Genomic DNA, 72089 nt, shown 5'->3' with positions numbered 1-72089 from the left:
ATGAGTTTGAGCCCTATGTAAGGTTCTGTGCTGACGTCTGAGAGCCTGAACCCTGCTTCAGATTGTGTGTCCCTCCCTCTCTCTGTCCCTGCCTTGCTTGCACTCTGTCTCTCTCTGTCTCTCAAAAAAAAAAAAAATATATATATATATATATATATTTTAATTTCAGTTGAACATTTTTCACTTCAGTATTTTAAAAAATATTTTTTCTACCTTATTTGGGGTATCATTATTCTTAAACAGAAAAAATCTTTTATTTGTAACATTTCTCTACTTATAGAAACATTTTTTTTTGCTTTTTACCTTTAATGCTATTTATAGTTTGCTTTTAATATTTTACAGCTATTTATTTTTGTTTGAGTTATTTGTATGGGTGTATGTGTGTGTGTGTGTCTGCCTGTGTTTTGCTTTGGGTTTAGCAACTTGTACCTACAGGTTTCTGTGTTTAAGAAAATGCTGGCCATATGTTCAACAAATTTAGAAGTAAATGTTATCTCTTATTTTTCTGTAGTTCATTATATTAAGTAATTTCCTTCACTTTATGTTCAGTTTAAATATTTTTTCAGAAAAAATTAATTTCATAATTTGAAATTTCAAAGTTATAATTTCCATTTTTTAATGTTTCCATTTCTTTTTTGAGACATTTCACTTGTGCTAAGTTTTTACATGCATTGAAAACATGTTTTGTTTTATTTATTGAGATAAATGCCCAATTTTAATTCATTGTTTCAAAATTAGGTTCATTTTGAGTTTAACTTTTTTTCACATGTCATTGTGTGTAATTTGGGGGTACTTCATATGGTATGCAATTGTGCATTTTGTCCTGAACGATATTAATGCTAAGTTGCGGAGAATCTGAATTCTATTTCTTTTTTTCAATAAGTATTATTTCTATTTTTACCTGAAAATATCTTGACTGGTCTTGAACTACAACTTACATGTTATGTTGTAGTAGATTGAGTCTCCTTCAGATCTTACCTTGACTGGACTTCTTTAATTCTTTCTTTGCGTGTATGATTCAGGACTATTTCAGAGATTTGGGTACACAGTGTTTGGCTTCTTTGGCTCTCACTTTAAAAACTCCTTTACTTGGAGGGAGCTAAGATGGCAGCATAGTAGGAGGCCACTAGGCTCATCTCATCCCTTGAACACACTAGATAACTATCAAATCACTCTGAATACCCAAGAAATCAACCTGAGGATTGACAGAAAAAAACTTCATGATTAGAGGGAGAGAAGAGGTAGTGGTGGGGGAAGTAAGAAGTGCAGACACATGATTTGGAGGAAAAGCAGATCTCTGGTGCTATGGCGGGGTAGAAGCTATGGTTATAGAGAAAGACAAGAGGAACACACAGTGGAACACACAAGAACACCTCCCCAAAGCTATTGTCTGGGAAAATGAGAGGGGTTGATTTTTTCTAGTTTTTGCAACCAGTGAGGCTTGAAGACTGCAATTTTAAAAGTCTGCCAGCTTGGTTGTAAAGAGACCTGAGGACTCTGCCTTACTCCTAAAGAGAGGATAAGGAGACAACCCACAGACAGCATCATCTGAGGAACACCTAAGGTACACAGGGAAAGATTGTGCATTTTTCTTGGAGGACATCCATGAGATGTGACATTCTCAGATGTCTTTCTGAGGACAAAAGAGTCAGCAGGTATCATTTCCCTCCCCTGCCTCTCAGCATAGGTGTAGAGCTGGCTGCCAAGGGAAGATTGGTTCCAACACTGCTTAGCCTGCTTGCTCCAAGTCCCATGACCTTGCACTCTGGTACAACTGCCTTTCTAGGTCAAACCTGCATTGGTCCCACTGTGCAAGACCCTCTCCCAGAAGACCAGTGTAGGCTTCTGGCCACATGACCTCCCTAAAGCCTGGAGATATTTATTTATTTATTCATTCATTTATTTCTTTATTTAACATATAGTGTAATAATGGTTTCAGGAGTATAATTTAGTGATTCATCAATTACATACAACACTCAGGGTTCATCCCAACAAGTGCCCTCTTTCATGCCTCTCACCCCATTAGTCCTTCCCCCAACCCAACAGCCCACCAGCAACCCTCAGTTTGTTCTCTGTATTCAGGAGTCTCTTATAATTTGTCTCTCTATTTGTTTTTATCTTATTTTTTCTTCCCCTCCTCTATGTTTATCTGTTTTGTTTCTTAAAAGTCAGCAGGCTTGGCTGAGATAGAGCCTAAGGCGCTGAATTGCCCCTCAAGACAAAGCAGGCTAAAATCCCGGAGGCAGACAGTGTGAAAACAGTGATCTGAAAAATACCTGGGACACACAGTGCTTATCAGCTCTTCTGGAAGTGCTACTCTAAGAGCAGGAAGCTCTGCTCTGAGACCACACTCAGAGGACAAATGAGCTGATTTGTGTTATTTCCCTCCTCTAAGATTCATTATAAACACAAAACCACTGTCAGTAAACAGCATAGTTCTGTGACTGGCTGCCTAAACTGCTTAAATCATGTGCCACCCCTCTATGCTCTATGGGTACTGCCATTCTCAGGCAAGTGTGCCTTAGTTCCAGTGCAGCAGGCCTCTTCCACAGAAGACCAGGAGAAACCCTTACTCACAAGACATCCCCTAATCAGAGAGTTCTACAAGGCTTTAGTGCTAATAGAAGTACCGCTGATCCCAATTAACTAGTGGAGAAGAGCACACATACTTAAAATTCATAACATTCTGGACAAGGTACAAACACTGCCCACTGCAAGCAAGGAGAGCCTTTGCAGATGGCTGGCCCAAAGGACAATGCAGGCAAAACACAGCAGCCAAGTGCATGCAGCACACACCGGAGACACTCCTTGAAGAGCCAAGCCCTGGACACTTATATGACCTCTTCTTCATAAAGCCATTACTCTCAAGATCTGGAAACACCACAGGGTTTTCTAACACAGAGAAGGAAGCAGAAACATAGACAAAATGCCAAGATGGAGGAATTCATGCCAAATGAAAGAATAAGGTAAGGTCATGGCCAAAGATCTAATCAAAACAGATATAAGTAATTAAAATTATGGATAATTTAAAGTAAAAATCATGAAGTTACTCACTGGGCTTGGGGAAGAAAAAGACTTCAGGGAGACCTTTACCCCAGACATAAAAGGCAAACAAAACAAAACAAAACAAAAACAATGAATCAGGAACGAAAAATGCAATAACTGAGAATTGAAAGAGACTGAAATCAATGACCACAATGATGGAAGAAGTAGGGGAATAAATAAGTGATATAGAAATTAAAATTATGGGGAATAATGAAGCTGAAAAAAGAGAAAAAGAAGAATTATGGAACACAAGAATAGAGTTAAGGAAAAAAAGCGACTCCATCAAACATAATAACATTCATATTATAGGAGTCCCAGAAGAAGTGAGAGAAAATTTGAACAGACCAGTAATCAGCAAATAAATTGAATCAGTAATAAGAAAATTCCAAACAAACAAAAGTCCAGGGCCAGATGGCTTTCACAGGTGAATTCTACCAAATGTTTAAAGAAGAGTGAGTACATATACTTCTCAAACTTGAAGAAATTAAACTTCTAAACTTGTTCTATCAGACAAGCATTATCCTGATACCAAAACCAAGTAAAGATTCCACTAAGAAAAAAAGAAAAGAAAAAAGAAAAAGAAAAATAAGCAAACAACAAAAAAACTACAGGCCAATATCCATGATGAACATGGATGCAAAAATTCTCAATAAATTACCAGCAAATTGAATCCAACAGTACACTAAAAAAATCATTCACCATGATAAAATGGTATGTATTCTTGGGCTGCAAGAGTGGTTCAATGTTTACAAATCAAGCAACATGAGACACTACAATAATAAAAGGAAGGATAAGAACCATAAGATCCTTTCAAGAAATACAGAAAAAAGCATTTGACAGGGTACAGCATCCATTCATGATAAAAATACTCAACAAAGTAGGGTTAAATGTAACATATTTCAACATAATAAAGCCATATATAAAAACTCCACAGCTAATATCCTCAATGGTAAAAACTGAGGATTTTTCCTCTACAATCAGGAAAAAACAAGCATGTCCTTTGTTACTTAACATTGTACTGGAAGTTCTAGCTCACAGGATTCAGACAACAAAAAGAAATAAAATACATCACAATTAGCAAGGAATAAATCAAACTTTCCCTATCTCCAGATGACATGATACTCTATGTAGAAAATCCTAAGACTCTGCCAACTCTAGCAATTGCTAGAACTGCTACACAAAATCAGTAAAGTCACAGGCTATAAAATCAATGTACAGAAATCTGTTGCATTTCTATACACCAATAATGCAACAACAGAAAGATAAGTGAAGGAATCCATCCCATTTACAATTGCACCAAAAACATAAACTAATTAGGAATAAACTTAACCAAAGAAGCAAAAGATCTGTATGATGAAAACTATAGAACACTTATAAAAGAAATTGAGGAAGAAACAAAGAAATAGAAAATCATTCTGGGAGGAGCCAAGATGGCAGAACAGCATGGAGGATTTTTGTGTGTCTCGCACCCATGAAATACAGCCAGACCAACACTAAACCATCCTACACATCTAGAAAACTGATTGGAAGATTAACACAACAACCTGCACAACCTGAACCACAGAATTCAGCATGTACACAACACGAAGAGCTGAACTTGGGGAGCAAGAAGCCATGAAAGGTGGGGAACCCCTTTTGTGTGTGGAGAGAGGATGGATACTGAGGAGGTGGGGAGCATACAGAAAAAGCACCCCTTCCAAAAAGCAGCTGGAAAGAAAGTGGATAATTGAAAACAGCCACAGGGACTAAACTAAAAAGGGAGAAAGGAAAAAGGAGAAAGGAGAGGGTATAAATTCCATTAAGACTGTAAACAAGGGGAGGGCAAAGGCTGCAACTCTGCAGCTCAATACCTGGTGGTGCTCTGGTGGGAAAGGTGAATCACCAGGAACAGTGGGGTCCAGGAGAAAATCCTAAGAATTCCTTTAATTCTCAGGCCATGTGGGGAAAAGTGTTTCCACTGCTGGAAGGACACTAGGTAGAGACTGTTGAAGCCACCTGGTCCCAGCAGATCCCAGAGGCAGCCACATTCGCTGGTGCTGGGGAAAGGTCATTGAGGGTGAAGCTTGGTGCCAGATGTGTGTTGTGATTCTCCATAATCTGTGAAACGCTGATGCTACAGTGTCTCGCAATCTTTTTGGGGGGTGGGCTGGCACCTGGCCACAGTCTTGGGGCACCGGCAACAGCAGGGTCCATAGGGCATTCCTGGGTACAGCTGACATTCAGCCACTGCTCAGTGAGACACTCCCGCAGAGGGCCAGAAGGGGTCAAAGCTACAGTCCTTCAGAAATAAGGGGCCAGGGAAAACAGCCGCATCTGAGATAAAACTTGGGAGAGAGGTACTGCCTGGCACCTGGCATGGAGAGTCGAAATGCCTGTCATGGAGAGTTGAAAAGTGGGGAGGGGACAAGAGGTGAAGACAGGGAATTGGTGTGCAATTGCTGATGTGGGAGAACAGACTGGGTATCTGGGTGGCGCCATTTTCACTGCTCCTGTGCATGTGCCTGGGCACCTATGAGCACCACAACAATCCACCCCAGTAGGCTAGTAGCACCATCTAGTGGAGACCAGACTGTTACACTCAGTCCTGCCCAACTAGACCAACTTTGCTCTTCAAGAACACAAGTCTCACCTCTGGATTAGTTTATGGACTATAAAGAGCTACATAGACTGACCTCTAGGGGAAAAGGAAGCAACTTCAGTCCTACTTCAATCTGTTAGCAGGTTCATCTATTCAATTTTTTTCTTTTTTTTTCTTTTTTTTTCTCTTTTTCCTTTTTCACTTTTACAATTCTTTTCTTTTTCTTGACTACAGAAAGAGAAAAAACTCATTTTTATTTTCAATTTTTATTAAAAATATCTGTCTTTAATATTTATTACTATATTTTTTGCTTTTGTGTAATTTTTTTCAAATTCTACTTTACTTCCATCATTTTATTTTAGTCTACTTCAGTGTACTCACCTTTTCAAATTTTCAAACAATTTCCTTTTTTTCTTTCTTTTTCTTTTTGTCTCTTTTTAATTTCATTTCTTTTTCTTGAATGCAGAAGAGAAAAATTTCATTTTTTCTTTCAATTTCTTTTAAAAATATTTTTATTTAATTTTTATTACTATAATTTTTAAATTTATGTAAATTTTTTCAAATTCTATTTTACTCCCATCATTTTATTTCAGTCTACTGAAACAGTAGACTGTTACAGTGTAACAGTACACTGTTACACTGTTACACTGTAACAGTGTATTCACTTTTTCAAATTTTCAAATATCTTTTTCTCTTTTCTTTTCTTTTTTCTTTTTTATCTTTTTTCTCTTTTTCATTTTTTCTTTTTTGTTAAATATAGAAAATGAAAAAAATCATATTTCTTTTTAATTTTTATTAAAAATATTTTCCTTTAATTTTTTTCTACCATGTTCTCTACTATTGTGTATATTTTTTCAAATTTTATTTTATCCACATCATCTCATTTTAGTCTACTTTAGTGTATTCATTTTTTTCAAATTCTCAATTTCCTTTTTTTTTTTCGTTTCACTAATCTGTCAAACCACTTTCAACACCCAGACCAAAACATACCTAGGATCTAGCATCATCTATTTGATTTGTGTGTGTGTCTTTAATTTTTAATTTTAATACTTTTTAATTTTATTTTTTAATTTCAATTTTTCTACCTCATTAATTCTTTTTCTTCCTTCAAAATGACAAAATGAAGGAATTCACCCCAAAAGAAAGAGCATGAGGAAACGACAGCCAGGGAGTTAACCAACACAGATACAAGCAAGATGTCTGAACCAGAATTTCATGATTTAGAATCACAATAATAAGAATAGTAGGTGGAGTCAAAAATATATTAGAATCCCTTTCTGTAGATATAAAAGAGGTAAAAATAGGCAGAATGAAATTAAAAATGTTGTAACTGAGCTGCAATCACGGATGGATGCAGCAGCGGCAAGGATGGATGAGGCAGAACAGAGAATCAGTGATATAAAGGAAAAACATAGAGAATAATGAAGCAGAAAAAAAAAGGGAGATGAAGGCAAAAAAGCACGATTTAAGAGTTAGAGAAATCAGTGACTCATTCAGAAGGAACATCAGAATCATAGGGGTCCCAGAGAAGGGAGAGAGAGAAACAGGGGTAGAAGGATTATGTGAGCAAATTATAGCGGAAAACTTTCCTAACCTGGGGAAAGACACATACATGAATATTCAGGAAGCACAGAGGACTCCCATTAGATTCAACAAAAACCGACCATCAACAAGGCATATCATAGTCAAATTCACAAAATACTCAGGCAAGGAGAGAATCATGAAAGCAGCAAGGGAAAAAAGTCCCTAACCTACAGGATCAGGTTTGCAGCAGACCTATCCACAGAAACTTGGCAGGCCAGAAAGGAGTGGCAGGATATATTCAGTGTGCTGAATCAGAAAAATATGCAGCCAAGAATTCTATATCCAGCAAGGCTGTCATTCAAAATAGAAGGAGAGATAAAAAGTTTCCCAGACAAACAAAAATTAAAGGAATTTGTGACCACTAAACCAGCCCTGCAAGATATTTTAAGGGGGAGTTTCTGAGGGGAGAAAATATGAAGAAAAAAATATATATGTATATGTACATATATATGTATATATATAATATATGTATATATATTTGTGTGTGTATATATATATATATATTTGTGTATATATATATATATATATATATATATATATATATATACATACCAAAAGCAACAAAGATTAGAAAGGACAAAAGAACACCACCAGAAACTCCAACTCTACAAGCATCATAATGGCAATAAATTCATATCTTTCAGTACTCACTCTAAACATCAATGGACTCAATGCTTCAATCAAAAGACATAGGTAACAGAATGGATAAGAAAACAAGATCCATCTATATGCTGTTTACAAGAGACCCACTTTAGACCTAAAGAGACCTTCAGATTGAAATTAAGGGGATGGAGAACCATTTATCATGCTAATGGTCAACAAAAGATAGCCATACTTATATCAGACAATCTAGATTTTAAAATAAAGACTGTATCAAGAGATGCAGAAGGACATTTTATCATAATAAAGGGGTCTATAGACCAAGAAGGCCTACAGCTATAAACATTAATGTGCCAAATGTGGGAAAACCCAAATATATAAATCAATTAATCACAAACATAAAGAAACTCATTGATAGTAATACCATAATAGCAGGAGACTTCAACACCCCACTCACAGCTATGGACAGATCATCTAATCAAAAAACTAACAAGGAAACAATGGCTTTGAATGACACATTGGACCAGATGGACTTAACAGGTACATTCAGAACATTTCATCCTAAAGCAGCAGAATATACATTCTTCTCCAGTGCACATGGAACGTTCTCCAGGATAGACTATATACTGGGACACAAATCAACCCTAAGTAGGTACTAAAAGATTGAGATCATACCGTGCATATTTTCAGACCACAATGCTATGAAACTCGAAATCAACCACAAGAAAAAATTTGGAAAGGTAACAAATACTTGGAGACTGAAGAACATCCTACTAAAGAATGAATGGGCTAACTAAGCAGTTAAAGAAGAAATTAAAAAGCCAAAGAAATTATGGAAGTCAATGAAAATGATAGCACCACAACCCATAACCTCTGGGATGCAGCAAAGGTGGTCATAAGAGGATAGTATATAGCAATCCAAGCCTTCCTAAAGAAGGAAGAAATATCTCAGATACACAACCTAACCTTATGCCTTAATGAGCTGGAAAAAGAACAGCAAATAAAACCCAAAACCAGCAGAAGACAGGAAATAATAAAGATTAAAGCAGAAATTAATGCTATCCAAACCAAAAAAACACAGTAGAACAGATCAATGAAACCAGAAACTGGTTCTTTGAAATAATTAAACTTGATAAACAAATAGCTAATTTGGTCAAGAAGAAAAAGGAAAGGACCCAAATAAGTAAAATCAAGAATGAAAGAGGAGAGATCACAACCAACACATCAAAGATAAAAACAATAATAATAGAATTTTATGAGCAATTATATGTCAATAAAATGGGCAGTCTGGAAGAAATGGACAAATTCCTAGAAACATATACACTACCACAACTGAAACAGGAAGAAATAGAAAATTGGAACAGACCCATAACCAGTAAGGAAATCAAATCTGTAATCAAAAATCTCCCAAAAAACAAGAGTTCAGGAGCAGATGGCTTTCCAGGGGAATTCTACCAAACATTTAAGAAAGAGTTAACACCTATGCTCTTGAAACTCTTCCAAAAAATAGAAATGGAAGGAAAACATCCAAACTCCTTCTATGAAGCCAGCATTACCTTGATTCCAAAACCGGACAGAGACCCCACTAAAAAGGAGAGTTATAGACCAATTTCCTTGATGAACATGGATGCAAAAATCCTCAACAAGATATTAGCCAACCGGATCCAACAATACATTAAAAAATTATTCACCATGACCAAGTGGGATTTATACCTGGGATGCTGGGCTGGTTCAATATCCACAAAACAATTAACATGATTCATCACATCGATAAAAGAAAGGACAAGAACCATATGATCCTCTCAATAGGTGCAGAGAAAGCATTTGACAAAATACAGCAATCTTTCTTGACAAAAACCCTCAAGAAAGTAGGAATAGAAGGATAATACCTCGAGATCATAAAAGCCATATATGAACGACCCATTGCTAATATCATCCTCAATGGGGAAAAACTGAGAGCTTTCCCCCTAAAGTCAGGAAAAGACAGGGATGTCCACTCTCACTACTGTTATTTGACATAGTATTGGAAGTCTTAGCCTCTGCAAGCAGACAACACAAAGAAATAAAAGGCATCCAAATCATCCAGGAGGAGGTCAATCTTTCACTCTTCGCAAAGACATGATATTCTATATGGAAAACCTAAAAAATTCAACCAAAAAACTTCTAGAATTGATTAAATGAATTCAGCAATGTTGCAGGATGTAAATTGAATGCACAGAAATCAGTTCCATTCCTATACACCGACAACGAGGTGACAGAAAGAAAAATCAAGGTATCGATCCCATTTACAGTTGCACCATAAATCATAAAATTCCTAGGAATAAATCTCACCAAAGTGGTGAAAAATCTATATGCTGAAAACCATAGAAAGCTTATGAAAAAAATTGAAGAAGTCACACAAAAGTGGAAAAAGATTCTGTGCTTCTGGATAGGAAGAACAAATATTGTTAACATGTGATACTACCCAAAGCAATCTACATATTCAACGCAATCCCTATCAAGGTAACACCACCATGCTTCAAAAAGCTAGAACAAATAATCCTAAAATTTGTATGGAACCAGAAAAGACCCCAAATAGCCAAAGCAATCTTGAAAAAGAAAACCAAAGCAGGAGGCATCACAATCCAAGATTTCAAGCTATACTACAAAGCTGTAATCATCAAGACAGTATGTTACTGGCACAAGAACAGACAGTCAGACCAATGGAACAGAATAGAGAATCCAGAAATGGACCCACAAACTTATGGCCAACTAATCTTTGACAAAGCAGGAAAGAATATCCAATGGAATAAAGACAGTCTCTTCAGCAAGGGGTGCTGGGAAAACTGGGCAGTTACATGCAGAAGAATGAACCTGGACCACTTTCCTACACCATACACAAAAATAAACTCAAAATGGTTGAAAGACCTCAATGTAAGACAGGAAACCATCAAAATCCTCGAGGAGAAAGCAGGCAAAAACCTGTTTGACCTTGGCCGCAGCAATTTGTTAGTCAACACATCTCCAGAGGCAAGGGAAACAAAAGCAAAAATGAACTACTGGGACCTCATAAAAATAAAATCTTCTGCACAGCGAAGGAAACAATCAACAAAACTAAAAGGCATCAGACAGAATGGGAGAAGATATTTGCAAATGACCTATCAGATAAAGGGTTAGTATCCAAAATCTACAAAGAGCTCACCAAACTCCACACCCAAAAAACAAATAATGCAGTGAAGAAATGGGCAAAAGTCATGAATAGATACTTCTCCAAGGAAGACATCCAGATGGCCAACCGACACATGAAAAAATGCTCCACATCACTCATCATCAGGGAAATACAAATCAAAACCACAATGAGATACCACCTCACACCTGTCAGAATGGCTAACATTAATGACTCAGGCCACAACAGATGTTGGCGAGGATATGGAGGAAGAGGATCTCTTTTGCATGTTGGTAGGTATGTAAGTTGGTACAGCCACTCTGGAAAACAGTCTGGAGGTTCCTCCAAAAATTAAAAATAGAACTAACCTACAACCCAGCAATTGCACTACTAGGCATTTATCCACGGGATACAGGTGTGCTGTTTTGAAGGGACACATGCACCCCCATGTTTATAGCAGCACTATCAACAATAGCCAAATTATGGAAAGAGCCCAAAAGTCCATTGATGGATGAATGGCTAAAGAAAAAGTAGTATATATATACAATGGAGTATTACTTGGCAATCAAAAAGAATGAAATCTTGCTATTTGCAACTATGTGGATGGAACTGGAGGGTATGATGCTAACTGAAATTAGTCAGCCAGAGAAAGACAAAAATCATATGACTTCACTCATATGAGGACTTTAAGAGACAAAACAGATGAACATAAGGTCAGGGAAACAAAAATAATATAAAAACAGGGAGGGGGACAAAACAGAAGAGACTCATAAATATGGAGAACAAACTGAGGGTTGCTGGAGGGGTGTGAGAGTGGGGATGGGCTAAATGGGTAAGGGGCATTAAGGAATCTACTCCTGAAATCATTGCTTCACTATATGCTAACTAATTTGAATGCAAATTAAAAATAAATAAATAAGTAAATAAGGTTAAAAAATAAATAAAATATATAATCTGCCAAAACTCAAAAAAAAAGAAAAAGAAAAAGAAAAAGAAAAACCTTCCATGTTTATGGATTAGAAGAACAAATATTGGTAAAATATCTATATTACCCAAAGGAATCTGCACATTTAATGCAATCCCTGTTAAAATACCCCAAGCATTTTTCTCAGAATTATAAAAAATAATTCTAAAATTTGTATGGGACCACATCTAAACTCAAAGAGCAAAAGCAATCTTGAAAAAGAAAAGAGGGGTGCCTGGGTGGCTCAGTCAGTTAAGCATCCAACTTCGGCTCAGGTCATGATCTCATGGCTCGTGAGTTCAAACCCCACGTCAGGCTCTGTGCTGACAGCTCAGAGCCTGGAGCCTGTTTCAGATTCTGTGTCTCCCTCTCACTCTCTGACCCTCCCCCATTCATCCTCTGTCTCTCTCTGTCTCAAAAGTAAATAAACGTTAAAAAAAAAATTAAAAAATTAGGGGCGCCTGGGTGGCGCAGTCGGTTAAGCGTCCGACTTCAGCCAGGTCACGATCTCATGGTCCGTGAGTTCGAGCCCCGCGTCAGGCTCTGGGCTGATGGCTCAGAGCCTGGAGCCTGTTTCCGATTCTGTGTCTCCCTCTCTCTCTGCCCTTCCCCCGTTCATGCTCTGTCTCTCTCTGTCCCAAAAATAAATAAACGTTGAAAAAAAAATTTAAAAAAAAAATTAAAAAATGAAAAAGAAAAGAAAAGTTGGAGGCATCACAATTCCAGAATTCAGATGATATTACAAAGCTGTGGTGATCAAGACATTATGCTACTGGTACAAAAACAGAAACATAGATCAATGGAGCAGAAGAGAAAATTGAGAAATGGAACCATACCCATATAGTCAACTCCTCCCTAACAAAGTAGGAAGGAATATCCCGTGGAACAAAAGGATAGTCTCTTCAACAAACAGTGTTGGGAACACTGGGCATTTAGTAACAAAAATCTATAAAGAACTGATCAAACTCAACACCCCAAAATTAAATAATCCAGTTAAAAAGTGGACAAAATCAAATGAATAGGCATTTTTCCAAAAAATATATCCAGGTAGACAACACATACATGAAAAGATGCTCAATATCATCACCAGGGAAATAAAAATCAAAACTGCAGTGAGGTATCATTCACACTAGTCAGCATGATTAGTATTAAGAGCATAGGGAGCAACAGGTGCTGACACTGATGCAGATAAAGGGGATCTCTTAAACTGGTGTAATCATTGTGGAAATCAGTATGGGGTTTCCTCATTAAGTTAAAAATGGAACTACCCTATGATCCAACAATTGCATTCCTAGGTATTTACTCAAAGGATACAAAGATACTGACTTAAAGGGATACATGCTTCCTGATGTTTATAGCAGAATTATCAATAATGACCAAACCATGGAAAGAACATAAATGTCCATCAACTGATGAATGGATAAAGATGTGGTATGTGTACACAATGAAATATTACTCACTCATAAATAAGAATGAAATCTTGTCATTTGCAACGATGTAGATGAGGTAGAGAGTATTATGCTAACAAAAATAGTCAGATAAAGACAAATACCACATGATTTCACTCATATGTGGAATTTAAGTAACAGATGAAAATAGGGTACGGGAAAAAAAGAGAGAGAAGAAAACAAACCATTAGAGACTCTTAATGATAGAGAAAAAACAGGGTTGATGGAGGGGGGTGAGTGGGGGATGGGATAGATAGGTGATGGATACTAAGGAGGACCCTTGTTATGGTGAGCACTGGCTGATATATGTGACACATCATTAATTTCTGAAACCAATATTGCACTGTATTTTAACTAACTAGAATTTAAATAAAATTCGAGACCTAAAAAAAATCGATATTTCTATGATCCAGTGATTGCACTAATAAGTGTCCATAGAATACAAAATACTATTTTGAAAGGGTACATGCACCCCAATGTTTATAGTAGCCCCAACAGTAGCCAAATTTTTGAAAGAGCCCAAATATCCATTGACTGATGAATGGATTAAAAAGGTGTGAGATATATATATATATATATATATATATATATATATATATATCGTGGAATATTACTAAGTCATGAAAAAGAATGAATTTTTGCCATTTGCAACAATGTGGGTGGTGCTAGCTCTGGTATTTTGCTAAACAAAATAAGTCAGTCAGAGAAAAATTAAATATCATATTATTTCACTTTTATATGGAAATTAAGAAACAAAACAAATAAACTGTGTGTGTGTGTGTGTGTGTGTGTGTGTGTGTGTGAACGATAGGCAAAACAAGAAATAGACTTTTAACTGTAGAGAATGAAGCGATGGCTACCAGAGGGAATGTTGGGGGAGAGGCTAGAAATGGATGAAATTGGTGATGGGTATTAAGGAGGGCCCTTGTTTGGGTGAGTCCTGGGTAGTGTGTGTAAGTGTTGAATCTGTATATTCTAAACCTGAAGTTAATATTATAATGAATGTTGAGAAACTAAATTTAAATAAAAACTTGAGAAAAATAAAATATCTCTTCACTGAGTAATCATATTCGCCTACATTTTTTTTCTCATTCCTCATTCAAGGAAGATTATGGTTTTACCAGTGTGACATTCACCACTAGCGTGAGTGCTTTGCACATTGTATGTATACTAATGGTTAAAACTGTGATGAAGGAAGTTAATTTATTAAACTCCTGTAGTCTTCTCCCTCAAGTGAGCAAGATCCTCTTTCCAGAATCTGTCAACTACTAATCATCCTGCAGTAATTTTACATAGTTACTCTTTGTATTATCTTTAGGTTTTATATTCATTTTCTTCAGAGAAGGGAAATGGTCTGAAAGTGCTATTTACTAATACATTATATGAGAAGTTAGACATCATTTTTGGCAAGAATAAACATAAATTTACTATATGACCAATAAATTTTGTTTCTGAATACTTACCTATGTCCAATTAAATCCTGGATATAAATGTTATGGTAGTTATTTATACTCATCAAGATGATAGCAACTAAAGATTCCTTCAATATATGAATGAATAAAAAAAGTATAGGTCAACCATATAATATAATACTATTTTATTATACTATATATTTTACCCAGAATATAAAGGCATAAATTATTAATTCACACAACAACATGGATTAATCTTGAATGTATTTTGCTACATGGAGAAGCCAATTAAAGGTACTCTTTTTAATAAGTAAGATTATAGTCAGAAAACAGATCACTGTTTTCTGGGGTTTAAGAGTGAGTAGTTTTGGGGCATCTGGGTGGCTTAGTCAGTTGAGTGTCTGACTCTTGGTTTTGGTTCAGGTCATGATCTCGTGGTTCATGAGGTTGAGCCCTGCTTCTGTCTCTGCACTGAAGGCATGGAATCTGCTTGGGATTCTCTCTCTCCCTTTCTCTCTCTGCCCCTTCCCTGCTTATGCTCTCTTTCAAAATAAATAAACTAAAAAAAAAAGTATTAAATACTGAGTAGGGTTTATTAGGTACAGTACAATACATTCATTTTTAAATAAAATATTTAAGAATAGTTTTTCCAATTATTTCAATGTGGTAAAATATATAAAATTTACTATCATAACCATTTTACTGTAGAATTCATTGCTACTTAAGTACACTCATAATTGTGCCATTATCACTACCATCCATCTCCATAACTCTTGTCATTTTGCAAAACTTAAACTGTATCTATTAAGCAATTACCTCCCAAGATCTTATCCCTCAAGCCCCTGGAAACCACCATTTACTCTTATTATTATTATAATTCTTTACTTTTGCCTACATCCTCAACCCTGGCAACAACCACTGTACTCTCTGTTATTATGAGTTTGGCTTTCCCCACACCAGATTCCACATGTGTCAGTGATACAACTAAATCATGCAATATTTTCCCTTCTAGATATTGTTTATTTGACTTAGCATAATATCTATCCATCCTGTTGCAAATGCCAATATTTCCTTATTTAAAATATGGAATAATATTCAATTGTATGTATTTACATATGAATATATGTATGTACGTAAGTATGTAAATCAAATATTCTTTAGCTATTAACCCATTGACAGACATTTTGTTTATTTCATGTCTTGGCTTTTGTGAATAATGTGATGATAAACCTGAGAGTGAAGATATCTCTTTGACATAGAAATTGTATTTCCTTTCACTGTATACCCAGAAGTGGGATTGCTGGATCATATGGTAGTTACATTTTTATGTTTTTGAGGAAACTCCATATTGTTTTTCATAATGGGTCTGTAAGTTAACATTACCAATCAGAATGTACAGGTTTTCCTTTTCTCCACATCTTTCTCAAAACTTATATCCTTAATTTTTTATTATATCCATCATAATAGGTGTGCTGTGATATCTCACTGTCGGATATTCTTGCAGTTCCCTGATGATTGGAATGCTTATTACATTTTCATAATCTATTGACCATTTGAATGTCTTTGGAAACATTTTATCCCATTTCATAGGTTGCATTTTTATTGGGTTGATTGTTTAGTTTGCAATGCATAAACTTCTTAATTTATCAGTGTTATTTTTTTTTATTTTGTGTGTGTGTGTGCATTTTTTTTGTTTTCTTTTGTTTTTGGTGATTTTTTTTTAATTTTGTTGTCAGTTCTTTTGGTGTTGAATTAAAAACAAAAATCAATTGAGGAGGGCACTTGCTGGGATGAGCACTGGGTGTTGTATGGAAACCAATTTGACAATAAATTTCATATTTAAAAAAAATCATTTCCAAAACCAATGTCAAGAATATCTTCTTATATTTTCTTCTACCTGGTATATAGTTTCAGATCTTATGTTTAAGTCTTTAATATACTTTGAATTAATTTTTGTGTATGGTTTAAGAAAGGAGTACAGTTTTATAATTTTCATGTGGATACTCAGTTTTGTCAGGACCACTGATGAAAAGATTATTATTTTTCCCATTGGGTATTCATGTGGCCTTTTTTGAAATTAGTTGAACATATATGGTTGTGTTTATTTCTGGGTTCTCTCTACTGTTCTATAGGTCTATATGACTGTTTTCATGCCAGTAACATACTGTTTGTTTACTATAGCTTTGTAATGCAATTTGAAATGTGAACATGTGATTTCTCTAGCTTTGCTCTTCTAGCTCAAAATTTTCATAGCTACTTGGGGACTTTTGGATTCCATATGAATTTTCAGATTGGTTTTATTCTAATTTTCTGATATTGCCATTGGAATTTTGATAGGGACGGTATTGAAACTGGAAAGAATGGGTGCCGGAGACCAGCTCCAGTAACTAGGGGTTCCTGAAGGAAGAATGGCATCAGTGAAAATAAAACAAAACTAAAATTAAAAAAAAACTAAAAATAAAAAACTAAAATAAAAAATAAAAATTAAAATTAAAATGGACACAGACAACAGCAGTGTGTTGAACTGGCTGATTTATTGTAGCAAACATGGCATTATATATGCTAGTGATTTACTTGTAGCATACGTCATCTATGTTTTTCTAACATTACCTAATTTTAAAAACGTTCCGGGGCGCCTGGGTGGCTCAGTCGGTTAAGTGTCCGACTTCAGCTCAGGTCACGATCTCACCATCCGTGAGTTCGAGCCCCACATCGGGCTCTGCACTGATGATGGCCCAGAGCCTGGAGCCTGCTTCCCATTCTGTGTCTCCCTCTCTCTCTGACCCTCCCCCGTTCATGCTCTGTCTCTCTCTGTCTCAAAAATAAATAAACGTTAAAAAAATTAAAAAAAAAATAAAAAAAAAATAATAAAAACGTTCCTATGTCTAATCAACCTTTAAGAAATAACATGGCGATTTTCTTTTAATGTTCCTTCATACCCTTCGATTATAGTTTAATTTCTTACATTATTCCATTATGCATCTGTGTTTATTATTGTCTATAGTCTATAAAGCATTTGCTTTGCTGTTCACATGAAAGGCCATCCATTTCTCAACACCTAAAGTGGAACAGTTACAGGAACATGGCCTCCTAACCACATGATGCCAGAAGAACAATGTGTTTGCCTCAGTCTGAGGTGCCAGAAAGGGACCAAAAGGACCATAGAAACCCATGCCTCATACCTTCTCAGAGAGACAATGCAACTAGGAACTAATGAACCATTCTGTACCTAAACCAACTAGGTTCAGTCATCATCTGGAATGCCTCCCGGGGGCCAGGTTGGCCTCAGAGTTGAAGTCACCTGTGCCCAGAGATACACCCCTTAGTTGCTGGAGTGGGGCTTCAAATCCATATGTCTCTCCATAGTTGGCCTCCTTTGCTGGCAAATGTATGAGGCTATCTTTCCTGTAAGTAGAGAAGTCTCCATAGGGGATGGTGAGGGCTAAATGTAAGGCCGCACAATTTCTTGCTGAACCTTATTTTCTTTCCTATTGGTTCTTTTCCCAGAGGGCCTGTCAAGGGCAATTCCCCAACAGACAATACCCCAGATAGTTTTAAGGCCAAATTACCTAAAAGTGGGAGTACAAGAAGCTTCACTGTCGGTGGGCTGCCTTGCAGTCACCAATCCTTCCACAGCCTGGGCCCTGCCACTCAGGCTGGGATAGCTCAGCTTGCAGAAAATGGGCTTTTTAAATGTTTATTTATTTTGAGGGAGAGAGAGAGAGAGAACAAGTGAGCATGACGGAGGAGCAAAGAGAGGGGGAGAGAGAATCCCAAGCAGGCTCTACACTGTCAGCACAGAGCCCAATTCAGGACTCCATCTCACAAACCATGAGATCATGACACAAGCAGAAATCAAGAGTCAGATGTTTAACTGATTGAGCCACCCAGGCAATCCTGGAAAAAATGGACTTTTTAACGATACTGTTTCTTCTGATCCATGAAATGATTATCTTTCCATTTATTAATATATTCCTCAACTTCTTTAATATTCTATCCATTGTTAGAGATATTTCACCTCTTTTATTACATGTATAAATGTTTTATTCTTTTTAGTGTTATTGTTAAATAAGTTGTTTTTCTTATTTTTCAGATCATTTAGTATGTAGGAATACAACAGATTTTTGGTATATTGATTTTCTGGCCCACAAATTTGCTGAATTTGTTTATTGGTTCTCACATTTTTTTTTTTTGGTGGAGTCTTTATTGTTTTCTATAGGTACTCCATTCTTTCTTATTTGGATAACTGTCATTTATATCTCATGCCTAATTTCTCTAGATAAGATTTCCAGGATATTTTTTGCCCATTTTTTAATTTAAATTCTAGTTAGTTAACATATTGTATTTTTGGTTTCAGGAGTAGAATTTAGTGATTCATCACTTACATTTAACAGCTGGTGCTCATCCCAATAAGTTCCCTCCTTAATGCCCATTACCTATTTAGCACATCCCCCATCCACCTCTCTCCATCAACTCTCAGTTTGTTCTATATCATTAAGGGTCTCTTACAGCTTGCTTCCTTCATTCTCTCTCTCTCTTTTTTTTTCACTTACCATATATTTATCTGTTTTGTGTCCTAAATTCCACGCATGAGTGACATCATATGGTATTGGTCTTTCTCTGACTGAGTATGCTTAGCATAATAAACTCTAGCTCTAATTATGTCATTGCAAATGACAGGATTTCATTCTTTTTTATGGCTGAGTAATGTTCCATTGTAGATATATACCACATATTCTTCATTCATTCATCAGGGGATGGATATTTGGTTTGTTTTTATAATTTGGCTATTATAGATAATGCTGCTATAAATACCAGTGCATGTATGTTTGAATTAGAATTTTTTTTTATTATTTGGGTAAATACATAGTAGTACAATGGGTGGATTGTATGGTAGTTCTATTTTTAATTTTCTGAAGAATTTTCATATTGTTTTCCTGAGTGAGTGGTTTTACAAATTTGCATTTCCACCAAAAAAAGGGGGGTTCCCCTTTCTTTGCATGCTTGCTAGCACCTATTGCTTTTTGTTTTGTTGGTTTTAGTCATTCTAACAGGTGTGGCTTGATATTGCATTGTACTTTCAATTTGTATTTTCTTATCAGGGATGTTGAGCATCTTTTCATGTGTCAGTTGGCCATCTGGATGTCTTCCTTGGAAAAATCTCTATGGATGTCTTCTGCCCATTTTTTATTGGATTATTCATTTTTGGGGTGTGTTGAGTTTTATAAATTCTGTGTTTATTTTGGATACCAATCTTTTATCAGATTTGAAATTTGTAAATTAGTTTCTATAATTCAGTAGTTTGCTTTTTGATTATGTTGATTGTTTCCTTAGCTGTGCTGAAGCTTTTTATTTTGAAGAAGTCTCAATTAATATATACATATATGTGAATTTTTCAAATTTCCTTTTAATACTTAATCCTATAGATCTGGAGCAAGAAAATATTATTCTATTTCATCTTTATGGAACATTAAACTGAAAATTACAGCTAGTGAAATCAAGCAAACAAAAAACAAACAAACAAACAAACAAACAAACAAACACAACATAGGACCTAAAGAAGTAAGAAGTTATTGACAGACAAAATATGTGCATCTTAAGGAATTAAAAAAAAAAACTACAGCTTATTATTATGTCAAAACTAATTCATAATTAAATTAGAATATTTTGTAGTAGTAAAAAAGACGAATGGAACCAGAAAGTAATAACAGTATCATTTTTATTATGTTTATTTGTATTCTCAGAAATTTCACATGTTTATTGATTCTCAAGTACCACAGCATCAGAATGTGACTGTACTTAAAAGTAGGGCTTTTAAGGAATAATTAACTTTAAAAAAGGATATGTGAGTGCCTTAATCCAATCAGATTGCTGTTCTTATAAGAAGATAGTAGGACATACAGAGTAACACAGTGGGCACTGGTGCACAAAGGGATGGTCATTTGAAGAGACAGCAAGAGATCAGCCATAGGAAAACAAAATAGAGATAACTCGGAGGAAAAAACCTTGTCCACACTTTAATCTGGACTTTTAACCTCTAGAACTATGTGAAAATAAATATCTCTTGTTGAAATCACACAGGCTGTGTTATTTTCTTATGGCACCACTGGCAGACTAATACAGATTTGGATAAGAAAATGCAGTATTTAATGATGAATTAAGCAAAATGTGTGAATGACTTGTGTCCTGAATCTGTAAAAATTGCTGATAGAATTTTTAAAATATTTTTAAAACTGAATAAATATACCATCTCCATTGCTCATGGTACTCAATATTGTTGGGATAACATGTTCTCTACATTGATCTAGATTCAATTTCAATCAAAATTATTCCAAGTGGTTTTGAAATTTCTAAAATGATTCAAAAGTTAATATGACAATGATCCATATGTGTGGGATGTCTTACCTTTGAGTAAAGGCCCTTATGACCTCAGAAAATATGAGGATAAGGATAAAGATATACTCCAAAGAAATACGTGGTGAATGTGGTGGTGTTAATAAGAGATTCCTTTGATAACGTTTTGGGGTAATGGTGGGGTGGTCCAGAGCCAATGGCCATGAAAGAATTCTTGAAGATATCTTTGGTGTAAAATGTGATTTTATTAAAGCATGGGGACAGGACCCATGGGCCGGAAGAACTGCACTGGGGTCATGACTCATTATATTCCTTCAGGTTTGAAGGGAGTCAAGGATAGAGTAAGTCTCTAAAATATTTTGGAAGCAAGGTTTTCAGGACCTTAAGGGGCTAGCTGTTGCTAGGGAAAACACCACTTATTACTGTTTAATAAAACCTCAGTCATGAGACCCTTCAGATGTATATCAGGGAGGTTAAAAGCTTGGAGTATGATTGCCAGCATATATCTTGGAAGAGTTGAGATAAAGGAAGTAGACTTATAGGATCCTCAAGGTTGCAATAATGTTAAGCTAAGATTCTCTTTTGCTCCTAGCAAAGCATAATTATAGAGGCAGCTGATCTCCTAGAGGGAGATCACTCTGCCAGTTTCAAGGACTTGTCAATGGACTATAGGCAGTAAGGGAACTAAATTTTGTATTTGCCTTAGTTTCTCATATTACCATGGCAAGCACTTAAACTCCTTTTCTTTGTTCTTGGGTAGCCAGGAGTGTCCGAGGAATATTATACATATTCCATCTGGCGGGATATAGTGGTGGTGTCAGCCTGTATTTTGCCCTCAGCTTGCCCCCCAAGTTCTCTCATCACCTGTATGATAGAAACCAGTTACAGGAAACATGGGAATTGTGTCATCCACAGTATTTGGAGAGGGAATAATTTAGAGCAAACATTAAACAAATGAGTAAAAATATTATCTATTTTCTAGAAAATAAGGAGAATATTACAGATCATGCTCTGCAAATAGACCCCACTTTATCCCAACAATAAGACCCTGATGTCTTTCATTATGACGCTGGCCATAAGAGAAGCCATGACTCTCACATGCTCATTTGAATGCCACTGACATTATTTGAGAACTGTTACAGATATCAGGAATTGAGTTTTGGAGGACTTTCTACCCTGGCATCTCTGTTCATTAGTGAGAACCTGAAGGAAAGTTATCCTCACTGGAGTCTGGCTTAAAACCAGAGATATAGTAAAGGAAAATCAATGGAGAATTGGTGGTTCAAGGACTTAAAGTCCATGTTATTAAACCCAAAATCAGAGGAGTGTGTCTCTTAGTGTTTCTCTCTATTGAAATTGAACTAAAACTATTAGAATCAGTTTAAAGATTAGCGGATGGAGACCTAAATTAAAATTGATACATGCTTTAGAAGCAGATGAATATCTTAGAATTCAATGGTCACCTACATACAATAAATAATTGAAGCGATGCTGCACAGTTTATTCTAATGAGACCAAATGAGATCTTATCTCACTGGGAAAGGGCAGTAGCATCAGCTCTCAGATCAGAGATGGGACTGGAAGGCAGGGTCCCAAGGCTTTAGAATCTGAGAAATGAAATTAGGCACAGCTAAAGTCTGACCTCCAGGGAGAATCCTATATGCTCTAAAAAATCTGTTTGAAACTGTGTTAAGAACGTTGCCCCTTATTGAAGAAAGAATTGCCATAGGCATAGAGCATTAAGGACACTTTTTCCTTTTTGAACTTGGAGACTGCACAAAGAAAAAAATCCTGGTGTGTAGAGGTCAGAAATGTTCAATAAAAATCATTATAAGTGTGATGGGGTAAGGAACACATGAAACAGGATCCTGGAGGAATATGGGAAAATTCTTTGCAGTTTTCTGGCTCTTCTTCTGACTTGAAAGTAAGAACTTTATTTTTAAGGAGCACTGTGAAAAGAATTCCAAATTACTTAGCTATTTTATTTTTACTTGTTCGCTATTAAAATAATTTTAATTTTGAATTTTAAAAATATTTGTTAAAATCTTTCATGAGTCTTCTATGAATGATATTCTTATATTTTTTTTAAGTTTTTATTCAAATTCCAGTTATTTAACAGCGTAGTACTAGTATCAGGTGTACAATTGCGTGATTCATCACTTATATACAAAACCCAGTGCTCATCGCAAATTCTCTCCTTAATACCCATCATCCATATACCTGATCCCCTCCCACCTCTCCTCTTACAACCATCAGCTTGTTATCTGTAATTAAGAGTTCTTTCTCTCTTGATCTTTCTTTCTCTTTTCTCCTTTGCTCATTTATTTTGTTTCTTATTTTCCACATATGAATAAAGTTTTTGTCTTTCTTTGACTGGTTTATTTCACTTAACAATATACTCTCTAGATCAATCCATATTGTTGCAAATGTTAAAATTTAATTATTTTTTAAGCCTGAATAATATTCATTATGTATTATATGTTTACTATATGTGTATATTATCCTCCACTTTTAATTAAAAATAAAATATGTCTAACATCTTTTTCCCTTATTGGGTGCTCTATTCTCTCTCATTTACTCAATTTTATGTGATTAGTTACCTTTCAAAACAAAACATGAAATCAAAATATTCAAAAAAATCTTATTTTTATAAGTGATCTTGAAAGAGAGCTTAAAGTCCATGGGAGTGATAGAAATATTTGTATTGCTTATTAGATATTTTAAAATATTTGAAATTTATATGCACATATTTTTACATTGAAATATGACTTTATGTTTCCATTAATACAGTAATTATTTGGAAATAGGTATCTTCCTACAACTGTTTACTGTAAGATGAAAAATTATTATCATTTTTGTTTTATAAATTTAACCTAATCAATGGAAAAGTAATATTAAACTATAGGAAAATTTTTAATTGTGGAAAATATAATACTTGTGTCTGATTGTGAAACCAGTAGGGGTGGCTTTCAGATGTTAAAGTAAATACCGACTTTACTAATAAAAAATTATGTTCACATTGTGAGACATGAAACAACACTGGTCAAATTATGTGTATATGCCTACTTTGTACTTCTTGGAATTACAGGTTAATAAGAGATCAACAAAATGGACCTTGGCTAAAGTTGAAAAACCATAACATTGAAAGTTTCAGAAACTACTTAAAGAATCAATACAAGGTCTGAGCCTACTTTTCCAGGTGGAAAGAAGAAACATCAAAGTAGGAACAAAGGAATCTTCAGTTTGGCTCATTGTCACATGGAGAATGTGCTCTTTTTCCAGTTGCACACTATGTAGACCTTGGATTACTCAGATAATTAAGGCACTGAAATTAAAATGATTGAGGGGCTAACCATAAGTAGAGGAATCTAACTAGAATAATGATTATCAATTCCCACAACCTTTAGCTTTTGAGAGAAACTCCTTGTCATTGTGTGTAAATTGGATGATTGGGAAAATGAATGTTAATTCAACAGAGATGGGCTCAGGGACAGGAACTTTTCAAAAGTCTGACTCAAAGCAGAGAAAAGGTGATGAGAAAGATTCTAAGGATGGAGAAAATGTCCTTACAATTTCTATAGTTATTACTCAATTAGAGCTTTGTGTATCAAAAGTGTGGTTCATTTATAAAGGTTATGGAAAATTATGTTTTTAATTATTTTTTTTTCTTAGAGCGTTCACTGAGAAATCCACAAATATTGGGAGAGGTTGAAAGAGGCTGCATGGAGAACTAAATAAATTGTCACTGAAGTTATGCTAAAGTAAAATCAAAGAGAGTCTCTAAAGACTAAGATGATCTGAGGGAGAAAAATATGACCATGTATCTCCCCCATGGGGTTTGTGAGTGATCATGGATTATAACTCTGGTGTGACTTTAAGATGGGAGGACACTCAGTTTTTCTCATTAGATATAGATGACATCTTTAATATTTGTTGGTTCTTGTTAATAATTAAGTATTTACTAGTGTTTCATGATAAATATCTGGCTTACAGTCTTAAATCTTGTTATTTTTAATGAAAAAATGGTATGATACATTTGTAAACCAATTGGTCAAAATTACCACAGTAGTTTTCTAATTGTTTTCTGTTTTAGTGAATATCTGTGAAAAAATAATAGAAACTATTATTGAGGACATTTTTACCAAAACATATTTTTTAACAAAAATATGGGATAAATCTTAATGTCCTTCAATGAGAAGTGGATAATATATTAGAATATCAAATAATATTAATGGTTATTTTCTGGGAGCCGATCCATCCAGCCTTCCTGATGGCACAGCCCAGGTGGTTGGCGGAAGGGCAAGGCACAGCGACCCTCTGAATGGGAAGCTACTGGTATCCCTCCTGTTACTCATCATGGCCATCCCCATGATCCAATTGGCACCAATGATTCAAAATAAACCCATGGGGACAAACTCGGGGATATTTCCTGGGGATGGCCCCCAGGAAAAACTCCCTCTGGGAAAAACCATGAGAGTCTGAAGATAGATAATGAAGCTTTATATCCAGCAGGTGCCACCCCACCTCCTGCTCGCTCTCTGCCCAAAGGCAGGATAGCCCCATATATTCCCCCTGCCAATGAGGGAGGCAAATGGATTCGAAATTCCTGCTCTGGTAATAAGGGAATGTACTTGTGGATACAGGTTCCGACTCCTGTGTCCACCTGGCCCCCAGAAAGCATTCCAGATGATAACTGGACTTGGTGGGTCAAAGTACTAAATGGTTCTTTGGTTCCAAAACACACATCGTCTCCCTGGGAAATCTTAAAGCAGGGGTTCCCATGGTGCCCTACCCCAGATCAAAAGGAGTACTTCTGTTCTTTGTATTGTAAATGATTCAAGGGAACAATCAGAAAAACATGCCCCTGTAAACGTTCCACTTGAGATGCTAAGAACTAGATAACCCTTCATAGAAATAACAAAATAGAGCTTTATAGGCTATAAGTAGACATTGTTATAATCAAGATAACATGAGAAAAAGAGAAATTAAATCTAAAAGCAAAAGAGCATGAGGAGAAATCTCAAGGAAATAACCAAGATGTGCCCTAATGGTTGAATGCACAAGGGAATATTCTAAGCATTAGGTAATGCCAAAAAACATTGATGACGCATGCTAAGGAAATTTTCGTTAAGGAAATTGCTAACATATATATTGCCAGACTCATAACAATAAAGCGGCCAGTCTAACATACTGCTGTTGTTTGGACCCCGGCAATTATTTAAACAGATTGCATAACAAACAAAATTTATCTGTGACTTCTAACTCACATCAAAATTTGCATCAGGTAGAATAATACTTATGCAAACAAATATGCATTCTATTACCATTGGAATTATGGAGCCAATTCTACAATTCCCAGTGGAAATACATTTAGTAAAAATAATTTGAAATGTTCACTTAGGGAGCAAAATGGAGTTAATCTTCCACAATGAATCTGAGTCCAGTTCTATTGGACTGTTATGCTAATAGTTGTTTCATTCCCGAGTCAACTATAAATATGAATATTTTGGTATTTAAAAATTTCCATCTATCTCATGATGCTAAAGTATACATACTTCAAAAATAAAGAAGTAAATAATATTTTGTTACACTGATGTATATTTTCTTTATTCAATAGGTGGCAAATAATTTTAAAATATGATGAATCAAACACTACTAATGGAATTCTCGCTCATGGGATTTACTGAGAGCCAGATGCTATTGAGGCTACATACTGTGGTATTTTCACTGATCTACCTAGTGGCCATGATGGAGAATTTAATTATCATCCTCCTCACAGTTCTTGATTAACGCCTCCACAGTCCAATGTACTTTTTCCTAAGGCATTTGTCTTTGGTAGATCTGTGCCTCATTTCTGCCACACTACCCAAATCCATCCTCAATTCCATCACCTTCAGTGACTTCATCTCTTTTCTGGGATGTGTGTTACAGCTCTTTTGTGTGGTACTACTGTCTGGGTCAGAGATTGGCATACTCACTGCAATGTCCTATGACCACTATATTGCCATCTGTCATCCTCTGCATTATGAGGGTGTTATGAGCAAAGGGGTCTGTGTCCAGCTAATGACTATTTCCTGGCTCAATGGAGAGGTCTTGGGAATCTTGTGCTCATCTGGGACATTCTCTTTTAACTTTTGTGAGTCAACTAAGATCCATCAGTTCTTCTGTGATGTCCCTGCTCTACTAAAACTCAGTTGTTCTAAGGAATATGCAACTATTAATGTCTGTGTGGCCATTGGGGTCTGTTACGCATTTTCATGTTTAGTTTGCATTGTGATCTCTTATGTATATATTTTTACCACCGTGTTAAAGATCCCAACCAGACAGAAGCAGTCCAGAGCCTTTTCCACCTGCCTGCCTCATCTCATTGTGGTGAGTACATTCCTTCTAACAGGTGCTATTGCTTATTTAAAGCCAGTTTCTGATGAGCCTTCTCTTCTGGACTTGTTTGTGTCTGTGTTCTATTCTGTGGTACCTCCAACCTTGAACCCTGTTATTTACTGTCTGAGAAGCAAAGATATTAAATCAGCCCTAGGGAAAATCCTAAGTAAAGTTAAAAGGAGTGGAATAATGGAAAGATGACTAAAGTTGAAGTTAGGAAGTAGGAAGTTTTGTTGTTCCACAATTAACTAGCTGTTTGGAATTATTTGTATTAGAGATTAATATATTATGGAACCTTGTTAGTAATGACCTCAGGTTATCAGGTTTTTTTTAAACTAATGTTTATTTATTTTTGAGAGACAGACAGAGAGAGACAGAGCGTGAGCAGGGGAGGGCAGAGAGGAGACTCAGAATCTGAAGCAGGTTCCAGGCTTTGAGCTGTCAGCATGGACCCCAACGTGGGACTCTAACTCATAAACTGTGAGAACATGATCTGGGCTGAAGTTGGATGCTTAACTGACTGAGCCACCCAGGCACCCCTCAGGATGTCGGTTTTAATAGAAATAAATCTTCTCTTATATTCCTTCACATTCTGTCTTAATGTTTTCCTTTTACATCTTCACTGATTTGGACTTCTGAGCTCCATATACATGAGATTTATATATTTGTATTCCTCCAAAATTATCAACTTCCATGACATTTTATCATTTATCTTATGATGGAAATTTGATTTTAATTTAAAATGATTTTAACTAAATTTTGCATTTATTTATCTTCTGATGGAAATCTGATTTTAATGTGAAATTATTTTAATGGAATGTTGCAGTTTTAAAAAATACTTTATTTTGTCACAAGCTTCAGTTATTTTATTTTTTAAATGATTTTTTAAAATTTATTTTTGAGAGAAATAGAGAGTGGGTAAGGGGAAGAGAGAGAGAAGAAAGAGAACCCCAAGCAGGATCTACACCTTCAGTGTAAAGCCTGATGTGGGGCTTGATCCTACAAACTGTAAGATATGATCTGAGCTGAAATCAAAAGTGGGATGCTTAACCAACTGAGCCACCCAGACACCCTACAAGCTTCATTTATTTGACTAATATGTGTTTGATGAGGATTTTATACAATTACTCATACATTTAAGAGAATGATTCTCTTAAATCTTTGCTTCTTTTGATTAAAATTTTATTTTTTTTGATTCAGATGCTTTTCTGTTTATAAAATTTATTTTTATCTAATGTGTTGATGCTAGATGTTGGTCTAATTTTCTTTTTTTAATGTTGGAACTTAAGAAAATAGCATCCGGCATTGTTTCTCACATTGTGATAAATCCCATATCCACTCTTTCCAGATTTCAGTATCATATAACATTTCCAATATCCTAAATATTCAAAATTATTTTCCACTTATTACTGCAGAAAACTATCTTGTCACTGTTATTCTTTTCAGTCTTTACTCCACATGCTCTTTCAATTCTTAAGTTTATTTACTCATTCTGAGAGAGAGAGAAAAAGGGTGAGATAAGTGTGAGCAGGAGAGGGGCACAGAAAGAGGGAGAGAGAGAGAGAATCTCAAGCAAACTGCAATGTGAATGCAGAGCCCTATTCGGGGCTCCAATTATTGAACCATGAGATCATGACCTGAGTTGAAATTGAGAGTCTGACATTTAACTGACTGAGCCACCCAGGTGAGCCCATACACTTTTATGATCAAAATTAATATTTGTTGATCACTTTCACTATATCAGACACTTCTATGTGCACCATCTCTACTAATGGTGTCTAGCAATGTGAAGTGATGTGAATATAAACAGATGGGAAAACTGAGATTGAGGGAAGATGGGTAGCATGTTTTCAGTTATATGGCTCACAACATAGGGTCATGGGGAAAATACCTTTCTTGTCTGTAGCAATACCTTTCATGCTCTGTAGGCTCATCATAGCATTGCTGAAGCTTTATATTATCTTCCTGATAAAAAACATCATACTTGCCCAAATTATACCCAAATTTCAAAGTGTAGCTTAAATAAGGTCTGGATATAGAGAATTATGAAGCACTTAATTACACATTTCCCCATCTCTAAAACCTTATACATAGCTGATGGAAATAGCTTTAGTATCTCTTCTAATGAGACTCATTTATATAGATATAGATGATATAGATATAGATATAGATATAGATAGATGTATATAATATATAGATGTATATTTATATATATAGATGTATATATATATATATATTGTTGATAAACAAACATATATATATGATATATCTCCCTTCTAATATGCAAATTGATTTAACACACAACAACTGGTTTATATGATACCTATGTGAAAGGTCCATATAGAAGTAAACTTTGGTTTATTTTTACAGTGCAAATCATAGCTCTGAGCAGAAAATAGCTATACCTTAACTTCTCTTTTAACATACTTTGATATCAATCCATTTCTATTCATTTCAAATGCATCACAAATTTAGTTATTTGTTTTCTGAAAAATAAACATTACATCAAATGAATATATAAATTTTTAAATGAGACCCTTTTATGGAAGCAGTAAAATATGAAAAAAAATGTTTATCTTAGGATCAAGGACATGAAGTAATGACTTAATTTTTAAGGAAATCATAAAGGGTAGTTTATTAATCACACAAGTATACATATACAGACATATAAATACAACAAAATTTTCAATACAAGAAAGAATCAATGAGTAGTATAATGAAGTAGAACTGAGAAGATTATCTATTTTTACAGTTAAAGCAAAGATAACTGTAAGAAGTCATGCATCCTTTGTTAATGTAGTGTTACAAAAATAGAGTTTATTGTTGTGGCAGTTTTTCTATGAAATCTTGTCTCCATCATCTTGGTCCTCCTTTGTCCACTTTGTGGAAATTTGTATTTGCAGTGTATTATTATGCTACATATTATTAGTATATTATATGTTATAAATATTTGCATGCGTTAGATGGGAATATGGCACAGCCATTGAGACCCTGCAATCTTATATGTCACTTCTTTGAGGATACCATAATTTAGGCCTCCCCACCAAACTTTTCTATCACAATGATGATTCCGACAAAAATAAATGGAAATGGTTTTTCCACCTCAGTTCAAAAGAAGCCCTTTGTATCTAGAAAAACATTTTATTCTTCATAACTTGAACTAAAACCTATATGGCACTTTTAGAAACTTCTGCAGTTTTTAATGGGTTTGTGGAAGAGTCTGAATTTGGTATGGTATAAACAGATTTATTTATTATTTTATGACATATATTTATATCAAAATATTTATTTAAGATAAATATATAATCAAAATATTTATTTAAGACCCCACAGTTGGAAATTGAATCAAATATCCAATACTAGCCATTTGACTGCTTCCCCACAGAATGTAGGCTTCCTAACTGTGAACCAAATGCCAGAGGATACTCAATACGATAATGCAAGTAGAGAATTAAGAAGATGACAAATAGTTGCCATTTCAATTAACAAATTTGTAAAATTCATTTGTGGGAACAATGATTTGGAACAGCATAACTTGAAAAGCACACAAGTGGAAAGAACAAGAAAAGACACAAAATGCACAGAAGTTTTAAAACGACATTTATTGAAAAATTAACAGTAGGTTCTTTAATGAGAGGAAAATCCCTGGAGTGCCTGTATGACTCAGTCAGTTGAGTGTCTGACTCTTGATTTCATCTCAGGTCATAATCTCATGGTTTGTGGGACTGGGCCCTGCATCAGGATCTGCGCTGAAGGTGTGGGGACTGCCTGGGATCTTTCTTCTCCTCTCTATCTGCCCCTTCTCCCCCCACCCCCACCCCCATGCCTGAGAGTGCTCTCTCTGTGTGTATCTCAAAATAAATAAATAAAATTTAAATAAAAAGAGGTAAAAAAATCTGTCACTAGGGGCGCCTGGGTGGCGCAGTCAGTTAAGCGTCCGACTTCAGCCAGGTCACGATCTCGCGGTCCGGGAGTTCGAGCCCCGCGTCAGGTTCTGGGCTGATGGCTCAGAGCCTGGAGCCTGTTTCCGATTCTGTGTCTCCCTCTCTCTCTGCCCCTCCCCCGTTCATGCTCTGTCTCTCTCTGTCCCAAAATAAATAAACGTTGAAAAAAAAATTAAAAAAAAATCTGTCACTAGACATAGGCTTTAAAGTTAGGTGTCTAGAACTGTGCTATCAAATATGATACCTATATACATATGTGGCTAAGGTGTTAAAATATGGCTAATATGGCTGAGGAACTAAAAGAATTAGTTTTGGTTAATTTCAATTTTAAAATGATACTTGATTCAGTTATTGGAACATTTAAAAGTGTGTTTGAATGAAATTGGGTATAAGATCTAATAAAAAACATGTGTATTTAATTGCTTTGGTAGAGATTATCTTTATTTTTACATAAATAAATGAGTGGAATAATGTGCAATGAGTGAGACACAATTTGAATGGTAACTGAATATAAAGCACTATTTCGAATGATTCATTTTGAAGGGAAAGGGAGATGAGGTATGGCTAGACTAGATGTTCAAGAGGGTTGAAATAAATATTTAAAAAATAAACATAATAGTAACTTGCAAAGCCAATGGTCAAGCCAACGTTTAGTGGTTCCCAAACTCATAATATTTAACCAAGAAACTATACTGTATTTGTGATAGATATGTGGCTTTCAATGAAACACATGATTGTAAATTTCACCCCAAATATATAAAAAATAAAATTTACCCTCATTAGCTTTTTCAGTGTGCTGGAATAGAGTTGAGTAAATTACTGTAATGGGGACTGATTTCATTTGTTTAAAATGGATACTATGAGGAAAATAAAATACTCTTCCTTTTCTTAGAAGTGTATGGTTTTAAATAACCATTGTAATACAAAATAATAGAGTAACTGTTTAATTCTTTCCTAATTCAAAAGAATTTTAGCCCATCTTTGCATAGACAAAAACAAGGTGTATGCATAAGGAGGGATGGTTTAACCTCAGATTACTCCCACCCTGGTGCTGACTGCCATTTCCCTCCACCCAACAAGACTCCCTACTTTGTGTGTGTGTGTGTGTGTGTGTGTGTGTGTGTGTGTGTGCAGATATCAAAAATGTCCATTGACAATCAAAACCGAACTTAGAATGGGAATTTCAGATAGATGAAGCAAATTTTATGAACAATTATGGACCTCAAGTTAGTTAAAAATTTTGCTGAAACGATGCATGCAGCTTTGTATGGTGACCATCCATAAGACGTAAGTGAGAAAAGCTAATGTCACTGCTTGGAACAGGTGATACCTAAGCACAACACAGTGACTAAAGACTGAAGTCTGGGAGTTGCTCTTATGTGAATCCCATGCTGATCTCCTCTTCGTTTCATGATCTTTTGAGATTCTCTGATGTCATACTACATGCCCATTTCCTCTATCTAGTTGAGGTCTTTTTCAATTCTGTTTTCCATTTATTAGATGGCCATCCTTTTACTTTTTTTTTTTTTTTTTTTTTTTTTTTTTTTTTTTTTTTTTTTACTTAAACTAAGCTCTGACTCATAAAATGTTTTGTTCAGGCTGCTCTTGTTCCTAACATATATTTAAGTAGTTCATTTTGAATAATACAAACTAACAATGACTATTTCTCTATGCAACTGAGTGTTGTTGTTTTAATGTTTGTGTGTTATCTTGAGAGAGAGAGAGAGAGAGAGAGAGAACAAATGTAAGTGGGACAGGGGCAGAGAGAGGAGAAGAGAGAGAATCCTAAGAAGGTTCTACACTGTCAGTGTAGAGTCAGATTCAGGGTTTGATTGCATGAACTATGAGATCATGACCTGAGACCAAATCAACAGTGAGACGCTTAACTGACTGGTGTCCTGGTAACTGAGCTTTCACCATCCTAAATCACTAGGTATCTCTAATTGATAACAAGATCTTCTGATGAGAATTTAAAGAGAAATACAGAAAACAATGTCAATAGCTATCCTATATGCAATAAATTAAGAAATAGGTAGTCTATTGTATGAAATCAGAAATTGAAGGTTTCTGTGAGTTACAAATATTTGAGTGCTTTTTCTTCTCTTTTAAGATTTTAATATAAGATATGATTATATATAGCCAGGCATTTGCATGTAAAATTCTGTACTGCCCCTGTGAACATTATACATAATGTATACATTATACAAAATACAATTATATTCCTTATATAATATACACTATATGTACATGTTTATGCATATAGCAGACAAAGAAAAAATGGGACTACTGGCTGGCTCAGTCAGTAGAGCATGCAACTCAATCTCAGGCTTATGAGGTCAAGCCCCATTTTGGGTGTAGAGCCTCCTAAAAAACAAACAAACAAACAAAAAAAACACAAAAATTGATGGATGATAGATATAGGAAAAGATAGACAGTAGATTGATTAATATACAGACAGATCACCTGCAATTTTACTTGTATAATTTTTATCATTAAACAAAATGAGGAGAAATGATCTCACCATTTGGTTGTTTTTAGATTCCACATATAAGTGAGATCATACAGTACTTGTCTTTCTCTGTTTTATTTATTCCTAACTTTTCACTTAGCATAATGTCCTCAAGATCCATCCATGTTGTCACAAATAGAAATACATGGTTACATATCTTGGCTATTGTAAAACTGTTGAAATGAAAATGGGGGTGCCTTTTTGAGTTAGTGTTTTAGCTTCCTTTGGAAGTGGAATGGTTGGATAATTCTATAGTTTTATTTTGCTTCTTTTTAAGTTTTGTTGAATTTCATATTGTTTTCCATAGTGGCTGCAAAAATTTACATTTCCACCAAAAATGCACAAGGTTTCCTTTTTCTCTGAATTCTTGCCAGCACAAGCTATTTCTGGAATTTTGATAAGAGCCATTTTAATAGGCCTAATAGATATAACATTGGTCTTTCTAGGAGTGTAATTATTTTTTATACATTTTACATACCATAAAAGTAGATAATTTCAAAATGGTTTGCAATATGGTGGCATCAGCTTTCACTCTAAATCATCATTCATTGTAATTCCTGCAGCTGCAATGTTTCAGGACAACTTGGGTTGTGGTAATCTTTATTTTAGCCATTGTAATGGGTTTGCATAGATATTTCACTTTGTTTTTTAATTTACATTTGCCTGATAATTAATGATACTAAGCTTGTTTTTAAGTGTTTGGGTTACCTCTTTTGTAAGTTGCCTATTCATATTTTTATTCTTTATTGATTCATAGTAATATATTTTTATATGAAATTTATTGTCAAACTGGTTTCCATACAACACCTAGTGCTCATCCCAAAAGGTGCCCTCCTCAATACCCATCACCCACCCACCTCTCCCTCCCACCCCCCATCAACCCTCAGTTTGTTCTCAGCTTTTAAGAGTCTCTTCTGCTTTGGCTCTCTCCCACGCTAACCTCTTTTTTTTTTTTTTCCTTCCCCTCCTCCATGGGTTTCTGTTAAGTTTCTCAGGATCCACATAAGAGTGAAAACATATAGTATCTGTCTTTCTCTGTATGGCTTATTTCACTTAGCATCACACTCTCCAGTTCCATCCACATTGCTACAAAGGGCCATATTTCGTTCTTTCTCATTGCCATGTAGTACTCCATTGTGTATATAAACCACAATTTCTTTATCCATTCATCAGTTGATGGACATTTAGGCTTTTTCCATAATTTGGCTATTGTTGAGAGTGCTGCTATAAACATTGGGGGACAAGTGCCCCTATGCGTCAGTACTCCTGTATCCATGGGTAAATTCCTAGCAGTGCTATTGCTGGGTCATAGGGTAGGTCTATTTTTAATTTTCTGAGGAACCTCCAAACTGTTTTCCAGAGTGGCTGCACCAATTTGCATTCCCACCAACAGTGCAAGAGGGTTCCCGTTTCTCCACATCCTCTCCAGCATCTATAGTCTCCTGATTTGTTCATTTTGGCCACTCTGACTGGCGTGAGGTGATATCTGAGTGTGGTTTTGATTTGTATTTCCCTGATAAGGAGAGACGTTGAGCATCTTTTCATGTGCCTGTTGGCCATCCGGATGTCTTCTTTAGAGAAGTGTCTATTCATGTTTTCTGCCCATTTCTTCACTGGATTATTTATTTTTTGGGTGTGGAGTTTGGTAAGTTCTTTATAGATTTTGCATACTAGCCCTTTATCTGATATGTCATTTGGAAATATCTTTTCCCATTCGGTCGGTTGCCTTTTAGTTTTGTTGTTTCCTTTGCAGTTTAAACAGTCTGAATGAAATGGTTGTTGGTTGTGCATTTTGAGTATATTTTCGTTTTTTATGACTCATCCTTTCAATTGTCTTAATAATGTCTGTAAAGAGAACAGACATTCTTAAATTAGTGTGATGGACAGGCTAAAAAATGTCCTTTAGTTTTGAACATTTTGTGTTCAATTAAAGGATTATTTTCCTAGTCTGAAGTCATAAATATATTGTCATATTATCTTTCAAAACTTGATATTTTTCAATTCAAATTTTTATCAATTATCTCCATGGCATTGATTTTTCATGAGTAAAGTAAGGTAGACATTACATTTTATTTTAACTATAAAGATACAGATATCCAAATGATGTTACACTTACTATTTTTCTGCATTGCTTTTTCTCTACTTATGTCATATCTATGCATTTTAGAGTTTTTGGCCTTTATTCTACTATACTTGAATAAATACCAAATTTTAAATATAATTTTATAATATGTCTTCATTTCTAGAATAAGTTATTCTTTATTTACCCTAAAATTAACTCTTTCCATTAGATTTGTATAAATTTGTTTTCAAAAAAGTTTCAGAAAACATAAGGCAGGATTTTTTAAAAAATATTGTTTTTGTTTGTTTGTTTATTTTAAGTAATCTCTACACCCAACATAAAGCGTACTCACAACCACAAGATCAAGAGTCTCATGCTCTTCTGATTGAGCCAGACTGTGTGCTAAATAGAATTTATTTGTATCTACATTTATATGAATTATTTTAGTTGAATAAATTTTAGTATTTACCAATTGTATTTTCTAACTCATAAATATTTTCACTGATCTTCTTCATTTAGTAGATACCTGACTTTTCTTCTTGTATAAATCTCATTATCTGAAGAATACTTATTTTCTTTAAGGCATGCTTCTGTGGGTTAAGTTTTTTGTTTGTTTGCTTTGTTTTTCATTAGTTTGTTGTGTTAATCTTAGTCCTCTGGTAAACAGATGCCAAGAAAGATTAGACAGGAAGACTATCTATTGTTGGAAGACCCTCCCCATAGGTTTTATTACACCTATACCTTGCCTTATATGCAAAGAATGTAAGAACTGAGGACACTCATATGGGTTATTTCAGCATCAGGGTAAGCAGACTTGGGGACCATGGGCCTTGGGGACAAGTGCAAGAATCTTGTGTCTTCTGCCAGGATCCATGTAAGAGTAACATCTAACTTATTAATTTTCAGGTAAAATGAAGTTACATCCTAGACAATTCATCTATTGTGGGAAGGAGCCAGGAAAGTAAAGAACAGTCAGCCCCAAATGCAAATCTGACTCACATGAAGCAGAGATGAAAGGAAATGCTGTAAAGCTCTACCAATGTTCTGGCAAGGCTGATGGGGAGTCCTTTATTCAAAATCACTCATCACAGGAGTTGTGTCTCTCAGGAATTAGTTTGTCTTAGCCTACCTGCTGTGCTCAGACTATCTGGGGGCAGCCCATGGATGTGTGGCATTGGGGAAACCTTGGCGATGGATTTGAAAGCACAGCACTTAGAGATGTTAGTTATGTTCCCTTCAGTGATCTGAGAGATACATCCCCATGACTGCCTCATGGAATAATATATTTATTACAAGATGGCCATTAATTTCTCTAAATTATTTGAGGTATCACACCACTTCCTTTTGGCGTTCTTTGTTGTTAACTAAAAATCAATTATCTATCTAAATAAAGACATTTGAAACAGATTTTTAAAAATTTTTTGCTATTTGCTTACTACTCCTAAGATTTAATTTCTTTTAAATTTACTTCATTTTCTCAATTTTGCTTGTCTGGGTACAGATTTCTTTTTGTGTCTGCAAGAACTATTTCTGGACTAGCCCTGATATTGGTTCTCATTATTTCATTCTTCAGAATTTGACACATTGCCCAAACTAGTTGCAGAGAGGGCTGGGCGATTTTTCTCAGCTTTTTCAAAAACTATAGGAGACCATGAAAACTGGTTACAACTAGCTTTTGTTGCCAGTATCTTCTAACCATAATATACCCCATCCCCCTATTCAAACCAATATCTAAAAGAAGAGTTGTTGATACTCAGTTTCTACTTCTTGTCAATTTCATTCCTGAATCCCCTGAAATATGACTCCCATTACCAAATTTACCTTAGAGAATTATCCATGCCAAGATCATTGATATATTTTTGTCATTATATTAATCATTCACTTGCTTGACACATTGATGGCTACATTTCTATATTCAACATCATTATTTGGCCTCTAGGATTATTCACCATTGTAGGTTAGTTCATTTACCAGTCTCTAAAGTACTGGTGTTTTTCTCATTGCATGATTTTAGACCATGTTCTCTTTACATTACACATACTTCTGGTTTAATTACTACTCACTTTCAACAATATCTGTAACCTCAAATTCCTTCTGAACTCTGAAACTAAATATATATTTTAATGTGGAGTATTTTTATGTATCAAGTTGTTCCACATGCATGCCCAAATCTGTGGTCATTATACTGCAATTAATCTTCCCCCGACTCAAGCTTACCCCCTCTCATCCTGCCCCATGATGTTACATATCAGAGAATGTGACCAATGTCCTTTTATTAGTCTACACCTGAAATCAAGACATGAGAGTCTGTTAAGTCTCTTTACCCAATTAATCTGATAAATCATCGTGTATTTTCCATCTATCAGCATTCAATTCTTTAATAAATACTTTGTATACCTAGTATATTCAAAGAAAATTTATAGAAACTGGAGGATCATCGGGGAAAATATATATTTCCTTAATTTTATGGGGTTTACAATCTACAGGAAATGATACAAGATAAAGGAGTTGATGAGTAGGAAACAACAATTTCAAGTAGTTATGAAGGCTTAAAGTTTAAAAATACATTTTCATCTTCATCATCCTCCATCATGATTCATATTTAGTAGTAAAGGAAAAACCTCTTAGCAATGTGAGAAGTTGAGGTCTGTTAGATAAAAGGAGTGAGTTTTTTAACCATCCTTGTATCCCTTATTCTATCTGAAGTGAGCAGCATTTATAAACCTGAAGGCTAGATAAAATTTGTTTTAGTAATGGAAAAAATACAGTGTTGCTAACGCAGAATGATAAAATAATACTAGTATTAGATGAAGTCATAAAGTTAGACAGTAATACATTCATTTAAAACTTTGAAACATACTAAGAAATTTTTACATTTTTCTTAGTAAATTTTTAAAATTTTATTTTATTTAAAAAATTAATGAATATCTTTATTTTTGAGACAGAGAGAGACAGAGCATGAGCAGGGGAGAGGCAGAGAGAGAGGAAGGCAAAGAATCAGAAGTAGTCTCCAGACTCTGAGCTGTCAGCACAGAGCCCGACACAGGGCTCGAACTCGTCAACTGCGAGATCATGACCCGAGCCGAATTTGGACGCTCAACCACTGAGCCACCCAGGCACCCATAAAATTTTATTTTAAAGATTTCAAGATAGGAGGGAAGTAATTTGACATTGTTGTTGTTTCTTTACTTGTTTGCACTCTCTCTATATCTCTTTTTTTTTCCTTATTTGTTTTAAGATTAAATATCACTGGCCTGCACAGAAATATTTATTGAACAAGAAATAAACTTGGGAGATGGTTTAGGTGGCTTTTGTGGTAACAAAACAAAGAATTGTAGTGGTGTGAACAAGTAAAGTCACAGATGATATGAACAATTGTTTTTAGATATCAGAAATATTTGGAGTAGGAGAGAATGTTACTTGATATACATTATCTGAAAAAGATAACATGAAGTAGAAAATCATGACCAGATCCTTGGGTTCCACTAAAAAGTAGAAGCTGAATTAAGGAGAAATTCAATGCAGGATAAAAAAGGGGGCACTTGGGGCAGAGAATTATGAGTATATAGTTGTCACAGATGCCTAGAGAATATCATGTTTGAAGAATGAGGAGTGGTCAATGCTGTTGAATACATAGGCAAAAGATTATTTCCTGCTAATCATTAGTAAGAGAATTTTGCAGCTACGGTGGCTTTTGGACATTAACTTCGATGTCAGCTCTTCCCTGGATTTCCAGTAGTCAACCACTGGGCTTGAACTGACATATCAGCTCTCCCCTGGATTTTCAGCCTTCTAACACACACTGCAGATTTTGCATTGCCAGATTACATAATTGCATTAGTCAGTTTCTTAAGATAAGTGTGTATTTACTTATCTACAAAGTTTGACTTTTCTTTTTATTTAATTCTACATATAGATAATAACATAGAGTGTTTTTTGCTTGTTTCACTTAGAAATATGTCCTTCTGACAACTTATCTATAGACAAAGATAGATATATAAATGATAGATAGATGATGTATAGATAGATACATAGATGATAGATAGATGGAAAGATAGAAAGATATAAAGATAGATAGATAGATAGATAGATAATAGATGGATAGACCTATCTATCTATACACACATCCATCCTATTTGTTCTGTTCCCTCCCCCCCTGGAGAATTTGAATATAGAGATCATCCAAGATCACTTTTGCTAGGGAAAGACATAGATTGGGAGAAGAAGGACCTGGGAAATGGATGGCAGACATTTGTGTGGACACAGACAATACTTGCAACTTTGAAGCTAAAATACTGGAACATTTTTTGATGATGTAAGAATTCCACACCATCCCCCTTACTTGCAAGAATCAACTAACACATATGCAGAATTTTTCCATTGGCTTCACCTGTGAGAATAGTTTACCAGGTGAAATTCTCTTCTTGACATGTTTCCAAACTTTCCTAATTTCTTCCAATAACATAGGGAGACTAAGTTTCCAGCACAGCATTGCAGAAGCATAGAACCTGTATTGAAAAATATTGCTATGAACTAAAAATAGTCACAGGATACTGACAACCTATGGTGGAAGAAATCTGGATAACATGTATGGAAGTTGATTCTAAGGTTAGTAGATCAAAGAGAATGTAATATAAAACTGGATAGGACAGTACTCATTTCCACAGGTATACTCATCCAAAGTTTATAATTTATTGTGTTCTTTGAGTACCTGAGAAGAGTACTAATAGTCTACGGTATTGGTTAATTGAGGTATGAATTTAAGGGTGGCCTATAGAAAATGAGACTGAGATGCCAAAACTCCTGTCAGTCACAGTTTAGCAAGGACACAAAGGCTCAGAGAAATGGAGATATGTTACCATCAATTTCCCAAGTCATATGTTATCTGTGCCCCTTAGAAGGCCCAGAGAACATTTTTTTGTTGTTGTCCTTGTTTTGTCATAATAATATACATATTTGTAAACAGCACCAAAATCCTACAGCAGCTCATGCTGCTAATCCTCAGCAGTCCATGAATACAAGTAGGGATTCCACTTTGATTCTATTTGTTTCCCTAATTTCAAATAGTTGTAGGTATCTTAAAGTGGTTTAAAAATCAAATGTCTGCAGTGACACATTCTTCATGAAGGTTTTAGAAGTGAAATATATAAATGGATAAAGAGCGAAGAGACAGAAAAATTACTGTTCTAATTAGCAAAAGTATACCTCTAATACTTATAATATGGATTTGCATGGATTAAAGGCAATTAAAATTCAAAGTCATATCTATTGAGAAGATCTCTCTTTGAGAAATAATCCTGCAATCTACCAAACTTGAAAATATTTATTTTTTTACATTTTATTTTTCTACTATTATAAAGTATAATTGATGAATAAAATTGAATACAACTAAAGTGTACAATGTGATGATTTTATACACATATACACTGTGAAGTGATTATAAGAATTAACATATTAACTCACATAATTATCTTTTTTGCCACAAAAATTAAAGATCTCAGAAAATTTCCTTTTTATTATTTCAAGTTTTTATTTAACTTTTAACATAAAGTTAACATAAAGTGTAATTTTGGTTTCAGCAGTAGAATTTAGTGATTCACCACTTACATATAACACCTGTGCTCATCACATCACATAGAGTGCCCTCCTTAATACCCATCACCCATTTAGCCCATCCCCCACTTAATTTCCAGCAACTCATAGTTTATTCACTATAGTTAAGAGTCTCTTATAGTTTGCATCCCTCTCTCTCTTTTTCTTCCTTCCTCTATGTTCATCTTTTTTGTTTCTTAAATTCCACATATGAGTGAAACCATTTCTTTCTCTGACTGACTGACTTATTTTGTCAGGTATAACACACTCTAGCTCCATCCACATCATTGCAATTGTATTGTATTGTAAATAATGCTGCAATAAACATTAGAGTACATATATCACTTCAAAATGATGATTATATTACATTGCATAAATGCTTAAATGTGACATTGCTGGATTTTACAGTGGTTCTTTTTTTTTTTTTTTTAGAAACTTCCATACTGTTTTCCATTATGACTCTATGAATTCACATTCTAACCAACAGTGTATTAATGTGGCCTGCGGTCACATTCAGGTTGTTCCTGATGATGATGTGGGAGACAGCTTTAAACAGGAACCACAAGTTCTTGGTGTGGTTGGCACAGGTGAAGTGCATGTAGATCTCCTTGGTATCCTTGCTCTTGTGCAGGGTCTCAGACTTACCTTGGATGTGGCTGGCTACCTGGTCATATTTCTTGGCCCCTCTGTACTCAGGGAAACAGGTGGTATCGGGGTGTGGGTGATCTGCTCAAACAAGTTCTTGTTGAGGACAAGGATAGTGGACCAGTCTGTGACCACTGGTTGTTGGAGAAGTCATTGTCAAAGAGCTTCATGTTCTGGTGCATGTGGTGCATCTCCTCATCCTCTGCTAACACAGGTCATGCATGCCCAAGGTTATGCAGGAGATGATGGCTGTGACACTCTCAAAGCAGTGGATCCACTTCTTTGATTCAGACCGTGGACTGCCCACATCAAACATCTTGAGAGTAAGTCCCTGAAGGTGAGGTGTGTCTCCAGGATGCCAGTGGTCTTCTCTTGAGACCATGGCACGTCCTGCTCTGTGGGGATGTAGTTACTCCGTGTGATGCTCCCCAGGGCAGTGAGGTCAAAGGCAGCAGAGTGGTGGAGCTGGCACTCCAGCCAGCAGCCAGAGCCTACCTGCAGGCCAAGGTCAGACCTAAGCCTGTGGATGACACTGGGCAGACCCTCAGGAAGCACCCCCTGCCCTCAGCAGTTCAGGACAGTGAAAACAGCTGCCTGGCGTCATGTGTACAGGAAGGGCCAGCAAATTCTATCTTCAGATAGTCCATGGCTTTGACAGTGGCCATGATGGGCTGGATGGTGATGCTGTAGAGGACTGCCTGGGACTGCCAGCCTCCTGGATGTTCTTCCTTTGCTTGACAGTGATGCTCTTCCCTGACTCCTCAGCACCCAAAAGTAGCAGCTTCACCTCCCATATCACCTTCTCACCATCACCCAACAGGTTTTGTAAATCATCTTAGAGCCCTGGGCCGCTGTCCTGTCCTGAGCACTCATGCCGCAACCCATTCCCTGTCCCCTGCCAAGCCCCACTGACACATTCCACTCCCACTGCCATATGTTTTAACTTTAATTAAAACTTTTAGTTTCATAGTCTGTATACTTATTCCGAACAAATTCTGATTTAAGTGATTTTATACAGACAAGTATTCAATGCTTTTGTTAAATTTTTGTTGCTGCTGTAACAAATTATCACAAACTCTATGTTTTATCAGCACATACATGTATTATTTTATTTTATTATTTTTAATTTTTTAAGTTTATTTTTTTTATTTTTTAATTTTGAGAGAGTGAGAGACAGAGCTTGCAGGAGGGGGAGAGAGAGAGAGGGAGAGAGAGACAATCTCAAGTAGGCTCTGCACAGTCAGAACTATAGATCATGACCTGTGCCAAAACCAAGAGTTGGATGCTTTCCCAACTGAGCCACCCAGGTGCCGGTAAAGTGCTGTAATTTAGAAATCCAACACCAATCACATGGGGGGCTAAAGTGCAGGAGCAGCTGGTATGGTTGCATTATTTTCTTGGGTCTCCACTGAACTATCTGTTCCTTGCATTTTCCAATCTTGAGGCTGCCTCTGTCTATATCTGGGCTCATGACCACCTTCCATATTCAAAGCCAATAAGGGAAGACCACTCTTCATAAACACATCTCCTTCTAACAAAGCTTTGAGAAGTTCCGCCTTTAACAGTTTATGATTAGATTAGGACCCATTAAGTGGTCCAGGATAAACACCTTAACTAATACTCCTTAGTTGAATTACATCCACAGAGTTCCTTGTGCCACGTAAAGTACTATATTAAGTTTAAAAAAATTGGTACATGGACATCTTCAGTAAGCCACTTGAAAAACTGTCATATGTCTATAAAGCTTAATTTGCATGCACAAATTCTAGGTAATGAATATGCACTCTTGGAGGTTCTGAGATAATGACTGTTTATTCATAACCATAAACATGTCAACTTTACCCTAGCACTTTTAAATAAGGTGAATATTTTATTGTACAGATATTGAGGTCCACATTAGATTATAAGAAGCCAAAGGATTAAAAAATGGACTTTGGCTTTATAGATACTAGTTCTATTGTTTTTCTCCATAGAATCTACAATGGCTTACTTTCCACAGAAACTTCCTCAGAGATTCCTTAATTTCCTTGTTCCTTAGGCTGTAGATGATGGGGTTCAAAGATGGAGGCAATACAGAATAGAATACAGACACCAAGAAATCCACAAGATGTGGGGAATCAGGGACTGGCTTTAGATAGGCCATGGTACCTGTTACGATAAATGTTGTTACAACTATGAGATGGGGGGTACAAGTGGAAAAGGTTTTTGACCACCTTTGTGACGATGGTATTCTCAACACTGTATTGAAAATGCAAATATATGAAAATCCAATGGACACCAAACAGAAAAGTGCATACATAACCCCAATTGCCTCACTAATATCAATGGTGATATGAGTCTTTGAGCAAGAAACCTTCAGTAGAGAGGGGACATCACAGAAAAACTGAGGAAGATTTCTAGAGCCACAAAAAGATAAAGAGAAAGTGCCAGATGAGTATAAGACCCCAAAGATACTCCCAAGAAGCCAGGAGGTGACTGTCATCCCCATACAGACTCTCCTGTTCATGATGATATTATAGTGCAGTGGACGACAGATGGCCACATAGCGGTCATAGGACATGGCTGTTAGAATGAAAAGCTCAGACCCAGCAAAGTGAATCACCAACAACACTTGTAATATGCATCCTGAGAAAGAAATGGTATTCTCATGGCATAAAGTGTTCATAATACATTTTGGAACTGTAATTGAAATAAGGCAGGCATCAAAAAGTGATAAGTTCTTCAGGAAGAAGTACATGGGAGTATGAAGATACTGATCCAGAGTGATTAGGACAAAAATGAGAAGATTTCCCATAAGAGTTACCAAGTAAATAAGCAAAAACAGAAAGCCATGTATAATCTGGAGCTCCCTGGTGGCAGAGACTTCCATGAGGAAGAATTCCATCACTGCTGAGTGGTTGGCCATGTTTTCCACTCTATGCACATCCTCACTCTATATGACACAAAGGAGAGTAAAGACACAACATCAGGTACATGCTAAGCCTTCCTCCTTTCCAATACTGTTTTTGATTCCTGTAAGAATTCATCTGTTTTGTGTTATAAGTCATGTACATTTTCGGTCTTCCTACATGCATGTCAAGGTTTATGACCTCCTCAATCTGCCACTTTTAGTATGTGTCTGAATTTGTAATAGGTTAAGTGAGCAGATCAGGAAGAATAGGAAGAAAGAATAGGAAAATTGCTTTCATTTATGGAACTTCATAAATTGGCTGATGAAACATGTATCTTTATAAAATATATCCTGAATATATTTGTTTAGCTCAATATGCTAAACAAAGCCTTTACTACAACAGAATCATTTTTAAAGCATTTCAGGCAATAGAAGGTAATCAATGAATATTATTGTAAAAGCACATGCTTTTACACATTACCTTTATCACCCCAAAAAGTAAGAAAAAATTTTGTATTTAATTTTATGATAAAGTACATCACACTACATGGTAAAAAATGAGGGGTGCTTGAGTAGCTCAATCATTTAAGTGTCTGACTCTTGATTTCAGCTCAAGTCATGATCTCATCGTTGGTGGGATCGAGCCCCACATCTGGTCTGCATTGACAACATGGAGCCTGCTTGGGATTCTCTCCTTCTCTCTCTATCCCTCCTCCACTTGCACCTGTGTGCAATCTGTCTATCAAAATAAAAAATAAACATTTTTTTAAAAAACAAATAAATGAAAAACAAAGAGATTTATGGTATAAAGAAAATGCAAATGTGAACAGGAAATTAATAAATATGGAGTTGTGTCATTACCATGAAATAAGCAATAGTAGTGATAGATGTAATGTGGGAGAAGGATATGGAATATGGGGGAAGGTCTACTTCTCCCAACTCACTGGCTGCTTATACATCTACTCAACCACATGTGTTCATGAACACTCACAATCTTGCAGACACTCATTCCCAAGATGTTTATCCAATGTTTTTTATCGTCAAAATGGTAGCACACTTTACAGAAAAAGCGGTTGAAATAAAAGTGAATATGATAAATAGAAACAGATTAACGATGAATAACATCCCTGGCAAAAATATTTCCTTTAATGATAGGTTACTTAGTATCTGAGAAAAATACAATGTAGGAAATATTTTATAAAAACAACACAGGGGCACCTGGGTGGTTCAGTCTGTTGGGCGGCCGACTTTGGCTCAGGTCATGATCTCAGGTTCATGAGTTCAAGCCCCGCGTCAGGCTCTGTGTTGACAGCTCGGAGCCTAGAGCCTGCTTGGGATTCTCTGTTTCCATCTTTCTCTGCCAGTCTCCTGCTCACGCTCTGTGTCTCTTTTAGTCAAAAATAAATTAAAAAAATAAAACAAAATTAAAAAAAACCTAAAAGCAATGCTGAATAATTAAATGGAAAAAGCTTGGAACTATTTATTAACATACAAGAAATTTAGCTGTAGACCCCTTGTGGCTTTCTACAAAATATCTACTTGTTACTAAGTTTTTAAATTGTTTAAATTCAAGTTAGTTAACATATAGTGTTACTACTTCTGCAGGAGTAAAAGCCAGTGATTCATCTCTTACACATGACACCCAGTGCTCATCCTAAAAAGTGTCTTCCTTAATGCCCATCACCCATTTAACCTGTCCCCCACCTCCCCTACAGCAACCCTTAGTTTATCTCTGTACTTAAATGTCTCTTATGGTTTGCCTCCTTCTCTCTTTTTTTTAAAAGAAATATTTTATTTATTTTTAAGGCAGAGAGAGACAGAGCATGAGTGGGGATGGGGCAGAGAGAGAGGGAGACACAGAATTGGAAGCAGGCTCCAGGCTCTGAGCTGTGAGCACAGAGCCCCACGTGGGGCTCAAACTCACAAACGGTGAGATCGTGACCTGAGCGAAGTCGGACGCTTAACCAACTGAGCCACCCAGGCGCCCCTCCTTCTCTTTTTTTTTTTATCTTAGTTTTCTTTCCTTTCCCCTATGTTTATCCGTTTTTGTTTCTTAAATTCCACATATGAGTGAAATCATATGATATTTGTCTTTCTCTGACTTATAGGCATTTATTAAAAGGATACAAAAATGCCGATTCAAAGAGGCACATTTACCCCAATGTTTATAGCAGCGCTATAAGTGATAGCCAGATTATGGAAAGAGTTCAAATGTCCAACTGACAAATGGATGGAAAGATGTGGTATATATATATATATATATATATATATATATATGTGTGTGTGTATACATATATATGTGTATATATACACATATATATTCTTTTTTACTAATGTTTAGAAAAAGAAAGAGGATCTCAACTGAATTCTATCTGATATGTCAAGCTTTCATAGATTCTTGAAAGAGAGGAGTAAACAATTATTCTAGATAATACAGTAGCACCTTTAAAAGGCTCATATTACATGGGTGGCATCAATATGAATTTTAGAAAATTAATGTGGAATTCAACTAAGAAAGCTATCAACGTAATGTGTAATTTATCTCCTAGTGTAAGGACTACAGTATTTTTGTTTTTATAACATCCAGTGCTCATCACAAGAAGTGCCCTCCTTAATACCTATCACCGCTTTAGCCCATTCCCCAACCACTTCCCTCCATTAACTTTGTTCTCTATCCTTAAGAGATTTTTAAGGTTTGGTTCTCTCTCTCTCTCCCATTAGTAAACAAATATTCTAGATAATACAGTAGCACCCTTAGATGGTTCATATTAAAAGTGTGACATCAATATGAATGTTAGAAAATTAATTTGTATTTCAAACCCATAAGACTATCAAGGTAATTTATAATTTATTTCTTCATGTAAGGACTACATTTTTTTAATTTTTCTTTTATTGAGGCATATCATAAAAATATAATGACTGCATTCATCATGAATGTAGAATTTGGTGTAAGGACCATTTTAACCTGGTACTTCTTATGGATGATTCCCGTGAAAAAGTATAAGAAGTTGAGATGGAAGGAATCTTGTCTGCTTTGGTGTTTGGCAATTGGGAAGCAGTGAAACCTAAAAAAAATCTCACTGCAATGTTAGAGTGACTTTCTTTCCCAGCCAGATTGCACTGTTGAGTAAAAGGTTAGCAAATTTTCCCAAAATATGCAAGAAGATACAGTAGGTTTTTATTATATCTTTACTAATAAAATCATTGGATATATTTTTTTGGAATTACTTATTCCCATAAAACTCAGAACTTTTCACTGTTTTATTTATATTTTTCCAAGTAACTATCTTCTTAGAGGACACATTTAAAAAAAAATTAAGTTTATTTATTTATTTGAGAAAGAGAGGGAGAGAGAGAGGAGAGAGAGAAAGTGCATAAGTGGCGGAGGGGAAGAGAGAGAGGGAGACAGAGAATCCCAAGCAGGCTCTGCACTCGCAGCCCTGAGCCAGAATAAGGGATCAAACTCACAAACTGTGAGATCATGACCTGAGCCAAGATAGAGTCAGATGCTTAACCAACTGAGCCACCCAGGCACCCCTGAGAGGCTACATTTAGAATATATATTTTTGTGATGTAGAAAAAGAATCATTTGTCTAAGTCTTCTTTCAATATCCTATTTTTCACCCTTCTGGAAATGACAAAACTAAAAGCAATTTACTGGAAATGACTAAAAACTAAATGCATTGACAAAAGTTAAAGGAAAATGTGGAGACAGGATGGTAAAAATGACAGAAGACCAAAGAAGACATTTTTCCATTAAGCACTGTAATTAACATATTTTCTTATTGAGGACATTTGATTTTTACTGTCTGGCCCTTCTTTCCACTACAAAATAGAGAGATTGGATTCATGTTTCCTGTGAAACTTTCATCTTTAACCTGGGTTTATTGTTTACAGTTCATAATATATTGATGAAATTCAAGTGTGTAGCAAGCACTATCTTAATAATTTTGAATATTATATTTCAGTCCAATTTGAATGCCACAGCAACACCCTCAGTTAAGAATTGGTGTTATCACCATATTGTACAAGATAAGACAAGCTTAGGGAGCTTTAAAAATTTGTTCAGATTCACACTCATAAAAAGTGAAAGACAGGATTCCTTTTGCTATGTAGATTTTTTTTGACTCAATATGTTTTTATTCTTTATGAAATATCATTGAACAGTTAGTGTCATTTTTTTTTAGGTCTAAGATTTTATAGAGGATGTTTAGTGAGATTTTCTTTGTGATATTATAAATATGATTCAAATTTAGTTTCATGTCCATGGTAAAATAAGGCAATACATATCTTTGATTCCTAATAATTTCCATTGGAATCATCATTTTCACAGAGCCTGAATCAGACATAACACCTCATAGATATGCTGTCTAGACAAAGACTGTGATCTTTGCTATCTTGGCCTCCTATTTAATTCTGGCCATTTTAAGGGGGGGATTCTTCAAGCAATTAAAATGAATACTTAATAGGAAATGTATATAAACATTTGTATATGTCATGCTACTTACATATATCAGCTATTTGAAATGAACGTTTTCAAAGAGAAAGGCATTTTTGCACCTTTCTGGTCAAAAGTAGCCCATGGAGGCTTTTTTCTTAACCCATTTATGCTCCTACAAATTTGTGAATCCCCAATGTTTATGCTCACCTGCTGTGATTCAAAATTCTAATGTTATGTTGATTACCAAAATCTTCTGTTTCTTTCAGCTCTTCTGCTATCCATGGTATGAGAGGGAAATTAATGAAGTTCATCTTGTCTGAGGTTTTCCACTCATAGTTTCAAAGAGCATAAAATTCTTTTCAATTTGTTATATGTGACCCTTTGGGGAAACTATGGTCTTGCAGAGAAGCTATTTTCCCTTAAATACTATGAGTTCATTCCTGTGTGAAACATTTCAACCAGGAGTAATCATGGGATGTAGCCCTGGCATGAATATCTGACACCTCACAGTCTTGCTTTTGAGCCGTCATCTTGTCCCAGGTGTATCATTAGAAATATCTTATCAGGCCTCTTCAAATAGGAAAAACAGGGGATAGAGCCCAGTGAACTATATTTAATGTTAGATTTAAATCAAGAGAATGAAAATATATGCTCTAAATGATATAACAAGCTGAATATTGATCTGGTATATATATTTGAGGGTGCAAATAAATTTGGTTTTAATTGTTTTGTTATTTATATTTATAGCACTGTGTATTGTTTTTCCCAAGTTTGTAAAATCTGCTTTCATTTAAAATATTTACCATGAAAATCCAAGAGGAGAACACAGACAGCAACCTCTTTAACCTCAACTATAGCAATTTCTTACTAGACACATCCCCAGAGGTAAGGGAAACAAAAGCATAAATAAACTATTGGAAGTTCACACACACACACACACACACACACACACGTTCTGTCCAGCAGAGGAAGAAAAAATCATCAAAACAGGCTACATAAGGGGAGAAGATATTTCCAAATGACATATCTGATCAATTGTTAATATCCAAAACATATAAAGAACTTATCAAACTCAACACCCAAAAGCCAAATAACCCAGTGAAGAAATGGGAAATGGGCAGAAGACATAAATGACACTTTTCCAAAGAAGACATCCAGAAGGCTCACAGACACATGAAAAGATGCTCAGCGTGATTCATCATCAAGGAAATACAAATCAAAACCATGATGAGATACCACCTCACACCTGCCAGAATGGCTAAAATTAACAACTCAAACAACAGCAGATGTTGGTAAGGATGCAGAGAAAGGGGAACCCTCTTATACCGTTGATGGAAATGCACACTGGTGCAGCCACTCTGGGAAACAGCGAAGAAGTTTCTCAAAAAGTTGAAAATATAACTACCCTACCACCCAGCAGTCACACTACCCTGTACCAATAGAATATGAAAATAAAGATTTGAAGGGGCAGATTCACTCCGATGTTTATAGCAGCACTATCAACAGTAGCCAAACTATGGAAAAAGCCCAAATGTCCATCAACTGATGAATGGATTAAGAAGAGGTGGTATAAATATATAAAAGAGACTATTACTCGGCCATCAAAAAGAAAGAAACCTTGCCATTTTCAATAATGTGGATGGAACTAGAGTGTTATGCTAAGCCAAATGGGTCAGAGGAAGATATATACCATACGTTTTCACTACTATATGGAACTTAGGAAACAAAACAAAGGAGCAAATGGAAAAAGAGAGAGATAAGGCAACCAAGAAACAGAGTCTTAACTATAGAGAACAAGCTATGGTTACAGGATGGGAGTGGGATGTAGAGATGGGTTAATAGAGGATGGGGATTAAGGAGTGAACTACTTGTGATGAGCACTGGGTGTTGTATGGAAGTGTTGAATCACTTGATTGTACACCTGAAACTTATATTACGCTGTATGTTAACTAGCTGGGATTTCAATAAAACTTTAAAAAAAAGAATGAAATTAGATGTTGTATTACACCACACATGAAAGTTAACCCCAAATGGATTATGAGCTGACTTGAAAGAGTAACTAGAAGAAACATATGGAAAAAAGCTCTTTGATATCAGTCTTGGCAAAGATTTTTCAGCTATGACCAAAAGCACAAGCAACAATTGCAAAAATCAACAAATGATACTGCATCAAATTAAAAACCTTTCGTTGTTTGTGACATGGGAGAAATTATTTGTAAATCATATTTTGCATAAGGTGTTGACACGTAAAAACATTTAAAAATCATATAATTAAAAATTTTTAACTAAATATGGATATATAAATATATATTAAAATATATACCTACATTTAATTAATTAAACATATGTAAATGCAAATAAACATATGTGAAATATAGATTTATAAATAAAAGTATATAAAAATCATCAGCAAACAATTTTTAAATCCATTAAAAACTGGCAAAAGACATAAAAGTCATTCCTCTGAGGAAGACATATAAATGGTCATCAAGTATATAAAAAGGTGCTGAATATCACTAATAATCAAAGATATAGAAACTGAAATCACTATATGTCACATGATACGCATTATTTGCCTTTTATCAAAATGAAAGTTGAAAATAAGTGTGGTGAGACTGTAGAGAATAGTAGATCCATGTATGTTATTGAAAGGCATGTAAATTCCAACACCCATTATGGAAAACAGTCTGAATGTTTCCCAATATATGTATTGTATTGTATATGTGTTTTCAAAATATGTATTAACTACATTTTTTCTATCCATTTTATATCAATGAAAAACAATAACACTTTTGTACAATGATGACAACAAATGTTAGCAGCTATATGTTTATTACAGGATTCAGATAAATGTTGATTTACAGTAATATACAAATATTTTTAAAAACTTGCAAAAACCACTGGAGAATATTGGAAAATAATACCCACTATTGGAGAATAATAGCAAAATATGTCTTTAGCTAATACAGAATAGTTTCTTTGTTAAGTTTAGATGGTTATAGTGTTAATTATTGGCTAACTGACTTAAGATTCATTTCTTACCATTTATTGATTCCAATTTTTTTGTATAAAAGTCAGTAGTAGTTATCTTTCAGAATGTTTATGCAGAAATAAAGGAAATAATTGGCAAATTCACATGTATAACTTAGATATACTCAGAAATCTCATCCTCATCGTCAAGTTCTCTGTTCCAAGACTAGAACAAACTAGCATCACATCATCTCCAATATTATCACAAAGAGGAAACATAAGGAAGAAACTTATGGGTAAAAACTAGTGAGATGCCAGAGAAGAAAACAACCAAATAATAAAGAAATTATGCTATAATTGATGACAAATCTGGAAAAATTTTTAAGAAGAAAAATAAATATGAGGTAAATGAGATGGACAGAAAGAAGACATATAGAAGGTCAAAAGTGTGAAGATAGTAGGGGGACATGAAGGGAGAGATAATGGAATAAAAGCTAGGATAGTTTAAAAGTAAATTGTTTTTTTTATTCAAAGGTATTCATACACATAAGTTAACCAGAAGTACATTTAAAATAATAAGAAATTAGGGGCGCCTGGGTGGCGCAGTCGGTTCGGCGTCCGACTTCAGCCAGGTCACGATCTTGCGATCCGTGAGTTCGAGCCCCGCGTCAGGCTCTGGGCTGATGGCTCAGAGCCTGGAGCCTGTTTCCGATTCTGTGTCTCCCTCTCTCTCTGCCCCTCCCTCGTTCATGCTCTGTCTCTCTCTGTCCCAAAAATAAATAAACGTTGAAAAAAAAATTAAAATAATAAGAAATTAGGAGCGCCTGGGTCGCTAAGTTGGTTAAGCATCCGACTTCGACTCAGGTCATGATCGGTTTGTGGGTTTGAGCCCCACATCAGGCTCTGTGCTGATAGCTTAGAGCCTGGAGCCTGCTTCAGATTCTGTCTCCCTCTCTCTCTGCCCCTCCCTTGTTCATTATCTGTCTCTGTCTCTCAACAATAAATAAATGTTAAAAAATAATAAGAAATTTAATGTTAAAAAACAAGCATAAAAAGAAATAATTAAACTAAGAAATAAGTGAAAACAAACATACTAAAATTTAGAAAGTAAATTAAACTTTACTTTCAATTTCTTGCTATACAAATTTAAATTTCTACATAAATTTATGTGAAACATAAAAAGTTCAAAAATAAATGTATAAAGAATAAGTGTAGGAATAAAACGTGTTGTCTTTTTTAATTATCCTGTTACTGGATATGTGAGATCAACATACTATTTTTTTTCTGTTTGGATTGCATAATGAGTATTGTCTCCTTTACAAACCAATTTCAGTACTTTAAAAAATGTCATTATGTGACTCTCACTGACACCAGCTAACATTATACTATACTTACAAAATTTTTCAAAGCCTGTTATAATTGTAGTATTTGCAAGTCTAATATTGTGAGACTAATTTAATAAATCAGTTAAAATGAGCTTGTAATATTATTCTTGCCAATACAAAGAAAGGAAAAAAATATAACAAATTTGGTATTACTGGTTTTCCATAACTACTGCAAGAGTAAGTTAGAAAAAAATTGCAATCTGTGACTATACTAAATTGTGTAAAATTTGAAATTATCATAAAATATTCCCAAGTGAGAATTAACCCAGGGCTGATTGGGTTAAATTTGAAATGAAAAACAATATTACGTTATACCAGGGGCCTATTGATGTGAACACAGAGATTGAAACATTTCCCCTGAGTTAGAAATTGCTAAGACACTCCACCAACATTCAGACCCATGTAACCATGTAAATGCAGCATCCTGTGGAGCAGTACCAATGATACAATGGATATCTAATAACTTTACAACAATTTGTATTAACCAGATATTTTGAAATTATTTGAATTTGTATTGGAAAATATTTTTATTTGTAATTATTGAATTACATGTACAAACCAATAGATTGATGCTACCAGATCATTATTATTGATAACAATTTGAAGGTAGGTAATAATTTGAAGTTAGTAGGTATCAGAGACATTGACATTTTGCATATTTATATATTTGGTATCATTTCGCACCCAAAAATTTTCCAAGTGCCACTTTCATGTCCCTGTTTCTCAGGCTGTAAATTACAGGATTCAGGCTGGGAGGTAACAGAGAATATAACACTGACATAAAGAGGTTCAGTGATGATGGGGATTTTGAGGTTGAACCTAAATATGCAATAGATCCAGAAAAGAGGAACAAGGCTACCACAGTTAGATGGGGCATGCAGGTGGAGAAGGTTTTAAACTTGCCTTGTGAAGAAGGAATTCTTAGAACTGTGGAAATAATATAAACATAGGAAGCAACCATTAAAATAAAACATACAAAAGCAAAACAACAACTAACAATAATAAACATATATTCTAGACTTTGCTCCCCAGAACAAGCAAGAGTAAGCAATGCTGGAATATCACAGAAAAATTGATGCACCATGTTTGGCCCACAGAAATGGACAGAGAATGTACCTGCAGCATGAATGGATCCATAGACACACCCACTAAACCATGATGCTGTCACCATCTGCACACAGGTACCTCTACTCATGATGGCCTCATAGCGCAGGGGACAGCAGATGGCAGCATAACGGTCATAGGACATCACTAGAAGGAGGGCAAACTCTGTGCCAGCAAAGAAAACAACAAGAAAAACCTGTGAGGCACATCCCACAAAGGAGATGGAATGACTGTTGTTCAGAGAGTTCATGATGGATTTGGGGACAGTGACAGAAATATAACAGATATCAATCAAGGACAGATTTTTCAGGAAGAAATACATAGGGGATTGGAAATGCTGGTCAATGGTAGTGATTGTGATAATGAGCAAGTTGCCCATCAGTGCTTCCAGGTATATCAGCAAGAAGAATGGGGCATACAGTCTCTGAAGCACCTCATTATCAGGAAGTCCCAGGAGCAAAAATTGTGTTACTAGGGTCACATTGGTTAGTTTCTCAGGCATGATGATTCTTTTATCTGGAAACATAAGAAAAAAAATTCTTGTCATCTTCAGAATCTGTCTCTTTTTGTTGGTTCTGTTTTCAGTTTATTGTGAAGTTATTCTGAGGTAAAGCAGATCTTGCAGACTATAATTTCTTCAATGAATAGAGAAAGTATTATATTAAGACAGTCATTTAGTCAGATGAGGAATTTTTTTCATGTGATATCCTAAAATTTATGCATAAAATAGAAAATATTACCTCAGACATCCATAGATGAGGGATTTTTTTTTTTACCTTGATGGAATAGGTTAAAAGTAGCAGGAAAATTTGGAATGAAATGGGTAATTTCTTTACCCATTCTTGGAAATTTGCTTTAGTTCATTGTGAACTGTGTTCTTGGTATATTTCTGGTTTATTTATGCTTCAAGTTTGTATTTAAGATCTAGTTAGTTAACATACAGTGTAGTATTAGTTTCAGGAGTGCAATTTAGTGATTCACCACTTACATATAACACCCAATGTTCATCACAACAAGTGCCCTCTGTTATGACCATCTCCCTTCTAGCCCATCCTCCTCCTACCTTCTCTCCAAGAAAGCTCAGATTGTCCTCTATAACTAACAGTCTCTCTTATGCTTTGACGACTCAGTATGAATAATGGGGAGGTTATTTCTCTACTTATCTCTATCCTATTACAGCATAGGTAAATAAGGAGGGAAGAGATGGGTAGAGCTGAATATTATCTTTGTATATTTTTCTGTGACAATGATAGAGACTGTGACAATAATATACATTTTGAGTGTAATCACGGTCACAATAAAATCACTACATTCATACCAAGACTTTAAGAAGAAAATATGTAAGATTTATTTGAAGGCAATCAAATCCAAAAAGTATTTATATATTATGAATTATGTATTTTCCTTCAATAAGGACACATGACTACTAGGCAGCTAATAAACAAAATTAAAATATAATACTATCTTATTTTCATGAAGGAAAGTGGAATGTAAACGGTGAAATAAACTTACTTACTTAGACATATCAACAGAGCTGGAATTACATTGGGATGCTTATAATGAATGCATAGAGGTTTGAAAGAAATTTACTTACCTAATACAAATCCAGTTTCCCTAATTTTAGGAGTCAATTATTTAAGACACTGTGGACCTTAAAGAGAAAAATGAAGCTAACAAAGTACACTTTCTCACTTCTGAATCAAAGTTGAAAGCTGGATCTTTAGTCCAACAGGTAAAAATTTCTGTTTAAATGCTGCTATTGCTCTGGTTTCCAGTGCATTGCTGAATGACAGTCTCCTCTCCGCTGGAGCACAGATTCAGTGGGCACTTATATGGGTCTTAGATTTTTGTGTGTATTTACAGTTGACTAACTAGAATGAGAGCTAATTAACTGCATTAACCATATGCTCTGATTGTCTCATGTTGTCATCACATACAATATGAAGTTGGAAGTGCAAGCAATTAGGTCCACATTGAGATTTTTTCCCCCAGTAAGGCTGCATACCATGAAACCTTCTAATTACTAACAAGAATACTGTTAATAGACCTTTGTGAAACTTTACTTTGTCAGGTAATGGGTTGATTTCAGTTCATAAACTAATATTTTTAAAAATTTTTAATGTTTATTTTTGAGAGAGAGAGAGAGAGAGTGAAAGAGAGAGAGAGAGAGAGAGAATGGGAGAAGGGGAGGGGCACAGGGAAAGGCAGACTCAGAATCCCAAGCAGGCTCCAGGCTCGAACTGTCAGCACAGAGCCCAACTTGGGGCTCAAACTTGTGAACCATGAGATCATGACCTGAGCCAAGTCAGGACGCTTAACTCACTGAGTCACTCAGGTGCCCCTATAAACTCATATTTGAACAAAAGTGATTGACTCTTTCTTTTTATTTTGCTAAGTATTTGATTTTTTAAAATATTTGTCATAAGCAGGACATCATTCCTTACACCATATAAAATATGTAAGATAAAAGATGATGGAGAAACTTAAATTCCCTTTTTTTTTAAATCTCCACTGTATTTTATTTCCTTGGGGGGAAATAGCAGGTATGTTACCTGTACTCATTTTTTGCAGTTTCCTGTGTATTTGGAATATACAAATGCAAAAGACATATACATTGATATAAGTAAGATCTTACTAGGTTTTTTTTACCGACTTTTTAAAACATTTTTCAGAAGCACATAGAATACTATTACAATTTAAAATTGATTAATTGCATAACTAAACTCATAATTCTTCATAAAAGTCAAAATTATTCCCAATTCCAAATTTACCAATGTATGTACAGTAATTAAGTAAAATATCAGGGAGCCTGGGTGGTTCAGTTGGGTAAGTGTCTGACTTGATTTTGGCACTTCCGGTTCATGAAATCAAGCCCCTTGCCAGGCTAAGTGCTGACAGCGCGTAGCCTGCTTGAGAGTCTCTCTCTCCCTTTCTACCTGTTAAGCCCTCAAATTAAATAAATAAACATTTTTTAAAAGGTAAGTAAAATGTCATTTTTTCCCACTTAACTCTTGGCTACTATATACAATTTATTTTCAAGTCTTATACAATTTGACTGATGTTACCAAATCATGGAATCGGAGTTTTATAACATTTTACCCCCAAAAAGCTTATCCAATTACCTATGGATAAGAATGTCTTTGCTTGAGTCCAGGAGTCCAGTACCAAAGCTCAAGCAAACCATTATAGCAAAGTGTCCATGACTGAATGCATTGAAGAGGGAAAGGGAATATTTCACTCTACCCATGTCACCATTTTCCTATGGCAACACAGATCCATGTCAAGAGAGATCCTCTTGCTTTAAAATGTCTTCCAAAGAGGGAAGTAAGGGCATGTGAATAAGCACTCCTGTCTCTACATTATGTGGGAAACTGCCAAAGACACCATGCACAATACTGAGGTGATTTCCAAAGTGAGAGGTGGGGACAGGCCTGAAACAGTGAGAAAGGCCAGAATGCATCAAAAGTAGATGGATCCTATTAGCCATTTCAAAGACTCCATCATGAAGCACACACAGGAGCCATTTGTTACATTACACATGCAGATCTTCCAAGTGGTTCATGGGTACCCTCCATGCTCTGCATGCTTCATTCACACACACACATCCTGCCTTATGGCCAAGTCCCTGTGCATTTCTCAGAGGGAAACAAACAAACAAAAAAAAAGAATGAGTTTGCAGACAGTGAGAGAACATGTATATAAAGGTGACCCAAATCTGTGGGATTAGAATGAGTACATAAACTTAAACATTCAGCATTACAATAGGGAAAACAAATAAGAGGTTTCCAGCACTTATCTCACTTGGCAGGTGGAAGAGAAGGCATAATATCTTGATTCCTCCAAAAAAGGAAACAGGAAGTGTGGAGTCTGTATATAGAAGAAAGAGGTTTGGAAAAACCTGAATACCTAGTAGGTCTGACGGATGATAGTTCTTGCTTGATGCCATCCATTAAAGACTAGAGGAGGTGACTACTTTTTCAAGTGCAAGACAGTAATATAAGACTTGAAGGAATTTGAAAAATCCATAAAATATACCACCAAAGGAATATAATGATTTTCTAATAATTGGTCCCCTCAAGATAAAGAATTCTAGTTTGCCTCCTAAATAATTCAAAATATCTATTATAAAGAAGCTCAGTGAGAAATACAACAAATCAACAGAGACAGAAAACAATAAAGAAAAAAATAGAATTCAAGAGAGGGAAATCATAAAAATGAACCAGATGAAAATTCTGGAGCTCTGGAGAATAGTAAATGAAATTTTTAAAAATTGCAACAGAAAAATCAAGAATAGATTTGATCAAACAAAGAAAAAAAAGGTACTGCAAACTTGAAGACAGGTCATATAAAATTAACCAGCCAGAGGTGAACAAACACACAAAAAGAATGAAAAAGAGTAAAGAAAATTAACACAATTGGGCGCCTGGGTGGCTCAGTCGGTTAAGTATCCAACTTTAGCCCAGGTCATGATCTCACGGTTTGTGAGTTTGCGCCCCACATCAGGCTCTGTGCTGACAGCTTGGAGCCTGGAGCCTGCTTTGGATTCTGTGTCTCCTTCTCTCTCTCTGCACCTCCTCAGCTCATGCTCACACTCTGTCTCTGTCAAAAATAAATAAAATTAAAGAATTTTAATAAAAAAATTAAAAAAAGAAAACTAACACAATTAGGGAATATCATCAAGGAAATATATATATATGTATACACACACACACACACACACACACACACGCACACATGCACTACAGAAGCCCCAGAAGAAGAGAGAAAGTGTAAGAAAGTGTATTTAAAGTAATAATAACTGAAAATGTCCTAAATCCAGAGAGTGGATGGACATCCAAGTTATTAAAGCTCATGGTGCCCAAGATTTATAATTAAACTATATAAAACAAAGACAAAAACATAATTTTATAAAAAGAAAGAAATTCCTCACATACAAGGTAACAAATAATCTATCAGCATATTTCTCAGAAGTAAAAATACAGGCCAAAGGGTCCCCTGTGGCTCAGTCTGTTAACCTCCAACTTCAGCTCAGGTCATAATCTTGCAGTTTGTGAGTTCAAGCCCTACATCTGGCTCTGCGCTGGTGGTGTAGAGCCTGCTTGGGATTCTCTCTCCCTCTTGCCTTCTCTCACTCTCTCTCTTTCTCTGCCTCTTCCCCCATTGTTCTCTCTCTCTTTCTCTCTCTCTCTCAATAAATAAACTTAAAAAAAAGAAAAGAAAAAGAAAGAAACAATACAGGCCAGGAGAGGTAGGGTGATATATTGAAGGAAAGAAAGAAACAAAAATCAAAGAAATTAAAGAGAGAAAGAGAAGAAGAAAAGAAAGAAAGAAAGAAAGAAAGAAAGAAAGATCCAACCAAGTATTCTTTACCTATAACAGTTGTTCTTCAGAATTGAGGAAAAATGATTTCCCAAACAAACAAAAGCAGAAGTAGTTTAACATTAAATCTGAATTAAAATAAATGTTAAAATGAGTTCTACAAGCTTAAATTATTATAAAAAACACTAATACATGAAAATACATAACACATTCATAAAGGTAAGTATATAGTTTGAAGCATCATTCTCTAATACTGTAATATGGTTGTGAGTTAATCACTTAGCTTTCATATAAAGGTTAGAGGGCAAAACTATTAAAATAACAATAGCTACAATAATGTGTTAATGGACACACAATATAAAACAATATATATTTCAATATCAAAACAAACGATGTGAAAAGGGAATTAAAGAAATAAAATGTTGGTATATAATCGAATTTATCAGTTAATATAGATTGTTATAACTATGTTTTAGATAAGCCCTATAGTAAATGCACAGTAGACACACACACACACACACACACACACACACAAAAATGTATAGTAGATGAACAAATGATAAACAGAAGGAAATTAAATTATAACACCACAAAAATTATTAAATTACAAAGACAACATATGTGAAACAAAGGGATAACTAAAATAAAAATCAGCCAAAAAATAATAAGATGATAATAATAATTCAGCATTTAATATAATTACTTTTTTTAATTTTTAAGTTGTGTGTTTATTTTATTTATTTTATTTTTTATGAAATGTATTGTCAAATGGTTTCTTTTTTTTTAAATATGAAATTTATTGTCAAATTGTCAACACCCAGTGCTGACAGCCAGTATTGTCAACACCCAGTGCTCATCCCAACAGGTGCCCTCCTCAATGCCTATCACCCACTTTCCCCTTCCTCCCACCCCCCATCAACCATCAGTTTATTCTTAGTTTTTAAGAGCCTCTTTAAATGTAAATACATTAAATACACCAATCAAAAGACAGAGTAGCTAAATTGATTTTAAACTAGAAGACACAACTTTATCATGCCTACAAGACTTAACCTCAGCATTAAAAGTACACAGGCTAGAAAGGAGGAAATGGCAATAGTTATTCTATGCAAGTGGAAATCAAAAGTGAATAGGGTAACCATATTTATATTAAACAAAATAGGCTTTAGGATAAATATTGTAACATAGATAAGGAAAGTCATTATATAAACAGGTCAGTGTATCAAGAAGGTGTAACAATAGTAAATACATGTGCACCCATTATGGAAGCACAAAACATATACAAAGGAAATATTAACATATCTGAAGAAGGAAATAGAAATACAAAAATGGTAAGGGACTTCAATATTCACTTTCAATAATGGATAGATCATCCATGTAGGAAATACATTTTAAAAATGGACTGGAGCTATACTATAGGCCAAATAGACATATAAACATGTACCTGCTATTTTGTCCAACAATAGGAAAATAAAGATTTTTCTCAAGCCCACATGGAATATTCACCCACATAGATAATATGTTAGACCGCAATAAATTTCTTAAAAATTTGGGAAGACTGAAATTATACCAAATAACTTTCTTTTATTAATATGTTATTTCACATTGGTTGATTTGCAAATATTGATCCATCCCTGCAGCCCAGGAATAAGTCCCACTTGATTGTGGTGAACATATCTTTAATGTACTGTTGGATTCCATTTACTAGTATTTTACTGAGAATTTTTATATTCATTTTCATCAGAGATATTGGACTGTAATTTTCTTTTTTTTTTGTGGAGTATTTGTCTTGTTTTGGAATCAAGGTAATGCTGACCTCAGATAATGGGTTTAGATGTTTTTCTTCTATTTCTATTTATTTGGAAGAGTTAGAGAAGAATAAGTATTAACTCTTCTTTAAATGTTTGGTAGAATTCCCCTTGGAAGCCATTTGGCCTAGGACTGTTGTTTTGTGGGAGGTTTTTGATAACTGATTCAATTTCTTTTCTTCCTAGGGGTCTGCTCACATTTTCTATTTCTTTCTGTTTCAGTTTTGGTAGTTTGTGAGTTTCTAGAAATTTGTCCATTTCTTCCAGACTGTCTCATTTGTTGGCATATGTTTTTTTTTTTTTCATAGAATTCTCTTATAACTATATTTCTGTGGTGTTAGTTGTGTTCTTTCCTCTTTCATTTGTGCTTTTATTTACTTTGATCCTTTCCTTTATCTTTCTGGTAAGTGTGGCTTTGGGTTTATCAATTTTATTAATACTTTCAAAGAACCAGCTTTTAGTTCCTTGATCTGTTCTGTTTGTTTGTGTAGCATTTATTTCTGATCTAATCTTTATTATTTCCCTTCCACTGGCTGTAGGCTTCATTTACTGTTCCTTTTTTTCCTCCTTTAGGTGTAATGTTAGGTCGTGTATTTGAGACTTTTCTTGCTTCTTTCTGAAAAATATTGGAATATTTTTAGAATAATAGGTACTAACTCTTCTTTAAATGTTTGGTAATAATCACCTCTGAAACCACCTGGTCCTGGACTTTTGTTTCTGGGGAGATTTTTGATTACTGCCTTAATTTCTTTGGTAGTTTTCAGTCTGTTCCATTTTTATATTTCTCCCTGCTTCAGTTTTGGCGGTTTATATGTTTCTAGGAAAGTATTTGTTTCTTCTCAGTTGGCAAATTTGTTGGTATATATGTTTTCATAGTATTCTCTTTTCACTGTATATCTGTGTGTTGGTTATTTCTTCTCTCACATTTGTGATTTTATTGATTTCGGTCCTGTCTCTTTTTTCCTGGATAAGTCTGGCTAGATGTTTATAAATTTTATAGACTTTTTCAAAGAATTAGCTCCCGGTTTCATTGATCTCTCTCCCTCTCTCTGTCTCTCTCTCTGTCTCTCTCTGTCTCTCTCTTTTTTCCCTAGGCCCTTTGAGAGTAAGGTTAGGTTGTTTATGTGAGATTTTTCTGTCACTTGATATAGGCCTGTATTGCTATAAACTTTCCCCATAGAACCACTTTTTTTTTCCTCATACAGAGGTTTGGGGACATTGTGTTTTCATTTTTACATATTTCCATGTACTTTTTATCTCTTCTTTGATTTATCTGGCTGATCCATTCATTGTTTTGCAGCCTGCTATTTAACTTCTATGGATTTGTGGTCTTTCCAGCTTTTTCCTTGTGGTTGACTTCTAGTTTTATAGTATTATGTTCAAAAAATTTGCATGATATGATTTCAATCCTCTTAAGCTTGCTGAAGTTTGTTTTGTAGGCCAACATGTGATACATTCTGGAGACTATTTCTTATGAACTTGGAAAAATGTATATTTTGCTTTTTTAGGATGCACTTTTCTGAATATGTCTGTTAAATCCATTTTCCAGTGTGTACTTCAAAGTTTTGTTTTCTTCTTGACTTTAAGATTAGATTTTTCTGTTCTAGATGTTCTAGATGTAAGTAGGCAGTAAAGTCCCCTTGTGTTATTGTATTTCTTTTGATTAGTTCCTCTGTTTGTTATAAACAGTTTCATGTATTGGAGTACTCCCTTGCTGGGTGCATAAACATTTATTATCCTCTTGCTGGGTTGTTTCCTTTATTATAAAATGTCTTTCGCTGTTTTTACAGTCATTGTTTTAAAATTTATTTCATCAAAAAAACCTATTTTTTTCTGAAATATGTATTGTGACTTTGTCTTTCTTTTGACATTCATTTTCATGATAAATAATTCTACATCCTCTCACTTTAATTCTTCATATGACTTTAAGTCTGAAATTGCTCTCTTTTAGGCAACATATAGATGGGTCTTGTTTTGGCTTTTTTTTGTTTTTTGTTTTTGTTTTTGTTTTTAACTCACATTCCAGGGAATTACTGATAGATATGTATACATTGACTTTTATTACTTGTTTTGTGTTTTTTTCTGATCATTTTTTTTCTCTCTTTCATGGTTTGCTGGATTTCTTTGACCATATATTTGGGTTTTGTTTCTCTTTATTCTTTGCATATCTATTATTGGTTTTTGATTTGTCATAACCATTAGGTTTGCATATAACATATTCTGCATATAGCACTCTAGTAATTTGATGCCTGCTTAAGTTTCAACCTGTTCTTTATTCCTCTCCTGCAAACGTTTTTGGTATGTGGTGTCATATTATTACATCCTTTTATTGTTTTTGTTCCTTGCCTGATTTATTTTACAGAAACACTTATTTTTACTGCTTTTGTGTTTCCTACTTTTATACTGTATTTTTGGTCTTTCCTTTCCTCTCAAAGAATCTCCTTTATCATTTCTTGCAGGAGTGGGTTAGTGGTCATGAACTCCTTTAGTTTTTGTTTGTCTGGGAACTATCTCTCTATTCTGGATAGAGAATTCTTGGCTTCAAATTTTTACCATTCAGCACTTTAAATATATCATGCCACTCCCTTCCAGCTTGCAAATTTTCTGCTGAAAAATCTATTAATAACCTTATGGGTTTTCCCCTACTATATTCCTGTCTTCTTTTGTCTTGCTGATATATATTTTCTTCTTTATCATTACATTTTGCCATCTTAATTACAATTTGTCTTGGTGTAGATCTGCTTTTGTTGATTTCGTCTGAGACTCTGTGTGCCTTGGATCCAGCTATCTAATTCCTTCCCCAAATTAGGAAAGTTTTCAGCTATTATTTTTCAAATACATTTTTTTGCCCCTGTTTTCCTCTTTCTTCTTCTTCTGGGATCCCTATAATACAAATACTATTATGTTTGATGGAGTCACTGAGTTCCCCAAGTCTATTCTCATTGTGCATAATTATTTCTCTCCTATGTTCAGTTTGATTACCTTCCTTTACTCTAGCCCTTAGGTCATTACTTCATCCTTCTGCTTCTTCCAGCCTGGTGTTCATTCTATCAAGTGTGTTTCTCATTTTGTGTTTGAATATTTTATTTCTTTTATGTTATTCTTTATCTTTGTGTTAAGGGTCTCACTGATGCCTTCTCCTTTTTTTCTCAGGTCCAGCAAGTATCTTTATGGTCACTACTTTAAATTCTGTATCAAATATGCTACTTATATATGCTTCACTTTGATCTCTGGGCTTGGCCTTGTCCTGTTCTTTCATTTAAGAAAATTTCTCTATCTTCTCTTTATGTCTAAGTGTCTGTATCTGTTTCTGTGTGCTAGGGAAGTTAGCCACAACTGCTGTTCTTGAGGGTAATGGCCTTATGAAAAAGATATCCTTAGTGATCTGCCACATAGTGTCCTCTGTTCCCCAGCATCTCATTCATGTTTTATGTAACATCTCCAGTGTGTGCTATGTGTACTCTGCTGTGTGTTCTGGTCACTTTATTGTTTTCAGGTCAGAGGATCTGCAAAGGCTCTCTTTGCCTGTTGTGGGTGATATTTTGCCCCTGGCCTGAATGGGGTGAGTTTTAACTAGGTATACTCTGGTCTGCTTGTGAAATATGACCTTTCACGACCTTTGCCAGAAGTGAGGCCCTGCAAAACTTTGGATCATGAAAAAGTTTTGGCAGGGGCTCATTCTTGTCTTCTATGGGAGGGAGCTCACCATGCTGAGACTGAAGCAAGTGTGACTAGCAAGGGCAGTTCTGCCAGAGCAGTAGAGGGTGGAGGCTGGGTGTAAGCAAGTGAGGTAGCAAGGGTTGGCATTGCACTGGTTCCTGCAGATAACCCTTTGCTTACACTGAAGGGTTGGGGAGAGAGAAATTGTCCCTGCCAGTTTTGTTTGTTTGTTTGTTTGTTTGTTTTCTGGAGGAATATCTTCATAAATGTTACTTGTCTGGGACATGCTCTGAGATGACCAAATATCATCCCCGCCCTGTGGGGGGGATTTTAAGTCTCTCAAAATTCGACCCCTGTCACTTTTCCAGCCAATTTCTAGGGGGATTTGTGGCCCTGTGTGAGTTCTCCTGTGTGGTAGACCATCTCTCTTTCTTTTCTGATTACAGATACCTCCCCACCATGGTCTCAGGATCCATTTGTCTCCTAAACCACATCTCTGCACTTCCTATCTTCTTCAATATGGCTTCCTATTTACCTTTAATTGTGGAGTTTCTTCTGTCAGTCTTCAGGTTGATTATTGAAGTATTTAGGTATTTTTACCTAGTTGAATTCATGGGATGAGGCAAGCCTGGTGTCTTCCTATTCCTCCACCATCTTCCTTTCTCTTAACCATTTCAATCTAAATTAGATTCTATTAAATTAATTCAAAAAATGTGTGTGAATTTCTACTACCAAGTGACAAGTGTTTTCCTTTACCCTATATCTCTAGCCATAGATAATTTGAAATCACCTTTTATTTTTTGTAAATGTCAAGACTAGAAAAAAATTACATTACATTCTTATTATAAATTGCATACCACTGAGTATCAGTTGATTCAGCACATAATTTTTTGCTAAATAAATGTTTTATTTATGTGTATTTATTTTCCTATTTATTATTATAGGATTATATATGCATATATATGCATATATGTATAGCATATATATGCAATATATGCATTCATACTGTATGCTTTATATATATATATATATATATATTCAAATTATACCCTGTATACTATATATTTATTCACTGTTTAGAATGTTGCAATTTTTTAAACCTAAAATATTTATGATTGAATTCAGTCCATGATCATATAAATATATAAAACTACCAATAAAATAAGGAATTATTAGATAATTATCCTTATAACTGTAGCAAATAAGGTTGAGAACCATCCATGTGCTCAGTATTTAATATGACAGAGTTTATAATCATTGAAATTGACAGGGAAATGATATTAAAGTTCATTTAATTGGAAAAGAGAAAATAAAGCTTCTATTCTTTAAAGATGTCATATTTTCTAAATAACAAAACCCAAAATTATCTATAGTCAAACGTTATTTTATTTATTTATTTTTTAAATATTTATTTGTTTTTGAGAGAGGGAGAGAAAGACACAGAGTGCAAATGGGGGGTGGGCAGAGAGAGAGGGAGACACAGAATCTGAAGCAGGCTCCAGGCTCTGAGCTGTCAGCACAGAGTCTGACACAGTGATCTAATTTGGAAACCTCAAGATCATGACCTGAGCTGAAGTCAGAAGTTTCACTAAGTCACCAAGGTGCCACAAAATGAGTACTCTTCTTAATACTCATCACCCATTTAACTCTTCCCTCTGTGAACCTCCCCTCCAGCACTCCTCAGTTTGTTCTCTATATTTAAGAGTCTGTTTCTTTGTTTGCCTTGCTCTTTTGTTTCCTCCGTGTTCATCTATTACATTTCTTAAATTCCACATATGAGTGAAGTCTTATGGTATTTGTCTTTCTCTGACTAACTTAACTTAGCATAATACTCTCTAGCTCCATCCATGCCATTGCAAATGGCAAAATTTCAGTCTTTTTGATGACTAATATTTCATAGTATATATATATTTAATATTATAATATATATAATATAATATAATATAATATAATATAATATAATATAACATAATAATATAATACCACATCTTTCCCCATTCATCGGTCGATGGGCATTTGGACTCATTCCATAATTTGGCAACTGTTGATAATGTTGTTAAACATCGGGGTGCATGTTTTCTTTCAAATCAGTATTTTTGTATACTTTGGGTAAATATCTCTCAATTGCTGGATGATAGGGTAATTCTATTTTTCTATTTTTGAGGAACTTCCATACTGATTTCCAGAGTGGCTGAACCAGTTTAGATTCCCACCAATAGTGTAAAAAGTCTCCTATTTGTAGACATCCTTATCAATATCTGTTATTTCCTGTGTTGTTAATTGTATCCATTCTGACAGGGGTGAGGTGATATCTCATTGTAGTTTTGATTTGCATTTCCCTGATGATGAGTTATATTGAATATCTTTTCTTGTGGCTGTTAGCCATCCCCTTGTCTTCTTTGGGAGAATGTCTATGCATGTCTCTGGCTCATTTCTAACTGGATTATTTGGGTGGTTTTTTTGGGGGGGGTGTTGAGTTTGATAAGTTCTTCATAGATTTTGGATACTAACTCTTTATCAGATAAGTTTTTTTTTTTTTAATTTTTTTTTTCAACATTTTTTATTTATTTTTGGGACAGAGAGAGACAGAGCATGAACGGGTGAGGGGCAGAGAGAGAGGGAGACACAGAATCGGAAACAGGCTCCAGGCTCCGAGCCATCAGCCCAGAGCCTGACGCGGGGCTCGAACTCACAGACCGCGAGATCGTGACCTGGCTGAAGTCGGACGCTTAACCGACTGCGCCACCCAGGCGCCCCTCAGATAAGTTATTTGCAAATATTCTTTTTTCCATTCTGAAGGTTGGTTTCTAGTTTTGTTGATTGTTGCCTTCACTGTGCTTTTTATCTTGATGAAATCCTAATAGTTTGTTTTTGTTTTTATTTCTCCTGTCTCAGGAGACATATGTAGTAAGAAGTTGCTACAGTTGATGTCAAAAAGGTTACTGCCTATGTTCCCTAGGATTTTGATGATTTCCTGTTTCACATTTAGTTCTTTCATCCATTTTGAATTTACTTTTGTGTATAGTGTAACAAAGTGGTCTAGCTTCATTTTTTTTTTCTAAGCAATTTTAAAAAAGAAGAAAAGCCTGAGGCATCTCAATGCTGTACTTCAAGTTATATTACTAAGCTGTAGTCGTGAAGACAGTATGCTACTGGCACAAAAACAGACACATAGTTCAGTGGGACAGAATAGAAAACCCAGAAACAGACCCACAACTATCTGGTCAACTAATATTCGAACAAGCAGGAAAGAATCTTCAAAGGAAAAAAGACAGTCTTTTAAAAAAAAATGGTGTTGGGAAATATATATTATTATTATTTAAATTATAGAAATTTTAAAACAGTTGCATTTGAATGGTTTGCTTAAGTTAGACTTTTGCTCATTTGTTTGTTTTACTTAATAACTGAATGATAGAGAATGTGTGAATAGGTAAAAACAATACTAATTAGACCAAATTTTACAAGAGTGCTTTAGGAGTTTCAAGCTCAAAAAGAGAAATTGAACTTTAGGCTGTTAAGAAAATCCAGCTACAGCTGATAAAAAAAAGGAAGAAAAGAAGAAAGAAAGAAAGAAAGAAAGAAAGAGGAAAGAAAGAAAAGATAGTGAGTCTAAATATAATGTATACACTGCATGCAGTTTGGGTAATTTTGGTGTGTCTTGACTGGTCACAAAAACATAGTTTCTAGAAGGTAAATGAGAGCATCTTTGGCTAACCAAATCTGAAAAATGAATATCTATATGCAAAATAATATTTTATTTTTTTTTAATTTTTTTTCAACGTTTATTTTTGGGACAGAGAGAGACAGAGCATGAATGGGGGGGAGGCGCAGAGAGAGAGGGAGACACAGAATCGGAACCAGGCTCCAGGCTCTGAGCCATCAGCCCAGAGCCTGACACGGGGCTCGAACTCACGGACCACGAGATCGTGACCTGGCTGAAGTCGGACGCTTAACCGACTGCGCCATCCAGGCGCCCCAAATATTTTAGATCCCAACCTTACACTAACCTCAAAAAATAATGTAAAATGAAAGCAAAAACATAAAATAGCTAAAAATAAAACTCACGTTATAAAACTCTTAGAAGAAAACATAGGTATAGTTTCATGACAACTGATTTGGAAATGATTTCTTGGTTATGACAAAGCACAGGCAACAAAATAAAGACTAGACAAGTAGGACTTCATAGAAATAATATATATATATATATATATATAATTGCAATGAACAATATTATCAACTATGTACAAATTATATTTCTGATAAGGATTGATATCAGAACACATATATTAATCCTACAGCTGAAAAACAAGAATAAAAACAATCTCATTAAAACATGGGCAAAAGACTTGTATAGAAATTTCCATAAAGAGGATATACTGATGACCTATAAGCACATAGTAAGTTATTTAATTATTAGAGAAATACAACACAAAACCACAAGTTTTTGTCATTATTTCATTATAATGAAATAAAGTATGAACAATGTATGATTTGCTTATATGAGGTACTTAGAATAATCAAATTCTTAGAGACAGAAAGTGCAACAGTAGTTGTCATATGTGGAGAAAGAGTTAATGGGGAGGTATTTATTTTATTATTTTTATTTTAATATACTTGATACACAATATTACTTTAGTTTCAGGTATACAACATAGTGATTTTACAAGTTTGTAAGTTATGCTATGCTCACCATAGTGCGGCTACCATCTGCCACCATACAAATCTATTACAATATCATTGACTTATTTCCCATGTTGTGCCTTTTATTCCTATGACCTATTCATTTCATAACTGGAAGCCTGTATCTCCCATTCCCCTTAACTAATTTTTCCCACTCCCCTCTTCACATCCGCTCTGGCAACCATTAGTTTGTTCTCTGTATTATAGATCTGATTCTTCTTTTTGCTTGTTTGTTTGCGTTCTTATTTATTTATTTAGATCTATATATGAGTTAAATTATATGGTATTTGTTTTTATCAGTCTGACTTACTTCATTTAGAACAACACCTGCTAGGTCCATCCATGTGGTTGCAAATGGCAGAATCATATCCATTAAGGAAAATTATCCAAAATATAAAGAGAACTAAATAACTCAACACCAAGAATCCAATTAAGATTTGGACAGAATAGGGACACCTGGGTGTCTCAGTTGGTTGGACATCCAACTTCAGCTCAGGTCATGATCTTGTGGTCTGTGAGTTTGAGGCCCATGTTGGCTCTGTGTTGACAGCTCAGAGTCTGGAGCCTTCTTTGAATTCTGTGTCTCCCTCTCTGCCCCCCCCTCGCTCATAATCTGTCTCTGTCTCTGTCCCTGTCTCTCTCTCTCTCCTTCTCTCAAGAATAAATTAACATTATTGTTTTTTCAATGGACAGAATCTGTGAATAGACATTAGGCCAAAGAAGTAGTATTGATGGACAACAGATACATAAAGATTTACTCAACATTACTAATCATCAGGAAATGCAAATCAAAAACCCCGTGGTAGTTATTATTTTTAAAGGGTATGCAGTTTTAGTTGAAGAATATGAAAGTTCTAGAGGTGGGGGGTAGTGATTATTGCACAACATAGTAAATTTACTTAATACCACTTACCTGTATATTAAAAATGGTTAAAACAGTAAATTTTTGTTTATGTATATTAACAAATTGAAAATGGTAATTAAAGTGTGCCTGGGTGGCTCAGTGGGTTGAGCATCTGACTTCGGCTCAGGTCATGATCTCATGGTCTGTGAGTTTGAGCCCCACATTGGGCTCTGTGCTGACAGGTCAGAGCATGGAGTCTGCTTAGGATTCTTTGTCTCCCTCTCTCTCTGTCCCTCCCCCACTAATGCTCTGTCTCTCTCTCTCTCTCTCTGTCAAAAATAAATAAACATTTTTAAAAAATGGTAATTAAAATATTACATAGTCTGCGTGCCCCTGGGTGGCTCAGTCAGTTGAGTGTCTGGATCTTGATTTCTCCTCAAGTCATGATCCCAGGGTCATGGGATTGAGTCTTGCATTGGGCTCTGCAGTGAGCATGGAACCTGCTTGGGATTCTCTCCCTCTGTCCCTCTGCCCCTCTCCCAAACTTTCATGCTCTCTCATTCCTTCTCTAAAAAAATTAACGCATAAATATAAATAAAACGTGAAATAGTCTGATCTACTGTTTAATGCAAAATGCTTGAACATGTGGTAAGAATAGACACTTAAAAACATTTTAAGAAACAGTTTAGTAGAATCTATTAAAAATTGATATGACCATATCGTATATG

General features: G+C 35.2%; 3 protein-coding genes and 1 pseudogene across 3 annotated transcripts; 1 reads left to right on the top strand and 3 right to left on the bottom strand.

Annotated features, from left to right (window-relative positions):
• Nucleotides 1-26767: 26767 nt before the first annotated feature.
• LOC124501114 (olfactory receptor 14K1) lies at nucleotides 26768-27712 on the top strand. The gene is given in 1 exon segment (XM_047065117.1): nucleotides 26768-27712. A coding segment is annotated over 1 exon segment (945 nt).
• Nucleotides 27713-42087: 14375 nt separating this feature from the next.
• On the bottom strand, nucleotides 42088-43148 carry LOC124509134 (guanine nucleotide-binding protein G(i) subunit alpha-2-like; annotated as a pseudogene).
• A 473-nt stretch (nucleotides 43149-43621) lies between these two features.
• LOC124509125 (olfactory receptor 14K1-like) lies at nucleotides 43622-45168 on the bottom strand. Its single transcript, XM_047075702.1, has 2 exons — nucleotides 44254-45168; nucleotides 43622-43819 (listed from the first exon to the last, which is right to left on the bottom strand). Exons 1-2 carry the CDS (start codon nucleotides 45166-45168, stop codon nucleotides 43622-43624), a joined length of 1113 nt encoding a protein of 370 aa, XP_046931658.1.
• A 9454-nt stretch (nucleotides 45169-54622) lies between these two features.
• LOC124509115 (olfactory receptor 14A16-like) lies at nucleotides 54623-55555 on the bottom strand. The gene has a single exon (XM_047075695.1). The coding sequence runs from the start codon at nucleotides 55553-55555 to the stop codon at nucleotides 54623-54625; it is 933 nt and encodes a 310-aa protein (XP_046931651.1).
• Nucleotides 55556-72089: the final 16534 nt, after the last annotated feature.

This window comes from Lynx rufus, unplaced genomic scaffold (genome assembly GCF_022079265.1).
Source record: "Lynx rufus isolate CCGP_SWC_20201006 ecotype Redwood Valley unplaced genomic scaffold, mLynRuf1.p SCAF_1, whole genome shotgun sequence".
Classification (NCBI taxonomy): Eukaryota; Metazoa; Chordata; class Mammalia; order Carnivora; family Felidae; genus Lynx; species Lynx rufus.
The sequence above is the reverse complement of the archived record's forward strand: the minus strand, read 5'-3'. Positions and strand labels throughout refer to the sequence as shown.

Coding starts and splice junctions, on each gene's coding strand:
- LOC124509125 (XM_047075702.1), bottom strand. CDS start 45,168: ATGGCCAACCACTCAGCAGTGATGGAATTCTTCCTCATGGAAGTCTCT. Junction 43,820..44,253: donor TGAGGAAGTTTCTGTGGAAA/GTAAGCCATTGT, acceptor AAACTGTTAAAG/GCGGAACTTCTCAAAGCTTT.
- LOC124509115 (XM_047075695.1), bottom strand. CDS start 55,555: ATGCCTGAGAAACTAACCAATGTGACCCTAGTAACACAATTTTTGCTC.